Source organism: Rana temporaria, chromosome 1 (assembly GCF_905171775.1).
Source record: "Rana temporaria chromosome 1, aRanTem1.1, whole genome shotgun sequence".
Taxonomy (NCBI): Eukaryota; Metazoa; Chordata; class Amphibia; order Anura; family Ranidae; genus Rana; species Rana temporaria.
In genome coordinates this window covers 596409600-596481688 of record NC_053489.1, presented here as the reverse complement: position 1 = coordinate 596481688, position 72089 = coordinate 596409600, and positions in this window count along the sequence as shown.

Here is a 72089-nt window from a genome sequence, read left to right as displayed (position 1 = left end):
AATATGGTATGACCATGTTTGGTCAATGACATCAGTCACAATGCCCACCCATAAACTTGCTATTAATGAGAAGCAAGCTGATTGATGGGAAATCACTCATTTGGTGGTAATATTGCCACTAAATGAATGACTTCCGACTGCAGCGGCTGAAGGTTTCGAACTTTAGGCAGTTAAACTGGCCATTCTGCCTTTTTAGTTTGCCTGTTCGCACTCACCATTGGCCCATCTCAGAATCTCATCTCTGTAAATTATGCTTTTGCCATTTACAAGATTCTTGAAGAGAATATATGGTGAAATTTGTGTAAATACATTTTTGAGTTAGGATTATAATATTCACATACATGTAATTAAGGTTTTATATGAAACAAAGTCATTTATTTAGTGGTTAGGAATAGTAACATTTAACTGGATTGTCCATGTCCTAAATTATTTTAATTTTTTCTTTTTTTTTTGTTCTGGGAAATCAAATGCATCTTCTCATTTTTGTTTATTTTCTAAATTCACCTAAAGTTCCACTATCTAAAGTTCCACTATCTACCAATCTACCACTCTTCCTTTCTTGTTTCCCTTTCATTTAAAATCACAATAACGCTGCCATTCAGGTAAGATAAAATCCATAAATGTGAGAGGCAGGTTGTGAAATGTATGCTGTGTGTGCAAAAGATACAACAGTTGGTCTACTTTGGAGGCCTTTCATGATTTATAAATGTATTGTAATGAATCTGCATTGTGATAATATGATGAACTATCACTACCCAGACACTCTTTTCGTCATGGAGACTATGTCATGATTGCGCATACGCTATGCACAGCTCTGCACGCTACACACAGCTCTGAAGCCAGCAGCTAATATGCCTGTGTGAGCTGATGGATAGGGGGCTCTGAATAGTCGATCAACACCATACACCGACCAGCAGAATCTCTAGCCAGCTCCTTTGGAGAGGATTTACACATACAACCAACCCCAGCTGTACAAACTCAATTGCAGTCTGTGACTGCCAGCTCTTTATGGATGGGTATGGAGATGTTGAGGAATCGGCTTGAAGATCAAAATTCCCCCTCTGTGTAAACCAGGCTGGGTGAGTGGACCGGTGGTCCTTGTGTATTTGCTATATGACGTTATAATTTTAATATCAGCCCTCTGAGGTTACCCATCCTCAGCAGCTCACACTCTGGGACTGTGCTTTACCTATGCTTTTGCTTCTGCTTTTACTTTACAATGTCTGGTCTCAACTGTGACTGATTGACTGAACTGCTTTGCAACCTATACCTGGCTATATGCTACTACTACTTTTTCACAGGACTCAACATTGGTTAATCATCAGCATTCAGTAAATATCAGTGATACCACAATCCCAAGAGCCTCATATGCAGAGCCACATTCATTAATATCCCTGTTTATTTCCCAGGAGGGGATCTGCTCAGCCCATAAGGTTGTCTGAGCTATTAGCTTACTTGCCCCTTTCACTGGATCTGGAAATCATTTACCAGATGCCAGTTATTTCTCAGAGGATAATATGCATGCATGGCACTTTATGAGACGTAGTTGTTGTTTTTTAGTTTAGACAACATTGTCTTGCTATTTTAATAATTGGGTGTTGTTGATGGGTGTCTAATGTCTGCTAAATGTTAAACGTTTGTGGTGGTAATGTAGGGGCTGGGGGGCCAAGGCATGAGTTTGCTCACAGAGTTTACGAACTAACAAGGTGTGAGCCTTGTTGTCTTACCTGTAGTTGTAATATATCTGATGCCATTTTTGGAGGGCTTTTTTGACCTTGCCTATGTCAATGCTTTTCAGAACAGCCCGAAAGCATATTATTTCTCTCAGGAGACAAAATTGAGGATGAAGAGGTAAGTCGGGACTCCAATTCCTGTAGTCTCTCCACAGTCTGCTGTCACAATTGCTTGGTGTTTTTCTTCCAGGCAGTTGAGATAGCTATACATTGTCCTCAATTTACTGACTTATGTGCCTCCCATGGAGTCCCTCTGGAAATATCTGGAGTGTTATTCTCAAAAAAGTATATTTTTAAAGCTGTCTCCAAATCTGCCCTGGTAATTACATTTTTTAGGAGGGAGCCATTAAGTTGCCAATGACAATGTTTGACTCTGGAGGTTTCCAAATTGAGCTTCAATAGGATCGGGGCATGGTCTGACCAGGACATAGGGAGGATATCTACCGTATTAGTGCCCACAGGAAAGGGGCGTCTTCGAAAAAGTAGTCTAACCGTGCGTGTGTACGGAGTGGGTGAGAGTAGTGGGAATATTGTCGCTCCATCGGATGAGCAACATGCCATGCATCAAACAGAGTGAACCTGTGAGTGGTCTGTCAAAACTGTTGGGATTGTATAGATAAGTGTGGAGGAGTGAGTTTTTTTAGAAAGGGACGTCCTGTCTGAAGTTGGGGAAAACAGGAGGTTGAATTTCCTCCCCACTACCAAGAAGGAAATTTACAGTTCTAAGTAGGTGGTTGTACACTCTAGGGACAAAAGACATCTGATTCACATTCAGGGCATAAATTATACAAAAAGTTATATCCGAGCGTTGCCATTTGCCTCTAATAAATAGAAACTGACCCTGGGGATCAGAATAGGAAGATGTGAGTGTGAATGGGGGATACTTTTTTAATCAGAATAGTGACTCCTGCTTTCTTTTTAGGGTTGGAAGCAAAGAACTCAGAATGAAAAAATCTAGATGTGAATGCTAGTGTGCCTTTTTTATTAAAGTATGTCTCTTGTACAAATATCATCTCCACCCCTGAGCCCCTAAAGCTCCTCAATGCCAACTGCCTCCTAACCTATACCTGTACCATGATGATGTTTTGGAAAGAACAAATTATATTGTGGGGATATGTAATACAATGTACTATACTTATCTTATCCAGAAGCCCAGGGAAGCCAGCCTCAAAACAGCAGGTGGATGACTTCAAAGGTGAGTAGTGCCATGAGCCCAGGAGTAAGGAGCCGAGAGAGAGAAAATAAAGAGATAAACATGAAAAAAAAATCACAGATCACAAAATAGGTAATTTAGATCCAACAATGAACCAAATGTTCCATATTATCATAATTTTCAAGGGTGAGGGGGGTAAAGGGAAATATTTAAGGAACTTTAAATCATTATGTAAACTAAGGGGAATAGTGCCAGAAACTGAGCGTCAACTGCTTCCTAGAATGAGAGACCTGCTAAAAAGCAAAATAAAGACAGGGGGAGATTCTAAATAAAGAGATAACATCAAGAACATATACAGTATCTCACAAAAGTGAGTACACACTTCACATTTTTGTAAATATTTTATTATATCTTTTCATGTGACAACACTGAAGAAATTACACTTTGCTACAATGTAAATTAGTGATTGTACATCTTGTATAACAGTGTAAAATTGCTGTCCTCTCAAAATACACAGCCATATTTGACAACTTGCATGTTAGAAGTCAAAAAAAGGAGAGTGCCCGCACCCGGGCAGAGGGGTCAGGGAGATAATCTCATGGACTGCACGGTCTGGGCCCCAGGAGTCCCAAAAAAAATCAGGCAACCCAAAAAGGTGAAGTATGAACTTTACTTGACCGTTGCAGTGAAGGAACAACATCTGGGGAGAAAAGTTAGTTCAACCTGTGTAAATAAGGATTTCAACTTTAGTTAAACACAATGAAACAAGCAGTTCTCCCATTGAGCTGCCTGTAAGCCATAGAAAGAAGGTGAGTAGGGCCTCATCACACATGAACAACCCTCAGGCTGGCTGCTGCTTAGGGCTCTTGTGGGGAGATTCAGGGGGTCATCGCCACCTCTTCGTGGGAACTCTTTGCCACACTGATGATTGAAGAGGGGGGGTAATATCCAACCCTACATATTTCCTCAAGAACCTATAGGACCGTTGTCTTCCTGTTATGCATAGCGGAAAGGCTGAAGGGGAAGTTGCTATCACATCTTATTTACCCATCAAAACACTTGACCTAGCATACCACCCACAGGTGCATTTAAAGGGACACACACCACTGTGCCCACATCAAAAATATGCAGTGCCATACATACTGTTTTTTTTTAAATTCTTGGCTAAATAAGAGATGAGACAAATCTAAATTATCTTCAGTGATTGACCCTGATTCCCAAACCAAGGTGTTTTATCCTAAACATATTGCTAACACTTCTCAAAATCTCAGAAATCTTTATAATCTCCAATGATATCCTCAAACTTCCCAGCCAACTGAATTTATTATACAGAACTTTCTAGACTCTGTGTTACTTCCAACCTTATTCCAGGACACTTTTACCAAACTGAACTCCCCTATTATAGATTAGACATGTGCATTTAGTTTTCGTCCGAATGCATTTTCGTCCGAATTTCAGGTATTTTCATTATGGTTTTAACAAATGAAAACGAACGCACAGGTTGCACAGGTTGCCGAAAAAACCCGAACGTCGGTGCGGCTCTATACGGCGCCTGCGCACCAACGTTCAGGTTCTGTCGGCAACCTGTGACGCGCAGTATGCGCTGTTCGGAAGCCTGTCAATCACAGGCAGTGCTTGGGAACGCCCATTCCCGCGGGATTGCCGGGGGGTGAAAATCGTGATAACGAGGTATGTGCTGAAAAAAAAAGAATAAAACACTGGCATTCTGTCGGTAGGATGGCTCGACTCCATGTGATATCAGAATTTTTTTTGAGGGTGAACCTCCACTTTAAGCAAATAATGAGTCCCCTGGCCCTGATAGGTTTTATAGTATTCTAGTGAAAACCCATCATGATATCCTAGCGCCTAATTTTAACTAACTTGCGTAATTAGGCTGCATCTTCCATGCAAAATGAAAGTGTTCACTTTGGTAACCCAGTTATTTGCACAGAAATGTAAACAAAAACAACTTTACTTTAAGCTGTAGAGCTGTGTTTTTTTTTATTAATACAGCAGGCTTCACCAATTTTTCCTACACTTATTTAGACTGAGTCAAGCTGACATTTTGTTAGAAAAAACAGTCAGGTTTTATCAAGAACCAAAAATGACACTTATTTCACTAAGAATAGCTAGACACATTGGGCCTGATTTACCAAGCCTTTACTCCATGACTCATGGAGTAAAAGCAGGAGTAGCAGCCGTTTGGCCATTTACTAAAGAAATACGCTGCTAGTGCAGTGTATTTCCCTAGTTACTAATGTGCTCCGTGCGCCCAGGAGAGGGTGCATTGTGCACCAGTACAGACCTGGCGCACGGCACATTAAACTATAAATTGCGGGGGTTTGGGCGGGAGTTTATTAAGGGGGGAGGTGGGGGGATGCAGGGGAAGTGAAGTGACATGTGTTTTGAAGTGTTTGGCGGGCCGAATTGAAAGGGAAAGTGTTTTTTGAAAACAGATCCCCGTACGCTTGCACAGTGCGCCTGAACCTCGGGAGGTTCATTTGCATACTGGGCATGCGCAGAGAGAAAAGTCAGGGATTCCCGTGCGCCTTGTCAGTACGCCGTGAAAATCTTGGTAAATACCAATCGGCGTACCCGTGAATGCGCTGCGTGACGCGGCGCACGGGAATCTCCGAGCTGTTTTCAGCCCTGAAGGGGAACTCGGCGCCAAATTTCAAACTTGAAATCGGCGCGGGTCCCCCTTCAGGGCTACATTAGGCTCTTAGGCTTGGTCCGGAACGTGAGGGGTTAAACCCGCGCCGATTCGGCGTGGGGGTCCCCCCCAGATCCAAACCAAGCCCTCATCCCAAGCATGCAGTCTGGCCCGGACAGGAATGGGGGAGGGGACGAGCGAGCGGCCCCCCCCCTCCTGAGCCGTACCAGACCGCATGCCCTCAACATGGTGGAGTGTGTGCTGTGGGGGAGGGGGGCACTGCCCCCCCACCCCACAGCACTCTTGCCCCCATGTCGATAGGGACAAGAGCCTCTTCCCGACAACCCTTGCCATTGGTTGTCGGGGTATGCGGGCGGGGCTAATCGGAATCTGCGAGCTCCCTTTAATAAGGGGGCCCCCAGATGCCGGCCCCCCACCCTATGTGAATGAGTATGGGGTACATCGTACCTCTACCCATTCACATGGGGGAAATGTAAAGTAAAATAAAACACACCACACAGAATAAAATATTTTATTAATCTGCTCCGGAGCCCCCCCTTTCTTCTTTAGCTCTCTTAGAAGGGGGGGTTTCTTCTCTCCCGATCTTCCGCCGGGACCCTGGGCTTCGGTGATTTCTGCCGGGGGAGGGCGCCATCCCTCGGTCCTCTCCGGAGCCTTCCGCCGGATGCCCCCACCCCATTTAAGCTCTTTTTCATTAGGGAGGGGCATCCGGACTTCGGGGTCTTCTGCCGGGGGATGGCGCCTATCCCCCGGTCTTTCCGGTGCCTTCCGCCAGGGTTCCGGTCTTCCTGGTCTTCTGCCGGGGGTGCGCCAACTCCCCGGTCTTTTCTCTTCTGTCTTCTCTGCTCCCTCTTCTGCCTGGCTCCCCCGCGGAGCCAGGGCTTTCTTCCGTCTTTATTCTCCCTTCCTTCTTCTGCCTGTCTCCTCCGGGAGCCCAGGGCTTGTCTCCGCTGTCTTCTTCCTTCTCTTCCATTGGATGTTGACACGACGAGGTCCGGCGCTGGAATGCCGTCTGAGCAGTGGGCATGGACTTATATAGGGCAATGCCACCATGTGACCTCAACCCATGTGACATCACATTCCCATCATGCCCAGGGAATGTGATGTCACATGGGGTTGAGGTCACATGGTGGCATTACCCTATATAAGTCCATGCCCGCCGCTGACACGGCATGTCAGCGCGGAACCTCGTCGTGTCAACATCGAATGGAAGAGAAGCAAGAAGACAGCGGAGACAAGCCCTGGGCTCCCGGAGGAGACAGGCAGAAGAAGGAAGAGAGAAGAAAGAAGACGGAAGAAAGCCCTGGCTCCGCGGGGGAGCCAGGCAGAAGAGGGAGCAGAGAAGACAGAAGAGAAAAGACCGGGGAGTTGGCGCACCCCCGGCAGAAGACCAGGAAGACCAGGACCCTGGCGGAAGGCACCGGAAAGACCGGGGGATAGGCGCCATCCCCCGGCAGAAGACCCCGAAGTCCGGATGCCCCTCCCTAATGAAAAAGAGCTTAAATGGGGTGGGGGCATCCGGCGGAAGGCTCCGGAGAGGACCGAGGGATGGCGCCCTCCCCCGGCAGAAATCACCGAAGCCCAGGGTCCCGGCGGAAGATCGGGAGAGAAGAAACCCCCCCTTCTAAGAGAGCTAAAGAAGAAAGGGGGGGCTCCGGAGCAGATTAATAAAATATTTTATTCTGTGTGGTGTGTTTTATTTTACTTTACATTTCCCCCATGTGAATGGGTAGAGGTACGATGTACCCCATACTCATTCACATAGGGTGGGGGGCCGGAATCTGGGGACCCCTTTATTAAAGGGGTCTCAGATTCTGATAAGCTCTCCGCCCGCATACCCCGACAACCAACGGCCAGGGTTGTCGGGAAGAGGCTCTTGTCCCTATCGACATGGGGGCAAGAGTGCTTTGGGGTGGGGGGGCAGTGCCCCCCTCCCCCACAGCACACACTCCCCCATGTTGAGGGCATGTGGTCTGGTATGGCTCAGGAGGGAGGGGGGCGCTCGCTCGTCCCCACCCCCATTCCTGTCTGACCAGACTGCGTGCCTGGGATAAGGGCTTGGTTTGGATCTTGGGGGGGGGGGGGCCCACGCTATTTTTTTTGGCCCCGGTTTAACCCCTTATGTTCCAGACCAAGCCTAAGAGCCTGGTATGCACCTGGAGGGAACCCACCTTATTTTTTTTGGGGGGGTCTGGAGTTCCCCTTCATGAACAGCGATCTGTCATTTACACATGTCAGTCCCACCCCCCCCCTACAGTTAGAACACACCCAGGGAACATATTTAACCCCTCCCTCGCACCTAGTGTTAACCCCTTCCCTGCCAGTGGCATTTTTAGAGTAAGCAATGCATTTTTTACAGCACTGATCGCTAGAAAAATGCCAATGGTTCCAAAAAACTGTTCGATGTGTCCGCCATAATGTCGCAGTACCGATAAAAATCGCTGATCGCCCCAATAACTAGTTAAAACAACAAAAAAAAAAAATTGTAGACGCTATAACTTTTGCAAAAACCAAACACTAAACGCTATTTGCGATTTTTTGGAACCAAAAAGATGTAGAATACGTATCGGCCTAAACTGAGGGTTATTTTAGTTTTTTGAATATATATTTTTGGGGATATTTATTTTAGCAAAAAGTTAAAATAATTTTTACATATGTGGGCGGGACTTACGCAAGTCCCGCCCACATATATAAACATCGTTCAAACCACACATGTGAGGTATTGACGCGTGCGTTAGAGCGAGAGCAATACTTTTACCACTAGACTTTCTTTGTAACTATAAACTGGTAACCTGGAAAAAAAAATAAAAGGTCGCCTATGGGGATATTCACGGAATTCATTTTGGCCCCATTGCAGGAGTGTTTCCAATAGTAAAGCGTGACATGTAAGGTATCTATTTACTCAGTGTAACATCATCTTTCACATTATCCCCAAAAATTGGGCTCACTTTTGTGTTTTGTTAATTTTTAACCACTTGAGCCCGGACCATATTTCTGGTCAATGACCGGGCAAGTTTTTGTGATTCGGCGCGGCGTCGCTTTAACTGACAATTGCGCAGTCGTGCGACGTGGCTCCCAAACAAAATTGGCAACCTTTTTTTTCACACAAATAGATTATTAAATGTGCGTGTTTACTTCTGTCTTTAACACCTCCCCTTCAGGCTGGAAAGCATCAGATCAGGGGAAACAAAAAAAAAAAGCTCTCATTCCATTGCAGCTTGGTTCCTACATGTGTGATGAACTGAGCATGCTCAAACACTTAGAAAAAAAATATCCTTTCTTTTTAAAAGGTGAAAAACACTCATTGGATGCTCATAGAGCGTGGTTTGGATTAATTGCAGGTGTGCCCAATTACAAGCTCACCCAAACTAGAGACTGCAATTTGTTCATGTGATTTCAATTGCTTCATTACTAGCACTGTTATAAAAAGCTTGGATCGATCAGTCCTCAGCTGCCCTCAGAAGGGGCAGGCTGGCAGAAATGCTGTTGCTAAACACAAATGTGGTTTGTTTTATTTTGCCAATGGTTTTGGTTTATTTTTAAATGATGTTCACTTTGATGTATTTGTCTATGTGGCCTTATTTTATGAAAAATGTGTAAAGCTATGGTTAATTAGAATTTTGAAATGTATTTTTGTTTGTTTGTCTTTTTTTGCTTTCCTTGTTTTGTTGACCAATAAAAATTACTTTAAAATTGTTAAGTTTGTCTTTTGTTACTTTTTCATGCTACATATGTTGACAGCTGCAGCTGAACTAGGTTTGGGCCTAACAAATTATGTGTGATTTTTGTCTAAGCTTCTTTCCTGGTGTGTAATCATGAAATGTTTGCCATGTTTATTCCCCATGACTTTAAAGACAAAAACTGGTAAGTATTTTATTTATTCTGCAGTGGTCCTCAGCCCTCAAGTACCCCCGACAGGACATGTTTTGGGGATTTCCCTTATCAAGAATTGCTGTCCAGACTGTATTTTAAAGCACATGTGCAAGATGAAGGAAAACCTGCAAACATGGCCTGTTGGGGGGGGGTTTGCTATTGGTGGACAGGCTTGACGTGCTGATTCACAGCACTGTGCTTAAATCTAGCGCAAGGCAATCCTATTCAAATTGTGGGTGTTTGAGGGAAGCCAAGTGAGTGTTAGAACCCCTGCTTTGTGTTTTTTTATTTTTGTGTTGAGCTTTGTGTCCCTTTTCTTAAAATTGGCTTCACTTCCTGTCACAGCTGAACAGGAAGTGAGGTTAAAACCCTACCAGTGTCATTTCTTGGGGACACCGGTCAATCTAACTAGTGTCCCCATTAAGCAAATTGCACTCCAGCACTGCTGTGTACACCCCAAATCATGGGTCTTCAAACTACGGCCCTCCAGTTGTTCAGGAACTACAATTCCCATCATGCCTAGTCATGTCTGTGAATGTCAGTGCATTACAAGGCCTCATGGGATGTGTAGTTCTACAACAGCTGGAGGGCCGTAGTTTGAGGATCCCTGCCCCAAATGATTATTTAGTTTGGGGTTTAGTAAAGGCAAAGCCACTCTGCAGTACAAGCATAGTTGCTGAAAATCAGAGAGGAAGCACTGATGGTTTTAACATCCAATCCTGTAGAAGCAAAGTTGTTTTGTTTTCTTCCTTGCTTTGCACTTGTAGGAGTGGATTTGCCTTTAGTAAATGGACCCCAAAGTCCAAGATCCCTAATAATTTGGGGTGTACACAGCAAAATGCTAGAGTGCAATTTACATAATGGGAAACTATTTAGATTGATCTCTGTGTCCCCAAGAAAAGATATTAGTAAGGTTTTACCCTCACTTCCTGTTTGGCTATGTGACAGGAAGTGAATGAATTAGAAAGGGTGAAGACACCTCACAAATGTTGTCACTATCAGGGGTGCAGACATCCCCAAAAAAATGAGCAGATAATACTTATTTGCAAATTAATAATTTTTTAGTTAACATTGGGTGGGGTGCTCTAACACACACATTCCTACATATTAGCAACGCTGTATCCTGGCCTATTGGCATGGTTATATTTTCTTAGGCCTCTCAATAAAACTCTATGAAATTTGTGCTTAAACTAGAACCAGGGGCGGACTGACAACTCATGGGGCCCCTGGGCAATAGAAGATTATGGGGCCCCTCTGGCTTACAGATGACCACCACGCCAGGAGGTAGTGCAGAGGCGGGCAGCTAAAATCTTGGGATATTCACATTAAAAGCATGTCATTTTTGGACATATCGGGGACAGATCTTAAAAAAACACAGATTTTTACATACTGTCCCTGGTTTTACTGAGCCTGGCAACCCGGATGGGGCCCTCTAGTGGCATGGGGCCCTCGGGCAGTGCCCGAGTGACTCAATGGTCAGTCCGCCCCTGACAAGAACTATAATCAACAAGCGCAGCCCCCCCTCGGATCACCACACTGGACCACCAGGGATGCCCACCCTGGACCACCAGGGTGTGCAAAAACAAAAAAAATATAGAACAAAAAAACAAAAAGCATTAAAAAATAAGAAAAAAGATGCCAATCAGTGCCCACAAATGGGCACTGACTGGGAAAATCAGTGCCACCCCACAGTGCCCATCCATGCACAGTGCCCACCTATCAGTGCCCACCTGTGCCACCCATAAGTATCCATCAGTGCCACCCATAAGTGCCGCCCATAAGTATCCATCAGTGCCACCCATAAGTGCCGCCCATCTGTGCCGCCCATGAGTGCCCATCAGTGCCGCCATATCAGTGCCCGTAATTGAAAGAGAAAAACTTATTTACAAAAAAATTAACCTAAAAAAAGAAAAACGTTTTTTTTGTTTCAAAATTTGCAGTCTTTTTTTAGTTGTTGCGCATAAAAAAAAACGCAGAGGTGATCAAATAACAACAAAAGAAAGCTCTATTTGTGGGGAAAAAAGGACGCCAATTTTGTTTGGGTACAGTGTTGTATGACCGCGCAATTGCCATTCAAAGTGCGACAGTGTTGAAAGCTGAAAATTGGCTTGGGCGGGAAGGTGCGTAAGTGCCTGGTATGGAAGTGGTTAAGGGAATCCAGTGCCCCCCCAGAACTAGTGTGTGGGTCCCCTGAAAATTACTGGGCGGGGTTATACAAAAACAGGGTGTGACCTTGACAGGAAGGGGTGGGTCATTTTTCTATTAGGAGGTGCAGATATGTAGTCAGGCCTAGGGCAGAACCAAACCTAAATATACTACTGCATATTAGGGCTTATTTAGACCGGAACCGATTTACAGCGTGTTTTTATATTGTGGGAGGAAACCCACGCAGGCACAGGGAGAACATGCAAACTCCATGCAGATGCTGTCACGGGCGGGATTCGAACCAACGACTCTTTTGCTGCTAGGTCAAAGTGCTATACACTACACCACTGTGGTGAACGAACATGATTGCAGCTGAAAGCATGAGAACTTTTTTTTTTTTTTTTCAATACCATGCTTTCCAGCCTTATTGACCCCGCCTCTCTCCATAAAGAGGACCTGTCACACACTAGTCCTATTACAAGGGATGTTTACATTCCTTGTAATAGGAAGAAAACTGATCATTTTTTTTTTTTTTTTTTATTTCAGTGTAAAACATTATAAAACTAAATAAAAATAAATAAGAAAACCCCAAAAAAATTTTTTAAAGCGCCCCGTCCCGACGAGCTCGCGCACAGAAGCAAACGCATACGCGAGTAGCGCCCGCATATGAAAACAGTATTAAAACCACACAAGTGAGGTATCGCCGCGATCGTTAGAGTGAGAGCAATAATTCTAGCCCTAGACCTACTCTGCAACTCAAAAAATGCAACCTGTAGAATTTTTTAAACGTCGCCTATCGAGATTTTTAAAGGGTAAAAGTTTGACGCCATGCCACGAGCGGGCGCAATTTTTAAGCGTGACATGTTGGTTATCATTTTACTCGGCGTAACATTATCTTTCACAATATAGAAAAAAATTGGGCAAAATGTATTGTTGTCTTATTTTTTAATTCAAAAAAGTGATTTTTATCCAAAAAAAGTGCGCTTGTAAGACCGCTGCGCAAATACGGTGTGACAAAAAGTATTGCAATGACTGCCATTTTATTCCCTAGGATGTCTGCTAAAAAAAAATATATAATGTTTGGGGGTTCTGATTAATTTTCTAGCCAAAAAATTGTGATTTTCACATGAAGGAGAGAAGTGCCAGAATTAACCCGGTGGGCAAGTGGTTAAAGTACTCATGGCTATAAAGAATAGAGTCATTGCTCATTAAAAAAAAAAAAAAAAAAAAGGGGGTCCCTCCAAATTAAATTACCAGGCCCTTCAGGTCTGGAATGGATATTAAGGGGAACCCCGCCGTAAAAACCAAAAAAAAAAAAGACGTGCGGTTCCCGGCAAATATCCATTCCAGACCCTTCAGGTCTGGTGTGGATTTTAAGGGGAACTCCACCCCAAATAGAAAAAAAAATGGCGTGGAGTCCCCCTAAAAATCCACACCAGACCCTTATCCGAGCACGTTGACCTGGCCGGCCGCAGAAAAGAGGGGGGGACAGAGTGCGGCCCCCCCTCTCTCCTGAACCGCACCAGGCCACATGCCCTCAACATGGGGAGGATGTCCCCATGTTGATGGGGACAAGGGTCTCATCCCCACAACCCTTGCCCGGTGGTTGTGGGGGTATGCGGGCGGGAGGTTTATCAGAATCTGGAAGACCCCTTTAACAAAGGGGACCCCCAGATCCTGACCCCCCCCCCCTGTGTGAAATGGTAATGGGGTACATTGTACCTCTACCATTTCACCCCAAAAAAAATGTCAAAGTGTTAAAAATGACAGTAGCCGGTTTTTGACAAATCTTTTAATAAAATCTTCTTTTCTTCTTTCCTTCGTGTTTCTTCCGCTACTTCTTTCTTCTCGTTCACATCTTGCCCGACGTCTTCTTCTATCTTCTCCGTCCGTCCTTCCGCCTTCTGGTCCCGCATCTTGCCCGTTGTCTTCTCCGTCCGCCTCCTCGTCCGCATCTTGGGTCTTCTGCGGTCTTCTTCTCGGTCCGCCGCCTTCTCGTCCCCGGACACAGCGTTTGAATTTGATTTGGCCGCCGTTTTCCCGCTCCTGGGACCCGCCCCCCTCTGACGCCACAAGTAAACTCCTTAGAAGGTCATGTGCGTCAGAGGGGGGCGGGGTCACATGAGTGTGACACGGCGGGAACTTCTTCTCCGGGCGGCGCGATTGAAATTGAATTCCCCCGCTGTGTGACGCTCTGCGACCCCGCCCCCCTCTGACGCACATGACCTTCTAAGGAGTTTACTTGTGGCGTCAGAGGGGGGCGGGTCCCAGGAGCGGGAAAACGGCGGCCAAATCAAATTCAAACGCTGTGTCCGGGGACGAGAAGGCGGCGGACCGAGAAGAAGACCGCAGAAGACCCAAGATGCGGACGAGGAGGCGGACGGAGAAGACAACGGGCAAGATGCGGGACCAGAAGGCGGAAGGACGGACGGAGAAGATAGAAGAACACGTCGGGCAAGATGTGAACGAGAAGAAAGAAGTAGCGGAAGAAACACGAAGGAAAGAAGAAAAGAAGATTTTATTAAAAGATTTGTCAAAAACCGGCTACTGTCATTTTTAACACTTTGACATTTTTTTTGGGGTGAAATGGTAGAGGTACAATGTACCCCATTACCATTTCACACAGGGGGGGGGTCAGGATCTGGGGGTCCCCTTTGTTAAAGGGGTCTTCCAGATTCTGATAAACCTCCCGCCCGCATACCCCCACAACCACCGGGCAAGGGTTGTGGGGATGAGACCCTTGTCCCCATCAACATGGGGACATCCTCCCCATGTTGAGGGCATGTGGCCTGGTGCGGTTCAGGAGAGGGGGGGGGCCGCACTCTGTCCCCCCCTCTTTTCTGCGGCCGGCCAGGTCAACGTGCTCGGATAAGGGTCTGGTGTGGATTTTTAGGGGGACTCCACGCCATTTTTTTTTCTATTTGGGGTGGAGTTCCCCTTAAAATCCACACCAGACCTGAAGGGTCTGGAATGGATATTTGCCGGGAACCGCACGTCTTTTTTTTTTTTGGTTTTTACGGCGGGGTTCCCCTTAATATCCATTCCAGACCTGAAGGGCCTGGTAATTTAATTTGGGGGAACCCCTACACATTTTTTGGTTTGTTTTATGAATGAATCCCTTTAGAATTGTCAGAGCCGACAATTCATTATAGCCGCGTGTGAAATTTTAAATGACTTTTTTCCTTCTGAATGTCACTTTGTGCAGGGGGAGTTCTAAGTGCGGGAAAAATGCGCTATTTCACATGCTGACATTACACCCCCCCTAGGTACGAAATTTAAAGGAATATTTCACTTTTATTGTTTCACTTTAAGAATTATTAATTTCACTGCTCCCGAAAAAACGGCCGTTTTAAAAAATAAAAAAAGCATTGATACATGTTCCCTGGGGCAGGACTGAGGTCCCCAAACACTTTTTTGGACAAAACTTGCAGATTAGCCTTTAAAATGAACACTTTTGATTTCTCCCATAGACTTCTATAGGGAGTTCGGCGCGGCTTTACATATTAGTTTCAATGCGCCGGCTGCTACGCTGGTTCATGCGCCCAATTAAGCCTCCACCCGGAGTACTAATTAACGCATGAACCAGCGCAGCGCACAGAGCATAGTAAATCAGGCCCATTGTGCAGTTGATGCACAGTACATAAGCAGCTTTAAAGGATGCAGAGGGAGACAAGTGTATTGTTTCAACTTTTACTAGACCACAGTTTCCCAGAGAGGCAACAGGAAGGTTTAAAATCAAGAAATCAAAAAATATGTTTTTTTTTTTGTTTTTTTTAAGAAAAAAAGTGAAAATTATTCTGTTGACTCCATGCATAGTAGCTTTTGCTAGCCATAGTTTCACAGGGAGACAATAGGAAGCTTGTAGTAAAGAAATTAACAGTATAGTGCATTTATATACAGTATTTATGCACTTTTACTATGCTACTTTTGAAAAGGATAAATGCAATGCAGATTTCAATCAAGAAATCAACCTTACAGTGTAATTTTCTAAAAGCTGGCACAATATTGTGCTGACTCCATACATACTACTTAAGTAGTTTTACGTTGCACATTTTGAAATTAAAACATACCATTCAGCTTGTATTCAAGAAATCAACATTAAGGTATAGTTAAAGTGATTGTAAAGTCTTGTTTTTTTTTTTACTATAAAAATAGCAAACATGTTATAAAAATAACAAACATGGATTTGCAAAGAACAGCCTGGATCCTCCTCTTCTCGTGTCCTTCTTCTGTGCTCCTTGTCCCTCCCTCCTTTTGAGTGCCCCCACAGCAAACAGCTTGCTATGGGGGCACCCGAGCCGAGTCACATTCAGACATGGAACTGAGACACGGAGCTGTGGCTCGGCCCCACCCCCTCTCTCCTGTTTGGCTGACTGACTTTTTATTGCCATTTAGGAGAGCCAAGACACTTGTGAACATCACTGGACAGAGATGGGGCTCTGGGGGGCCGAGAGGGGCTGCTGCACACAGAAGGCTTTTTATCTTAATGCATAGAATGCATTAAGATTAAAAAAAATTCTGACTTTACAACTCCTTTAATCCCCAAAAAGCCAGCTAAATATTGTACTGACTCCATATACAGTACCTACGCTGTTTTACTAGGCACATTTTAAAAAGAAGACAAGCCATACAGCTTCTATTCAAGAAATAAACTATACAGTAGCAGTGCAAAAATGAATTAAGTTGTTACTGACACACACTGACTGTAAATACAGGACTTTTAAATGACACTGTATAGGGTGGTAGAAACTATTTTGCCTGCAAATACTATGTAATCTATCCCTATCTACTTCAATGTCCCTAACACACACAGGAATTTTTAGAAGCACTGTCTATGATGGCAGAACCTCTCTATCTGCACAGGCACTGTGATCTAACCCTACCTGCTCCAGGACTGCCTAACACACAGTGATTGTGTCTGGGATTCAGTGTATATATTGTTGCTTTCAGCAATCAGCAGGATCACCTAGCTCTCCCTTTATACACTATGTGATCTTTCCCTGAGGCCTCGTACACACGATCGGTTAACCAGAGGACAATGGTCTGATGGACCATTTTCATTGGTCAAAATTGATTGTGTGTGGGCCCCATAGGTTATTTATTTTTTTGTTTACAAAACTTTATTGAAGGTATATAAAAACAAAGAGTATATTCTTTAAAAAGAAACTTTATTATGAAGTGGCCAATAAGTCGGGCAGGTTCTTAGCGAGAGCACTGAAGGAAACGTCCATTGCTAACCACATCCCCCAGATTAGAACTAGTGAGGGATCGTTGGAAACGGCCACGGATGCTATTGCAGCGCAATTCCAACGCTTCTACACAAAATTGTATAACTTACCGACACCGCATAAACCCCCGAACCTACAAGGGGACAGGGCTACCGAGATCCTAAACTTTTTGCGACAAAGTGGACTTCCCAAGTTAGATGATTCACAATTAACCCCTCTCGAAGACCCTATCACGATTGAGGAGACTCAGTTGACAATTACAGAGCTCAAATCAGGTAAAAGCCCTGGACCAGACGGGTTCACGTCAATTTATTACAAGACATTTAAAGATATTCTTTCAGCCCCTCTGACAAGGGCCTTGAATTCACTGGCTACTCCCAAACCCATTCCGACAGATTTTTTAACTGCCCACATTTCACTTATACCGAAACCGGAAAAGGATCTGGCCGAGTGCGCCAGCTATAGACCCATCTCACTACTGAATCTCGACCTAAAAATGCTGGTGAAAATAATGGCAAACAGGCTGAGACCCTTGCTTTCCTCCCTGATCGGCCCTGAACAGGTGGGATTTATGCCCAACAGGGAAGCTAGAGATAATGTGATCAAAGCCTTGCTCCTAACCCACGGGGCACATAGCTGCGGTTTCGAGGGCCTTCTCCTGTCCACGGACGCGGAGAAGGCCTTCGACAGGGTCGCCTGGGACTACATGTTCGCAACATGCGGGCACGTGGGACTTGGTCCCCGGATGATGTCATGGATAACAGCGCTATATGACAAGCCGACAGCGAGACTCAAAGTTAATGGTTCCTTGTCGGGAGAGGTCAGGATTTCCAATGGTACTAGGCAGGGGTGCCCCCTTTCGCCCCTCCTATTTATCCTATCTTTGGAGCCGTTCATCAGGTTGGTCAATAAGGACCAGTCAATAGCTGGCTTTAAAATATCTGGTAAGGAATATAAGATTGCAGCCTATGCTGACGACCTTTTGTTTTTCCTGACCAAACCCCACATCACCATGCCCAACTTGATGAACCAGTTCCTCTTATTTGGATATATGTCTAACCTTAAAATCAATTTCACTAAATCTGAGGCCATGAATGTCTCGCTGAGGGTGGACACCCTGGAGCGGACTCGTGCCAACTGCCCCTTCAGATGGGTCAATAGTGCACTCAAGTATCTAGGAATATGGCTGACACCCAAGTTGTCATCTATATATGATCAGAATTTCCCGATCCTTATAAGAGTTATTAAAAAAGATTTACAAACCTGGAACTCTAAGTACTTTTCCTGGTTCGGAAGGGCGGCGTTTAAAAAGATGGTTGTTCTGCCGAGGCTTCTGTACCTCCTCAGAAACCTGCCAATCAAAATCCCTCAAGTTTGCTTTCAAACCCTTCAATCTACTCTCCTATGGTTCCTATGGGGGGGCAACAGGTCCAGGATAAAATTCTCCCTTTTGACCAGACCTAAGAAGAAAGGAGGGATGGGACTACCTAACTTCCACAATTACTACCTAGCTTCACATTTAACCAGAATAATTGACTGGCATTGCCATGGCCCCTCAAAAGATTGGGTGGGTCTGGAAGATTCACTGACTGGGACCTCCCTGCGATTCGCTCCCTGGATCTCCTGGCACTGCCTAAACGACACCCACTGACGGGCACTACTCTATCGTTATTTAGCTCCATTGCCACAAAGACAGACCTGACCTCCATTATCAGTCCACTTTCCCCAATCAGCAACAACCCAGATTTCCCTCCTGGGTTGGGTAATCATTTATTCCAAGCATTAGACCCCATTCCTCCACTTGCTATGAAGGATTGTTTCCACAAGGGCGTGTTTAAGACCTTAACGGCACTCAGGTCTGAGTGCGGATTGCCAAAACTTTCTTGGTGGCAGTACTTTCAATTACGTGATTATGCTAACATGGGCGCACGGAAACCCTCCTTCATTAGGAAGCTGACAGAACTAGAGAAGACTTGTGCCGATGGTTCACGCTTTCCGAACCCAACCTCTGTAACCTACTCATGGCTTCAGAATGCTCTTGCCCCTAAGGACGACAGATTCAAACAGGCTTGGTCAAGAGCCCTGCACATAGACATTACTGACAAACAATGGGGGGCAGCATGTATTTTAGCTCATCAGTGTTCAGTAAGTACTAAAATGCAGGAAACTTCATACAAGCTTCTGACACAGTGGTATGCCACTCCGGAAAGGCTTAAGAAATGGTACCCTCTCACCTCAGACCGATGTTGGAGATGCGAAATGGATGTGGGCAGTCTCAAACATATTTGGTGGGACTGCCCGGCAATAAGTGAATTCTGGGATAGAGTGAGAGAATATGTGAAGCTCATAACAGAGACTAGAATTGTCCTAGACGCTGCCTGCTGCTTGCTTCATATCACTGATTTCTCTCTCAAGAGATACAAGAAATCGCTGACCAAACATTTGTTGAATGCTGCCAACTCCCTTATTCCGCTCCCATGGAAAAGCTCCAGGGTGCCGTCTATTAAAGAGTGGTTCAGAAAGGTGAATGACACATGTTATATGGAAGACTCCTTTGCCCAATCTTCAGATAGAGTGGAACAATTTCACGATACCTGGTCCCCGTGGTTTGTTTTCAAAACTTCTCAGGCTTACCTGGGGGCTTTACCTCCTTGAAGTTATTACAATTGAACCTATAATCTAACAGATCTCTGGTCCTGATGTCACAAGATCCCTGGTCACCCCTCCCCCCCCCTCTCCCTCCCCCTTCCCTCTCATCTTCAGTGTCTGTCCACACTCTTTTGCTCCCCTCTTCTCTCTTTGCATGGTTTACATCGACAAAAGTGATGATTGCAGAAAATTTAACACATATTACGTTTTGAACTCCAGATGAACAAGGTCGGTCCTCTACCTTTTTTTATGCTTTTGGTTGTTCTACTAAAATAGTTATGGGACTGATCCTCCCAACGTCACCCTCCATCCAATTATCTTGATTCTAGTATCTATGTATGTTTCGTTGTAGTTTGGTCCAGGCCTAGTCATACGATACTGATGTAATCTTTGTCAACTAATTTGGATTTCACTGTCTTTATACATTTTAAAGCTTTATAACATGCTTCCAATAAACTTGAATGTTTAAAAAACAAAAACAAAGAGTAATTGAATACAGAGAATGACAGTGTAGTCTGTATAAATGTCAACGGAGCATAATAAAAACAGGTCATACATCTTAATGTGGAAAAAAGGACGGTAATTACTTATGAAAGAGAGTTAGCATAACAGATATATATAGCCGGCAATAAAGGATTCATATATAGGACAATGAGAAGGGGTGGGGGGAGGGAGAGGGAGAGAGTAGAAAAGTCATGGATGTTGAGCGATATTCCAGTAAGACCATTTGAGGTCGTATAGCTGGAGAGAGTCATTTAGTGTATGGTATACTCTGCTGCGAACCGAACCATGGGGTGTTCGGCTCATCCCTAATGTTGAAGTTGTGCACTATTAAAATGCAAGAAGGAATTGCCTGCAGTTTGCTTCCTAAATAAATCTATTTGAATGTAACCTTCAGTATCTTTTTCAGTATCAGCAGATCTAAGAATCAGAGGCAGTCTTTATGCAAAGAAAGGATAAATATTAAATTGAAGAGATTTTTTTTGTTTAACAGATCTACGAACCCAATCAGCAGCTCACTCGTACCATTCCAGAAGATCAATATGTTGTTTATATACCTTTGCCATAATGTAATATGGCTTATGTATACTGTCAGGTTATCACAGGCGAATAAATAGGAATACCCAGATCCAGTAGTGGAGGCGGGGCCACCTGTCACGTGACCCCACACCCTATGACGCAAGGGGGAAGACTGGGCTTTCCCAGTGACATAGCAGAGGGTGCGTCAGAGGGTGCAGGGTCACGTGACAGGTGTCCCCGCCTCCCCTATATAAGAAATGTCAAAGATCCAGCCACGTCATTCTGCTGGGCTGTGTCAGGCGGAGAGAGGCAGCCTCCGATACTGTGCTCTGGAGCTCTGGATGCCGGAAGATATTCTCATCGCTGGACCGGAGAGGAGATCACCCGTCGCTGGATACAGACAACGTTGGAGCAGGGAGCCGGGACGAGTGGATTACCACTGCTGGATTTTTTTTCTTTTTTTTTTTTTATTAATAAAGGACTTTTTTTTTTACGGTGTGTGTGTGTGTGTTTTTTTTTCCAACTATTTACACTTAATTTGTGAAATGGTGGAGGTACAATGTACCCCATTACCAATTCAAATAGGGGGCAGGATCTGGGGGTCCCCTTTGTTAAAGGGGTCTTCCAGATTCTGATAAGCCCCCCGCCCGCAGACCCCCACAACCACCGGGCAAGGGTTGTGGGGATGAGGCCCTTGTCCCCATCAACATGTTGAGGGCATGTGGCCTGGTACGGTTCAGGAGAGGGGGGCCGCACTCTGTCCCCCCTCTTTTCTGCGGCCTGCCAGGTTAACGTGCTCGGATAAGGGGTCTGGTTTGAATTTTTGGGGGAACTCCACGCCATTTTTTTTTAAATTTGGGGTGGAGTTCCCCTTAAAATCCATACCCGACCTGAAGGGTCTGGAATGGATATTTGGGGGGAACCCCACATCATTTTTTTTTTAATTGACGGCAGGGTTCCACTTAATATCCATTTCAGACCTGAAGGGTTTTTATTTATTTTTTATGAATGAATTCTCTCTGAATTGCCTGAGCTGACAATTCATTATTGCCGCAAGTCAGTTTTAAATGTCTTTTTATCCTTTCAGAAATGACACTTTGTGCAGGGACAGTTCTATGTATGGGAAACATGCGATATTTCACATGCTAACTTTACACCCCCCTAGGTACGAAATTTAAAGTAATATTTCACTTTTACTGTTTCACTTTTAGCATTATTAAATTCACTGCTCCTGACAAAACTGCCGTTTTTAAAAGTTTTTTTGCATTGATACATGTCCCCTGGGACAGGACCCAGGTCCCCAAACACTTTTTAGGACAATAACTTGCATATTAGCCTTTAAAATTAGCACTTTAGATTTCAAATGTTCTAGTCCCATATACTTTAACCACTTGCCGTCGCTGCACCGCCGAAATACGTCCACAAGGTGGCTCTCCTAGGCGAGACCACGTAAATGGACGTCCTGCCTATTAGCCGCCACTAGGGGCGCACGCGCGCCGCCCACTCGCCCCCGACTCCCGTGCGTGTGCCCGGCGGGCGCGATCGCCGCCGGGCACACGCGATCGCTCGGTACAGAGCAGGGAACGGGAGCTGTGTGTGTAAACACACAGCTCTCGTTCCTGTCAGCAGGGGAAATGCTGATTTTCTGTTCATACAATGTATGAACAGAAAATCAGTGTTTCCCCTAGTGAGGCCACCCCCCCCCCACAGTAAGAACACACCCAGGCATACTTAACCCCTTCCCCGCCCCCTAGTGTTAACCCCTTCACTGCCAGTGGCATTTTTATAGTAATCTAATGCATTTTTATAGCACTGATCGCTATAAAAATGCCAATGGTCCCAAAAATGTGTCAAAAATGTCCGAAGTGTCCGCCATAATGTCGCAATACCGAAAAAAAAAAACGCTGATCGCCGCCATTACTAGTAAAAAAAATATTAATAAAAATGCCATAAAAATACCCCCTATTTTGTAAACGCTATAACTTTTGCGCAAACCAATCAATAAACGCTTATTGCGATTTTTTTTTACGAAAAATATGTAGAAGAATACGTATCGGCCTAAACTGAGGAAAAAAAATGTTTTTCTATATATTTTTGGGGGATATTTATTACAGCAAAAAGTAAAAAATATTCATTTTTTTCAAAATTGTCGTTCTATTTTTGTTTATAGCGCAAAAAATAAAAAACGCAGAGGTGATCAAATACCACCAAAAGAAAGCTCTATTTGTGGGAAAAAAAGGACGCCAATTTTGTTTGGGAGCCACGTCGCACGACCGCGCAATTGTCTGTTAAAGCGACGCAGTCCCGAATCGCAAAAAGTACTCTGGTCTTTGGGCAGCAATATGGTCCGGGGGGTAAGTGGTTATAGGGGTTCTAAAGTTCACATGAACATTTGGTGTGTTTGCAAGTTCTGGTGCAAACTGAAAATGGGGGTGTTCGGCTCATCCCTACTATCCATCAGAGATCAGGATGTGTATATCAACATGATTCCTCCTTCCAGGATTGGGAACCTTATTTTACAAGCTTGATTTGACTTGTGGTGGCGTACGTCCCCATAAGTCCATTCGCTCCGGTAAGCCTTCATTTCCACTGGTGGCGGGTTACTAACATACACGGAGAAAATCAGCATTCCATGTTTTGATCAACTCTCACCTATTCACTTGGTGGAATTCATTTATATGGACTCTATTCACATTTTTTATTTTGTTACACTTAATTTTTGACTTTATATGTAGTAATCTACCATATATTACACATTCAATATTTATTGTCAAGATATATATTGTATAAGCGCTACACTTTTCTTTATACTAAGTATAGGAAGGTTAAAAGAGCAATTACCATATTTATCGGCGTATAACATGCACATGCGTATAACACGCACCCTAACTTTAAAAATTCCACAGCCCCCTGCGTATAACACGCAGGCACCGTTTACCCTCTATTTTCAGGGTAAAACAGTGAGTGTTATACGCCAATAAATACAATAAGTTATTAGGGTTGCATTACTAAAGGAATAGAGATTAGAGAATAATAACTTTGTTTAGTGGATAAACACTTAAGCTCCTGTACCTCTGGACCTTATGAATGGAAGCAATTTTCAGTTATGGGTATGATTTGCAATACTTTGTTCCTGCATATGATATTTGGTTAATAATTATAGATTTTTTTTTTAGTTTAACCAATGTTTTGATTTAAAACAACTAATGTTACTCTGCAAAAAAAACACATTTTATTTAATGTTTTGTCTTGTTTACAATAATGCTAAAGGTTTATTTGTTGTAGAAGGCATAGTGTGGTTATTTGCGAATTAAATAAAGGCACATGAACTAACGAGTTGAAATATGTTGTAACAGTAACAATAATACATGCTGAACTTTTGCTTACTTTAATTATTAAGTCATGGCAAAACCCATTTTTTTCACCTACACACAATCGAGTTTTCAAAGCAAAGATAGAATTACCCAATTTACTACACTAAGTGAACCTTCGCTTTTTTTTAATTCCATTAATTAATCAACCCCATTATGTGGCTGCATCACACAGCTACATAAGCTACTTACAACAGAATCAGAAATAATCAATGCTCAATAATGTAGGAGTAATTGATAAAAATTGGGCATGAAGCATTTGACAAAATATGTTAGTTCTCTGCTTCGGGCTGGTGAACTTTGAATTCATAGTAACTCATTTTTATTTAATCTGTAATTTCATTTTTATGATTTAAAAAAAAATAATAATGTAGTATCGAGCAAATAGTCTACCATTATTTAACAAGGTGAAAAGATGACTTATGACTAATGTGTTTGGACACTTTGTTACCCTCTCGCCATGCAACACCTGAACCAATGATTCAGCATGTTCTTTGTAATCCCAAGTGATCTATGAAACTTGATATTTAAAATTAAATTAATAAGTCAAAATTAAATTGGATGTTCAGTTTAATTGTGCCATTACCCTTTCTACACCGTGTAAGTTGTAATACTTGAGATAACGGGCTTTCACTGGTGGGTAGCCAAATTGAAAATATAAAGCATTCCAATATCATGTAAGATGCCACCTTAGGAATTTCTCAAATGTGAATTTCCCACAACGAGCTAACATACTTAAAATACAAGAACCATTATATTGATAATACTATTTATATAAATATTAGGACATGATCAGAATTAAATATATTTTAGTTGTGTTGATTGAAAGAGTTATTTATTAGATAAAGAAAGATGTTCTGTTTAATAAATTTTACCTCTCAGCAATTTATACTTTTCAAATGTAAAACTCTACAAAAATGTATTTAAAAGCACATTTTATTTTTATTTTTCTTTGGCATCTTGCCTCATTGTTTAAATGTTTTTTCTTTAAATGAATCAAAATGAATTAAAACATCCAGTGATGCAAAGTCCAGGAGCTCCTGGACAACTGCTGATATCTTTTGGTTTGACATCTTGTGGGTTCTGATCTTCAGTCATTATGATTGACAGGGCCGAAATTACGTCACTCTCTTGCATGCATCAGTTATCTCAGCGGATCCCAAAATTGTACATTGAGCTGTGCATGCACAGCTCTGTGTATAGTGTAAACAGGTCAGAATACTTTAATGAAGAAGAGCCATAATGGGTTGATTTACTAAGGGCAAATAGACTGTTCACTTTGTACAGGAATGCTCTCTATAGCTTAGTGACTGAAGTGAAGCTCTGCTTACTTCCATCATCTGATCATGTGCAAGCAAAAAAATGCAGATTTTTTTTTTCCCTTGCACATGATTGAATATTCTTTGCAAAGTAAGCTTCTCCATGTTCCAATGCAAAGTACAACTTCACTTGCAAAGTAAACAGTCTTTTTGCCTTTACTAAATCAAGCCCTGTGTGACAATTCTGTATTAAAAAGTCTGCCTGTTATTTATTTTTTTATTATTACAGCTCCACTTTAAGTATTTTTTTTTGAGTGAATCATTTGCAAAGGTTGGAGATCATGTCAGTTATAGCAATCCCTAATGCAGGCTGACAGTGATTAGCAACTGCCTTACAGTTAGCAGCATTGTTTTCAGTCTGTCTTATAGAGCTGATAAGCAACCCAGACAGGCTGTGAAGCAGTGGCACAAGATAATTGCTAATAAATGTGTGACAAATGCAGACAACATTGATATTTCTTTATGTATTATGTTTATTGAAAAAAAAAAACACAAGTCAGGTAAATATACAATTTTGCATATGAAAATTAAATGTTTATTATTTCTAGCCACGATGTGGAGCTCTAGGTGTCTTTTCACATGTTTGCTAGCCTAACCTTAACTGATTTGCTGGGGGGAAAATAAACACTTTAAAGGGTTTGACAGCTGAATGAGTTAGAAGATTAATTAACCCCCCCCCCTTCTGCTCTGTTCAGACAAAACTCAGTGGGTCATTCTGTGTTTTTGTCTGGGTCCAAAGAAGGGGGATCTAAAAAACGTCCTGCTCAAAACAAAGAGCAAATGTATTTTCCATTTGGGATCGATGGGCACCTCATGGTCTAAATGAGGGGTTCACCTACTTACCTTTTGTGTGCTGTTGTCGCTTTGAGACAACAAGGGAGTGAATAGGTAACTTGGTGATTTAATTTGTTAAAAAGGGGCGAATTTTAGAGATGTTACAGAGGTGAAGTCTACAAGCTTTTGACAACAATTGGATTTGGGGCTGAAAGGACAGGTCAGAGTCTAGGATTACAACTAGTACCCTGGCATGAGGGGAGGGATGGATGGTTGTATTATTGTATTTGATGGAAAAGTCATGTAGGAGGACACAGGGAATATTACCGACTAGGTTTTAGAGAGATTTTGTTTAAGTAAGTGGTGAGACATTGTGCTTATATGTCACTTAGTAATGTGAAAGAAGACTGAATGAGAGATGTGAGGAGTAGACAGATAGTTATCCGAGTACAGATCGTATTGGAAGCCGTGTGTGGTTATCAAGTGACCAAGGGAGGAGGTGTAGATAGAGAAGAGAAGGGGTCCAATAACAGACCCTCGGGGACCCTCACAGAAAGGGTTATTACTTGGGTATCTTTTTATCTTCTGCTCTCCTACAGAATCAATATGCTTCCCATCCTATAAGTATATACATACACTCATTTACTTCTTCCTTCTTTTCATTTTACACTTTATAATCAACAAAGGTTGATTCTCTGCGCACCCCAGTTTCTTGTCTTTTTAGTATAATTACTTACCAGCTTAAGAGAGCTTTGTACATAACAGTAGGCAATTTGTTTAGAATATTTTTTTGTCAGTGACAGAGACACAGTTCCAAAAGGAAAAGCATTTTTTCTTGTTTAGAAAACTGATTGAATGCTATGCAAAATCAATGTCTTGGGTGCACCATGCATTGAATTTGTATTTCTAAATCAAAGATCTTAAATAAAATTTAAATAATGTTTTTAAACATAGAAACTAAATGGAGGATGACGAGTGGAGCGACGCTCTAGACGCATGCAAACTGGTATCCCCAAAACTGTCAGATCGCCTTACGCAAACTTTCATCATAAACAGGGCCTACCTCACACCCCTTAGGATCTCTAAGTATAGGAGAGACTTCTCCGACGCATGCCCAATGTGCAATCGCGAAACGGGCACCTTCTTCCATTTACTATGGCAGTGTGCTAAGATCCAGGCTTTCTGGGAGCAGGTCGTGAGATTTCTCCATGACAAAATGGGATCCCCCATTACGCTACAGCCCAAGATATGCCTTCTGGGCATTTTTCCAGACACTGAAATCAATAAATTTCTCAAGATCTTTCTGCACGAGACACTCTTTGTAGCCCGAAAAGTTATAGCACGGGTCTGGATGAGGTCGGAACCCCCAGAGCTGTCCCACTGGCTTGTAGAGGTAAACAGCACGCTGCCTTATAAGAAACTAGTGTATTCGCACAGGGGTTGCGCGGCCAAATATGAAAAAATTTGGGGAAAATGGCTAAATTCATTTGCAACCTGCTCCCGGTAGGGATGATATGATCAGGGAACCACTGAGCTCGCGGGAAGGCATGGGAGAACGGGAGGGGCGCGGGTTGAAGGACCATTAACCCTACTGTGCTGTGCCCGCATCACGGGAAGGCTAGGAATGAATGTTATTGTACCCTCTGGCACCTATAGTCGCATACCTAAGCTTGTACTCTGTCTGTGAACACTTGTTGTATACTATGACTGCACGCCTTCTACATGCCCTGTAAATTGTTATTTTGCTCAATAAAAACCTTTTTGATGTGAAACATAGAAACTAAAAAAATGACCTAAATCTTTATAGTTTACCTTCAAGGATTTATTGCTCATAAAATCCTCGACCTTGACCGTAATGAACTAGGATAGAATATAATACAATATAATTTGTTTTCTAATATTGTATACTGTAAATAACACAATGGAATTTGTTTACTACTATGTATATGAAAAAATGGGAGTAAAAAATCATAATATAAATAAAACGTACCATCATCTGGTTGTATTGGAAAAACAAAGAGGGGGAGTGGGTAAGAAGGGATAGTTGCTAAGGCTAAGCCTAAAGCATACCCACCCAATTGGGATGTGGACTATCTCGGTACTGATAAAACACAATAAACAGTTACATAATAATTATAAAAAGGGGTATTTTATTAGAATAAAATTTACAAAACTGTACAGTAATGCACATCAGAGATTGATCGGGGTCTCTACTAGTTCTCACGGGAATTACGCTTCCTCAGGAAGGAAGCGGTATTCCCACAAAACTAGTAGAGCCCCCGATCAATCTCTGATGTGCATTACTGTCCAGTTTTGTAAATTTTATTGTAATAAAATACCCCAATTGGGTGGGTATGCTTTAGGTTTAGCCTTAGCAACTATCCCTTCTTACCCACCCCCCCTCTTTGTTTTTACTACTATGTATACTTATATTGAAGTAACTTTTTGTATATAAACAGCATTTAACACACAATATAGACTGATTTGGTATTTGGGACTTTCTCTGAACAAACTTGAGCACAGTTGCAGTGTGAATGTAACAAACTAGTTATTATATTTTAGATGTACCTGACCATGGAAAAAAAAAATTCTTAGTTACTTACATAACACTGACATATTATAATGTTTTTATTGAATACAGTTTGTATCAGTCTCTGTCCCTGATGATGTTTATATTTTACTGCCCCAGCCAAAGTTGTATAAGCACATACAGTACATTTACACTCTAGCCAATATTCATCCATTAGTAGCTTTATTGGCTTATTGAAGAATGTTTGTGTGCAACAGCCACTTTAAAATGGCCATCAAAGCAGCAGTGCAATAAAAATATGAGAGCTTTATAAATTGGAAGGGCTCTCGCGCTATTGGTGCTAAATACTATGGGGGGGGCACTGCTGCAGTTACCTGGAACCGGTCCTGGCCAGAAATGTGTGAATGAAATAGATGATGGTGACTGCGCTGTGTGAAGAAGGGTAAAGAGCAGATGCACAAGGAAGTGAGTCAGTAATGGTGAGCATAAATTAAATATTAATCATACACTATAATTAAATTAAATGATGAACATCACAAACATGAGAAGCATGTAAAACCAAACAGCTTAGTTAATGTGAATAGTGCCAAAAAGTTCAAATATAACACAATCCAGATGAGGTCCCAGAAGTCCCAGAAGAGGGAAGATGTGGGACCGTAATAGGAAAAGAAGTCAAATAACAGCTTAGTTGATGTGAATGGTGCCAAATAGTTCAAATTAAACACAATCCAAATGGAGTCCCAGAAGTCCCAGAAGAGGGAAGATGTGGGACCACAATGAGGTAAAAACGTCAAATAACACAAATAAAGTCTTAAAGTGCACTGTGAACGATAATAGAGGCCCAAGGGGGTGCCAAAAAGTTCAAATAAAACACAATCCAAATGGAGTCCCATAAGTCCCAGAAGAGGGAAGATGTGGGACCGTAATGAGGTAAAAACGTCAAATAACACAAATGAAATCTTAAAGTGCACTGTGAACAATAATAGAGGCCCAAGGGGGTATCCCTTGGTTGAAGAGCAGACTTCGGTGCGCACACCTCTAGTGGTATAAAAGGCTCACCTCCAGGCCATAGCACGGACAGCCTAAAACCAATTAAACACTGTATGCTCAGCAGGGTAGAGGTGACATCAAAATCTCCACATCAAATGGTCATGTTGAAAGTGAAAGACAAGGGCAGATATGGCATAATACTGTGACTGCAGGTATGGAAGATAATATATCACATGCACGTGCACTCACATGGAGGCCTCTAGCAGCGGGCCTATCTCCTACGAACAGCGAGTTTGTGCGATCCGTCTTGATAGGTGTACTTCCTCTATCTTTCGTTACCACCTAGGCATCCACTGGGTATTGGGTGCTCGGAGGGGTATATAAACAAAAGACAAAAGGAAGGCAATGGTGCAGCTCCGCATGAAAAGGTTTAATAAAAGAAAAGTTAAAAACTCACATTTCCAATGGTGAGATGTTTCCAAACAAAACGAGCGCCGTGCTCGTGTTCCTCCTGTTAGGATGTGTGGGGTCTTGTACTTCCTGTCCCTACGCGTGGCGTCATGTCACATGACTTCATCAGGGGATGAGTAATAGGTGTACCAGTGGGTCTTAAATAGGCCATTGAAATGTCTGCTACTAAGGGCATCCGTCGGCCATTTTTTTGGAGCCCAATGTAATGTATGTAACCGCCGCCACATATTCTCTAACATCTACAGATAAGCAGAAGTATGGCTGGCAGACGGGAGATACAGACAGAATGTAGCAGCTTCTTAATCAAAAAAGGCTTAAAAACAGTACTGACGTACATTAAAACAAGGGAGATATAATGGACATGTGGAGATACATAAAAAGGGGCGGGGGAAGAGGGGGGCGTGTGAGTCATAGGCTGGATGGCTAACCAGCCGAGACAACGATAACAAGGTGTATGGAGAGATGTATTACTGATAAGCACACAGTCAGCTGAGTGTGTGCAGCTGTAGAGCAGCGAGTGGAATTAAATTGGCAGATAATCAATGGTAGAGAGAAGCTACCTGTTATGAATCAGAGACACGGGTGAAGGAGTATATAAAAATATACATATAAAAATACATATATATAGGATGTGTCAAAGAAGTACCTACTTGGGGCCATATAATATGAAGCCCCTATTGATATAGAGGTACCAGAACACACACATTCAACCTGGGAGTGACATATCCAGATCAAACAAACATGGTAACTAATAACAGCAACATGTGTCTGTATATAGAGAAACTAACATAGTAAGAAATAGGTGCATGATGGGCCATGTCGGTGTCGTTATCAGGGTGAGGAAGAGGGAGGGGCTAGAAGTCATTCAGGAAGCAGTTCAAATCAAATTCTATATTAAGACCTCTAGGGGCAAAAGTGTCCATGTTGTAAATGTATTTAGATTCTAACTGGCTCAAAGATCTCACTTTGTGTCCACCTCTCCATGGCCTGTTGTAAGGGGCAATCCCCCAAAACTTCAAATGTGATGGATCTCTATTGTGAACTGCATCGAAATGTCTAGATACGCTATGCTTGTCAAAGCCATTCTGGATGTTGACTACATGTTCCTTGATACAGATTTTAAGGGGCCTTTTTGTGCGACCCACATATTGAAGGCCACAGCTGCATTCTAGTGCATATACGGCACCCTCTGTGTTACACCCAATAAAGTCTTTGATTTCGTACTGTGAGCCATTACTGGTTGATTGAAATGTAGATTTCTTTTCGTTTGGTCTTTTAGTACGGAGACATGTGTAGCATTTCTTGCAGGGATAAAATCCTTTCCCTGAAAAGAAAGTGAATTGTTTCTTGGGGAGATCCATCACATTCTTGACCAGTTGGTCCGGGAGTGTGGGGGCGCGTTTATAAATAAATTTAGGTTTTTCTGGCAAAACATCTTTAAGTTTGTTGTCTGCTTTAAGGATGTGCCAGTGGCGCGTGAAGATCTTTTCAATTTTCCTGTAGTGGACGTTATAATCTAAAATCACAGGGACAACATCTGGTCTATTGGTGAATTTTTGTTTTTCTTCTAGAAGCTTGCTCCTGGGTATTCTAGTGGCCTCTTCAATGTTATCCTGGATGAATTTATTTTCATACCCCTTTTGGGAGAACCTTTCACCAATCATTGTGGCTTGCATCCGGAAATCTTCTGTGTTTGTACAGTTTCGCCTGAGTCTTAACAGTTGGCCCTTGGGTATGTTGAACAGCCAATTTCTGTGGTGGCAACTAGTGATTGGGAGATAGCTGTTCCGGTCAACGCTTTTAAAATAAGTTTTCGTGACATATTGATCGTTAATGTGAGAGATCTCTAGATCCAAAAAAGAGATCTGCTTTTCTTCTATCTGCCATGAAAGAACAATGTTCTTAGAATTGTTGTTCAATTTTTCCAAGAACGAGATAAGTTGACACTGCTCTCCCCTCCATACAATAAAGATATCATCTATATACCCTTTGTATACCAACAATTCTGTTGGTTGCTCGGAGAAAACAGATTCTGCCTCCCATTTGGACATAAAAAGCCCTGCCACACTGGGGGCAAATTTAGCCCCCATGGCTACGCCAGTGTTTTGTTGATAGTACTGTTGTTTGTACCAGAAATGGGTGTGTGTCAGGCAAAAATCCAGGCTTTTAACGATAAATTTCCTCTGTATGCACGGTAATCTCGTATATTGGCGCAGTCCCCATTTGGTGGCTTCACACGCTAGATAGTGGGGTATGATCGTGTATAAAGACGACACGTCGGCGGTGGCCATCAATATAGGGCCGGTGTATTGTCTTCCTTCTAACAGCTTAAGCATCTCCTTCGTATCTTTAAGATAGGCTGTTGTTGCCTGAACGGCTGGTTGGAGGAATTTATCGATATATTGGCCCAAACGCGCTGTGATAGATTCTATGCCGTTCACTATGGGTCTGAAGGGCGGATTGGTCTTGTCTTTATGCATCTTAGGGATGGTATCCCTCTCCACAGAGGCCAAGAGAGAGAAGCCCCGTCCATACGTATAACCATTATGCTCCATTAAGAGATTTGCGGGATACCAACAGAGACGATTGGAGAGAGTACGAACATCGCTATGAATAAGGACAGAACCGGTCTTTTTTAGACAGAGGGAGGGAGTACCCCCGAAAAGATCAGAAGAAATAAGGAGAAGAAGTCCTTCAAGAAAAGAGGATGCAGAGCAGGAAAAAGAAAGCAGACGAAGAGACTAAACAGTGAAGGAATTTTTAATCTGACTGATGCACCACTGACAGAAGAAGAGCTGGCAGTGCTTGATAAAGGTCTCAAGTACGCCCCAGTAAAAAATTTAGACAAATTTCAAACATACATTAATATTCAAAGATATGTCAGGAAACTGAATATCAAGAAATACATGCTGGAAAAACCTCTGTACACTAGAACTAGGGAAGTAAACTCAGTGGAGCACAGCAATCTGAGGAATAAGTCCACGTTCAACCCCAAAATTAAAGACAATAAGCACACAGAAGTCTTTAAAAACTTGGTAACAGAAGAATTGAGAAACTTAAAAGTAAGAAAAATGGAAGAGCCTAAAACAAATAAAAATAGGTATAAAGAAACTCACTAAAAGAAAGGACCTTGTTATCAGACCTTCCGACAAAGGTGGAGGGATTGTCTTGCTGACCACCACACAATATGACCAAGGTATGACTAACATGTTGGAAGATGGAAACACATACAGCAAACTATCCGGCAATCCAATCTTTAAATGGAAAAAGGGCGTGGAACAGGTGGTGCATCTGGGACTGAAGAAAGGTATCCTGGACAAGAGGGAAGCTAAATACCTGATCCCAGAGGCTTGTAGAACACCGATCATATATGCACTACCTAAGATGCATAAAGACAAGACCAATCCGCCCTTCAGACCCATAGTGAACGGCATAGAATCTATCACAGCGCGTTTGGGCCAATATATCGATAAATTCCTCCAACCAGCCGTTCAGGCAACAACAGCCTATCTTAAAGATACGAAGGAGATGCTTAAGCTGTTAGAAGGAAGACAATACACCGGCCCTATATTGACGGCCACCGCCGACATGTCGTCTTTATACACGATCATACCCCACTATCTAGCGTGTGAAGCCACCAAATGGGGACTGCGCCAATATACGAGATTACCGTGCATACAGAGGAAATTTATCGTTAAAAGCCTGGATTTTTGCCTGAAACACAGCCATTTCTGGTACAAACAACAGTACTATCAACAAAACACTGGCGTAGCCATGGGGGCTAAAATTGCCCCCAGTGTGGCAGGGCTTTTTATGTCCAAATGGGAGGCAGAATCTGTTTTCTCCGAGCAACCAACAGAATTGTTGGTATACAAAAGGTATATAGATGATATCTTTATTGTATGGAGGGGAGAGCAGTGTCAACTTATCTCGTTCTTGGAAAAATTGAACAACAATTCTAAGAACATTGTTCTTTCATGGCAGATAGAAGAAAAGCAGATCTCTTTTTTGGATCTAGAGATCTCTCACATTAACGATCAATATGTCACGAAAACTTATTTTAAAAGCGTTGACCGGAACAGCTATCTCCCAATCACTAGTTGCCACCCCAGAAATTGGCTGTTCAACATACCCAAGGGCCAACTGTTAAGACTCAGGCGAAACTGTACAAACACAGAAGATTTCCGGATGCAAGCCACAATGATTGGTGAAAGGTTCTCCCAAAAGGGGTATGAAGATAAATTCATCCAGGATAACATTGAAGAGGCCACTAGAATACCCAGGAGCAAGCTTCTAGAAGAAAAACAAAAATTCACCAATAGACCAGATGTTGTCCCTGTGATTTTAGATTATAACATCCACTACAGGAAAATTGAAAAGATCTTCACGCGCCACTGGCACATCCTTAAAGCAGACAACAAACTTAAAGATGTTTTGCCAGAAAAACCTAAATTTATTTATAAACGCGCCCCCACACTCCGGGACCAACTGGTCAAGAATGTGATGGATCCCCCCAAGAAACAATTCACTTTCTTTTCAGGGAAAGGATTTTATCCCTGTAAGAAATGCTACACATGTCTCTGTACTAAAAGACCAAACGAAAAGAAATCTACATTTCAATCAACCAGTAATGGCTCACAGTACGAAATCGAAGACTTTATTGGGTGTAACACAGAGGGTGCCGTATATGCACTAGAATGCAGCTGCGGCCTTCAATATGTGGGTCACACAAAAAGGCCCCTTAAAATCCGTATCAAGGAACATGTAGTCAACATCCAGAATGGCTTTGACAAGCATAGCGTATCTAGACATTTCGATGCAGTTCACAATAGAGATCCATCACATTTGAAGTTTTGGGGGATTGCCCCTTACAACAGGCCATGGAGAGGTGGACACAAAGTGAGATCTTTGAGCCAGTTAGAATCTAAATACATTTACAACATGGACACTTTTGCCCCTAGAGGTCTTAATATAGAATTTGATTTGAACTGCTTCCTGAATGACTTCTAGCCCCTCCCTCTTCCTCACCCTGATAACGACACCGACATGGCCCATCATGCACCTATTTCTTACTATGTTAGTTTCTCTATATACAGACACATGTTGCTGTTATTAGTTACCATGTTTGTTTGATCTGGATATGTCACTCCCAGGTTGAATGTGTGTGTTCTGGTACCTCTATATCAATAGGGGCTTCATATTATATGGCCCCAAGTAGGTACTTCTTTGACACATCCTATATATATGTATTTTTATATGTATATTTTTATATACTCCTTCACCCGTGTCTCATAACAGGTAGCTTCTCTCTACCATTGATTATCTGCCAATTTAATTCCACTCGCTGCTCTACAGCTGCACACACTCAGCTGACTGTGTGCTTATCAGTAATACATCTCTCCATACACCTTGTTATCGTTGTCTCGGCTGGTTAGCCATCCAGCCTATGACTCACACGCCCCCCTCTTCCCCCGCCCCTTTTTATGTATCTCCACATGTCCATTATATCTCCCTTGTTTTAATGTACGTCAGTACTGTTTTTAAGCCTTTTTTGATTAAGAAGCTGCTACATTCTGTCTGTATCTCCCGTCTGCCAGCCATACTTCTGCTTATCTGTAGATGTTAGAGAATATGTGGCGGCGGTTACATACATTACATTGGGCTCCAAAAAAATGGCCGACGGATGCCCTTAGTAGCAGACATTTCAATGGCCTATTTAAGACCCACTGGTACACCTATTACTCATCCCCTGATGAAGTCATGTGACATGACGCCACGCGTAGGGACAGGAAGTACCAGACCCCACACATCCTAACAGGAGGAACACGAGCACGGCGCTCGTTTTGTTTGGAAACATCTCACCATTGGAAATGTTTTTAACTTTTCTTTTATTAAACCTTTTTATGCGGAGCTGCACCATTGCCTTCCTTTTATCTTTTCTTTATATACCCCTCCGAGCACCCAATACCCAGTGGATGCCTAGGTGGTAACGAAAGATAGAGGAAGTACACCTATCAAGACGGATCGCACGAACTCGCTGTTCATAGGAGATAGGCCCGCTGCTAGAGGCCTCCATGTGAGTGCACGTGCATGTGATATATTATCTTCCATACCTGCAGTCACAGTATTATGCCATATCTGCCCTTGTCTTTCACTTTCAACATGACCATTTGATGTGGAGATTTTGATGTCACCTCTACCCTGCTGAGCATACAGTGTTTAATTGGTTTTAGGCTGTCCGTGCTATGGCCTGGAGGTGAGCCTTTTATACCACTAGAGGTGTGCGCACCGAAGTCTGCTCTTCAACCAAGGGATACCCCCTTGGGCCTCTATTATTGTTCACAGTGCACTTTAAGATTTCATTTGTGTTATTTGATGTTTTTACCTCATTACAGTCCCACATCTTCCCTCTTCTGGGACTTCTGGGACTCCATTTGGATTGTGTTTTATTTGAACTTTTTGGCACCCCCTTGGGCCTCTATTATCGTTCACAGTGCACTTTAAGACTTTATTTGTGTTATTTGACGTTTTTACTTCATTGTGGTCCCACATCTTCCCTCTTCTGGGACTTCTGGGACTCCATTTGGATTGTGTTATATTTGAACTATTTGGCACCATTCACATCAACTAAGCTGTTATTTGACTTCTTTACCTATTACGGTCCCACATCTTCCCTCTTCTGGGACTTCTGGGACCTCATCTGGATTGTGTTATATTTGAACTTTTTGGCACTATTCACATTAACTAAGTTGTTTGGTTTTACATGCTTCTCATGTTTGTGATGTTCATCATTTAATTTAATTATAGTGTATGATTAATATTTAATTTATGCTCACCATTACTGACTCACAGACCTCCCACCCTCACTGGCTCTAGCGATTACTCAGTGGTGGGTTTTTGCTACTCACTTCCTTGTGCATCTGCTCTTTACCCTTCTTCACACAGCGCAGTCACCATCATCTATTTCATGAGAGCTTTATACCTGCTACTAATTTAAAGTGTATCTCTTTTTTGTTTGTTTATGGAAAGAGTGGGACAAGGATAGTCCCCCTGTCAAATTTTTATTGCTGCCTGGGCCCCAACTGGGCAGATTCACTTCTCTATTTGTATTGGTGGCCATTGTCACCAAGAAAGAAAGTGAGGGGAAACCCAAAATTTTAAAGCTGCCCTGTCCCCAGAACTAGAGCCAGGTAAGCAGAAATGTGGGAACAATTGTCTGAAAGGGGCAAGATTTCCTCAAACTCCTTGCTTCAGGGACAGCGAGTATAGATACATTTTTCCAATAGTATACAGACAGGAACAAATTAACTGGTAGGGGTTTATTCTCCTCTACTCTGTCCTAAATTAAAAAATACAGTTTTGGATATACATTCACCTTAAAGTACATCATCTGTCATCAGAAAATGCCATTATGTGGGAAAAAAAAACGAATAGGGAAGACAGACATTACATTTTTTTTTTTAACTTCAGAGTTTATTCATTTTTCAAAAGGCACAATAAGTGACATAAAGAGTATATTGATACATTTTCAGGTTATGATATGTATACACTTTGGTAAGTATCTATAACATTTAGGTATGTAGTGCCCTGCTACTTTTATAGCTGGTGCTGCCTTAAATTTAGAGGGTGGTCAGAGATTGAAATGCCTCCTACTGTGTTATATTTTTTATATTTGGGCCTCTGTTCCAGCCATGGCTGTGCTATTGTTGCCTGGGGTGTCTGTACCACCCCAGGCCAAGGGTGGCATCTGTCAGGTCAAGGTGCATTGGGTGTTTTTCCTCAGCAGCCAATCAGTGGGGGTTGGTTGCCTTCGCTGTGCATGCTGGGGGAGAGTACTTAAGGGACAGACGTCATTGGTTCGCTGTTGTTGATTGCTCGTCTGTCATCCCACCACCCCCGTGTGTGGCCCTCATGGACGGGGGTGCGTGTTCAAGTGTTCCTGGCTCTGGGACAACGTTGGTCCGGGGTTCTAATCTACCATGTAAGCCTGGTAGTCAGACTGGGTCTACAGTTGCAGAGTGGTCCTGTGCTGTCCGTCCTGAGAGAGAAGGCCACCCAATAAAGAACCTGTCTAGGGGAGTACCGAGCACGAGGCTGGCATCTCAGGAGAGGCCTTGAACTTCATTGAAGGACGCACCATTACTGAAGGGCTGAATGATGGTCGCCTGTCAGTTTTGAATTTACCAAAGTTTATTCAAGAGAGAACTGGGTGCTTAATGCTGTTTTGAGAAGGATTCTGGACCGAATTCATCTCCATCTTTGGTAAGGTCTGTGGCAGAGACTTTGCTAAAGTTCCGTGTGACACTCTGGCTGCTAGGCTGCTGAGAGAGGCCTATCCAGGTGCACAGTACCCACTCTGGCTAGAGTGGCAACAAAAGTTTATTGCCGGAAGCAGGATTGTTTCCGAATGAAGTTATACACCTGAACCTACTTCTTCCTATCCCTTCTAGCTCTTCAACTACTATTACTTCTACTATTTAACCCCATTGGGTAATAAAGCACAGAAAAAGACATCTAAAGTGTGGACATTGCAGTTCTTCTCAGCTCTCATCGTGTACCTTAGATGGCGGAGGAATAGAAGTAACATGTCACCCAAAACAAACCAGCAACTCCTTCAGGGGTAGTTCTACAGGTAGATATTTCTCAGTGCTAACAGCAGGGCCATAGCATGCAAATGCATTGTCCAGTATAGGTAGTAACGAAAACTTTAAGAGGTTTAGACTTAACATTTAACTTTTACTTTACTACTTATAGAAAGTAGAACCAACAGGCAGTCACAAATGTTGCTCAATCTACTTCGTATGGATACTAGGTGCACAGACATTACATTTTGTTTGTTTGTTTTATAGTTATGATGAATTCATTTATTTTTGCATTTTTAAATGCACCCTCCTTTTCTTTCTATATGTGTGGTGTGTAGTATGCTTCATTTTAAAACACTCTCCTGTTTCAAACAATATATTCCTGGATTTTGTTTCCAGCATATATGAATGACTTGTCTTTTTGTTTAATTGTCTAGATCCATATGTGAGGATCCTGTATTGGGAGGTTCCTGTCCTTGTGCCTTTTCCATCTCTGCAAACCAGACTTTGTAAGTTTATGTTTTCACAGAGACAATTTATGCTGGTGTATTATAAATGTTTACATACTGCTTTCTCATGACAATATTTTTATTGTAGTTGGTCCTTAATTGCCTCTTGTGGTCACCTGCGTTCTTTTGGTTGGCTATCTGGCATCTGTATGAATCCCTGAACCACCATTGATTGTAATCTGATAATGTTACATTATTTCCCGGGGTAAGTAGGACATTTTTGAGGTGAACACGCAGATATGTACTATTAGTGTTGATGTTACAAAATGTTTGACTATGAAACACTCTCTGTGACAACATATATATTTTTTCATATTTCTCTTGTCAGAAGGCTCTGATTTCAAGTGGATGGCATCCCCTGAGGAAGCCCAGTTGTAGGGAGAAACATGTTGGGATCAATGCTAATCTTGCTGTACCCATAAGGACGGCATCACATGAGTCTAATGTATTGTATTGTATTGCTTTTATGATATGATACTCTTTTTAATTATTACTAAAATAACATTTATATATTTTTAATGGAATTTCTTTGGATTCACTTATCAGAATGCACCCTAAAAATCCCATAAACTTCTAACTATACTCTTTAATTAAGGGATTTGGTGCTATAATGATGGTGCTTTGTCCATAGCAAAACAACATTTCAATTACCAGTATGCGTTATCCACTGGCCATGTAGCTACAACTGTCCAAGGTGCATATATGCATGCATATGTGCGTGCATAAGTGGGCAGAGATCCCTTAATTTTTTTATTTATATTGTTAGATATTTTTATTTACTTGACTTTATTTCTATACATATTTTTTGACCACATTAGTGGTCTATTAGACCCCTGATGTCCACTCTGCAAGGCTTCAAAAGGTACTCAATGGAATTACATTCCTGGCCTCCAGGAGTCAGAATCGAACAGACCTGAACACGTCTGGATTTACAAAAAACTCTGAGGATTGCGGAATGCGGAATGAAAGTTAGCTGATCCGCCCTCTACTCTATCAAAAGATGTTGCCTCCCTTGTGGGGGTTAAAAAGGCAGAGTGGTGACGATTGGGCAGAGAAACTTCTTTTCAGCTTTCAGCTTCAGCTTTCCCACTATTAGTAGGTCAGAGGATAAGAATGTATTGAAGACAGAAACAACATCCAGATGAACAGAATTTCCAGAAGGTGGTCAGCATTGGCAGTCCATTTGGCTTCTCATGACATAATCTATTCAAAAACTGATTTTTAAAAACACTTATTATTTAAATGTAATTAAAAAAAATGTCAAAATGGTTTGGAAGCAGAGCTTTAAACTGTTAAACTGGTATCTCTATTTAATTTATGTTACTAATTTAGGAAATAGGAGTCAAAGAATACTTGGGCTACAAGAGTAAAATGGATGTAACCATATATTTAAATCCTTCTTGACCTAGCAAAATACTTTCAGTATATTTGCATATTGTACTTTGCAGCTGACTGCCCTCAAGGACTCTTTTGGAAATTATATCCCACAAACAAATGAGGCAATCCTGCTGTGCAAAAACAAATAGACAAATAAACAAAGCAAATGGAAGTACCTATCTTATTAGTTTTCTAAATGAAGAGAAAATCTTGTAACAACATTCGGTACCTGTGTATATTTAGATTAGAAAATTGTTTTGTGCAGACCATTATAACCTGGCATTAGCATTTGCTCCAACTGTCCCTATTTCTTACTGTAATTGTATTTGGGTTGTGTAGATAAAGCAATATATATGGCTATCTACTTTAAAACTTCTGCCTGTGTCTCTGTAGCATTTGCCCTTTAATGTCCTTTTTAAGCTACGGTATTGCACACAATTTAGAAACAGGTTTATTCAAAGGAAATTTTATATTTCCTACAGTTGTATCCAGGTTCCTATTAAGTCTGTCGATAATTAAAAAGTCCCATAAACTGCTGGATACATTTTTTTCCTTAATTAATTTGCTACGATTGAGCCCTTTCTCACAACTTTGTTACTCAATGCTAGTGGGCAGGCAGCTGAAAAACAGAAGTTCTCCTTGAATACTTTATCAGTACTTAAATAAGTTGTAAAGTCTCATTGTTTTTCACCTTAAAGGGGTTGTAAAGGTTCATTTTTTATTTTCTAAATAGGTTGCTTTAAGCTAGTGCATTGTTGATTCACTTACCCTTTCCTTAGATTTCCCTTCTAATTTTTTTTTCTTTGTCTGAATTTCTTACTTCCTGTTTCTCCTCAGTAAGCTTGCCCCCATCATCTGAGCGGGGGGTTAGTCAACCAGAACAGCTTAATGAGGAGAAACAGGAAGTGAGAAATTCAGACAAAGAACAAAAAAAAAAACATTTAGAAGGGAAATTGAAGGAAAGGGTAAGTGAACCAACAATGCACTAGCTTAAAGGAACCTAGTTAGAAAATAAAAAACAAACCTTCACATCCCCTTTAATGCATTCTATGCATTAAGGTGAAAGACCTTCTGTGCTGCAGCTGCCCCCTAGAGACCCCTTTTTCTTACCTGAACCCGATTGTTCCAGCGAGGAGCATGAGCCCAGCAGCTCCAGCTGCTGTTTCTGGACCTCATTGGCTAGATTGATAGATTTCTGTCAATCAAATCCAGGAAAAAAGGGGCTGGGGCGGGGCCAAATCCTGTGTGTCAATGGATGCAGCAGCAGGAGCGCTCCCACACGGGGGCCCCTAGGGAATGCGGCTTTCCGCGGGTGCACTCGATGAAGAGGGGGAGCCAGGAGTGCTGCTGGGGGACCCCAGAAAAGGTGGACTGGGGCTGCTCTGTGCAAAACCCTGGTAAGTATGACAAGTTTGTTATTTAAAAATAAAAATTAAACCTTTACAATCACTCTAAGGTACATATACTTTACCATTGAGATCAACGGCACAACCATTGATCCCTTCAAACATGCCAGGGTGCTAGGTGCAATCCTAGACTCTGACCTCTCCTTCAGCCCCCACATCTAATCACTGGCTACATCGTGTCACCTTATTGTTTGTAACACTTCCAGAATTCGGCCCTTCCTGACAAACAACACAACTTATTCACTCTATGTTTCTTTCCCACCTTGACTACTGCAACTGTTAGGTATAGAGTGTACCTTAGGACTCAAAATTTTCACTCGTCTGCTCGCATTAGGCGGGTCCATTTTGAGGGCTGGCGAGTGTGGGCTACCTGGGAGCAGGGGGGACGAGCAAGGAGTGAATATAGGGGAAGTGAGAGGAGAGTCGCCGCTGCTGTCGCCACCGCCACCTGGTTGTTCAGAGCGTGGGGAACATCAGGGTTGCCAACTGTCAGTAAATTTACAAACAGTTTATAAAATCTGTAATTTTTGCAGCTGTCCATAAATGTCCATTGCGGACATACAGACTACACGTCAATGATGAACATTCATGGACAGATGCAAAAATTACCAATTTTACAAACTGTTTGGAAATTTACTGAAAGTTGGCAACCCTGGGGAACATAACAGCTTTCAATTTAATAGCTGTGTTCCGCAGCGCAAGCCGTCATATACAGCCCCTCCCCCTTGTCCGGGCACTTTGATAGACAGATTACCCACTTCAGAATTGGACAGGTGATCTGTCTATCAAAGTTTCCCGGTCAAGGGAGAGGGGCTGTATATGATGGCTCGCGGTGGGGAACACAGCTATTGAATTGAAAGCTGTTATGTTACCCGCGCTTTGAACAACCAGGCTTAGGCGGCTCTCAGCTTACCCAGCACAGGTAGGCTGCTCTGGGGACATATGGCTCCACTGGGGACACAGGTTGCAATGGGGACACAGGCTCCACTGGGGACACAGGTTGCAATGGGGACACAGGCTGCAATGGGGACACATGGCTGCAATGGGGACATTTGGCTGCATTGGGGACACATGGCTGCATTGGGGACACATGGCTGCACTAGGGACACATAGCTGCACTGGGGACACGTGACTGCACTGGGGATACATGGCTGCACTGGGGACACAGGCTGCAATGGGGAAACATGGCTGCACTGGGGATACATGGCTGCACTGGGGACACATGGCTGCATTGGGGACACATGGCTGCATTGGGGACACATGGCTTCATTGGGGACACATGGCTGCACTGGGGACACATGGCTGCATTGGGGACACATGGCTCCATTGGGGACACATGGCTGCACTAGGCACGGATAAAGTTGTTGTTAATATTTATTTTTATAACTTAATTCTGCATAAAACAGAATAATTTATGAGGGCGTGTCTAGGGGCGGGATTAGGAGGGGGGCATGGTATGGGTTAGGCAGGGCAACTGGTGGCAAGTTACCCTTGAGGCCTGGCTAGTAGCTAAGGACTTGACATTTTGAGCCCTGGCGTACCTGGTAGTAGAGCCTGACTTGCAGGAGCAGACCTCTCTGGACATTCATCGACGGATGCAAAAATTACCGATTTTACAAACTGTTTGTAAATTTACTGAAAGTTGGCAACCCTGGGGAACATAACAGCTTTCAATTCAATACCGTGTCCGGGCACTTTGATAGACAGATCACCCATCCCAGGATTGGATGGGTGATCTGTCTATCAAAGTTTCCAGGACAAGGGGGAGGGACTGTATATAACGGCTCGTGGTGGGGAACACAGCTATTGAATTGAAAGCTGTTATGTTCCCCGCGCTTTGAACAACCAGGCGGCGGCTCTCCTCTTTCTTACCCAGCACAGGTAGGCTGCTCTGGGGACACATGGCTCCACTGGGGACACAGGTTGCAATGGGGACACAGGCTGCAATGGGGACACATGGCTGCAATAGGGGCGTTTGGCTGCATTGGGGACACACGGCTGCACTGGGGACACATGGCTGTACTGGGGACACGTGGCTGCACTGGGGATACATGGCTGCACTGGGGAAACAGGCTGCAATGGGGACACATGGCTGCACTGGGGATACATGGCTGCACTGGGGACACATGGCTGCACTGGGGACACATGGCTGCATTGGGGACACATGGCTCCATTGGGGACACATGGCTGCACTGGGGACACAGGCTGCATTGGGGACACATGGCTGCACTGGGGACACATGACTGCACTGGGGACACATGGCTGCAATGGGGACACATGGCTGCAATGGGGGACACATGGCTTCACTGGGGACACATAGCTGCATAGGGAAAAAAATCTGCACTGGGGACAAAAATCTTCACTGGGGCACACGTGGCTGCACTGGGAACACATGGCTGCATTGGGGACACAAACCTGCACTGGGGACACAAATCTGCACTGGGGACACGTGGCTTCACTGGGGACACATGGCTGCATTGGGGACACAAACCTGCACTGGGGACACAAATCTGCACTGGGGACACGTGGCTTCACTGGGGACACGTGGCTGCACTAGGGACATGTGGCTGTATTGGGAACACAAATCTGCACTGGGGACACGTGGCTGCACTGGGGACACATGCTGCATTGGTAGACATGGGCAGGCTGCATTTTTGGGCACGGATAAAGTTGTTGTTAATATTTATTTTTATAACTTAATTCTACATAAAACATTTAAGTGTCATTTCATGAGATAATTTATGAGGGTGTGTCTAGGGGTGGGACATGGTAGGGGTTGGGCGGGGCAACTGGTGGCAATTAACCATTGAGGCCTGGCTAGTAGCTCAGGACTTGAAATGTTGAGCCCTGGCGTACCTGGTAGTAGAGCCTGACTTGCAGGAGGAGACCTCTCTTACAGCCCTGGCTCAGGAGTCACTGGAGTGGGGACAGTAGGTTCGAGAGCGTAGCGAGGTAGGAGTGTCTGGGGGATGGCTGGAACTGTAGGCAGCAGTAGAGATGGTTGTAGGTCAGCGACCCAGGAGCTGGCAGGTACAGGAACAGCAGGAAGCTGGAACAGTGTTATACCTGAAGGGTTCAACATGTACTGGCACTTTAAGGCTGGCTCCACCCAGCAGTGATGACAAGGGTCAAGGGGCATAGTAGCCATCTTAGAGAGAGAACATGTAAGGAGTTGATAAGATGTACTGTCCTGAGATGCATGTTGCAGTGTACATATGACCTCAAAATAAACATCCATTGTTCCAGACCAGAGTCTTGTGTCTCTCACAATACAGAGGTTAACAAACAGGGTGAGACAAGCTGGGTTAGGTGTAACACAGAGAGACAGGCCGGGTCGGAGCAGGTAATCAGATGGTTGGATACAGGAGACTAAGCGTGGTCAGAGGTACAGGCAATGCCTGGCAGCAGGTAGGCAAATAGAAGACTGAGCAGGGTGAAAGCAATCCAAGGTTGGTTTTGGAGATATCGGATGGTTAAGCAAAGCCGGGTTGGTACAGGTAATGGATAAACAGGTATGCAGATTACTGGTACAGAGCTGCAGATCAAACAGCAATGCATCATTGCAGTTGCTGGCTTTTTAAAGGCATAATGGTGCCAAGTAGCACTAACATGCATTTGACGTGCGCCGGCGCACAGGAACGGATAGATGCTGCTGCCTATTCTGCACAGCAGCGCGTGTGCACATACACGCACGCAAGAGCCTTCTTCCCATACCAGCAGGTCCCTGACAGCAACTCCCACCTCACTGGCCTATATTTACACAGGCTACCCCCCCTTTGGTCTATTAAGAATGCTGCTGCTAGACATACACACCTTAGGTCGCGTGCACACGGTCGGTCAAAACCGATGGAAACAGACTGAAGGACCTTTTCATCGGACCAAACCGACCGTGTGTGGGCCCCATCGGTCAGTTATCCTTCGGTCCAAAAATGTAGAACTTGCTTTAAAATGTAACCGATGGACGCCTAACCGATAGGTCAAAACCGACCGTTAGTACGCACGACCATCGGTTAAAAGTCCACGCATTCTCAGACTAAATGAGGGGACGGGAGCGCTCGTTCTTGTAAAACTTGCGTTCGTTTTGGAGATGGCACATTCTACATTTTTAAAATTAGTGTCTCGTTTATTGCTGCACATTTTTTTCTTCGTTCTATTGCTAGAATAAACACGTTGTTTTGCTGATGCTATTTAGACAGAGTTTTCCCATACTGACTTATTTTCTTTTTTGCTTGTGATCTCATTTTTATTTATGTTTTTTTTTTGAAAGCCAGATCTACAAAAGAATTTTTGGACTCCACATATTTTTTTTTTGTTCTTTTTATTTTTTTTTCTCAAGTTATCACACCAATGTTTTTTTATTTTTTTTGAGAAATGTCATTTTTTTGTTTTTCTCAAGTTATCACACCAATGTTTTTTTTTCACCCCGCCTCAAGGAGGTTGTGTCCTTTGTAGAGTTGAGCGGACACCTGGATGTTCAGGTTCGGCTGAACTTCGGAAAAAAAGTCTGGGTTCGGGACCCGAACTTGACCCCGAACCCGAACCCCATTGAACTCAATGGGGACCCGAACTTTTCAGTACAAAAATGTCTCTAAAACACTAAGGGCTGCAAATGGCAGCAAAATGTCGGTAAGAGCATGGCAAGTACTCTGAAAATAAATATGGATAGGGTAAAAACGTAAAATAACATAAAAAAAAAATAATCTTGACCTAGGAGGACGAGGTCCATATGGAGTAGGAGGATGAGTTGGCGGTGGATGTGGCGGTGTAGGTGAAAGCGGCGGTGGAGGAGGACAAGGTAGCCAACACAGCAGGTTTTGGTTTTTAATTGATTTATTTTTTAAATTAGGGTACACCCCAAAAGAGTGAGAAAGATTTAGGGTTGCCACCTCATCCCTTTAAACCCGAACACATAATAATTACTCAGGTTCTGGGGCTAATTTAATGTTGATAAGGCACCAAGTGAGTTTAATTAGCAGCACCTTAATCAGCCAGAGAACCCGTGTAATTAATATGTTTTCGCTTTTAAAGGGATGAGGTGGCAACCCTAGAAAGATCAGAAAAACAAGAATGGCTGGGTAAAGCCGGCCCGGTGTCTATTCTGCACAAGGTACGGAAAAGTCCTGTGGGATCCATGCCTGGTTAATTTTAATGAACGTGAGCTTGTCCACATTGTCTCTGGACAGGTGGCTGCGCTTGTCTGTGATAACGCCCCCTGCCGTGCTAAATACACGTTAAGATAATACACTGGCTGCAGTATCTAAAGTGTTTATCTCACACGTACAGATATGGAGGAAACACTGCAAACACTGGAGGAAACACTGCAAAATATGTTTTTTTGCACCAAACTGGGTGTTTTTTTGAATAGAACAACAGAAGAACAGTAGCTAAAGTGTTTATCTCACACTTACAGATATGGAGGAAACACGGCAAACACTGGAGGATACACAGCAAAATATATTTGTTTGCCCTAAATGGATGTTTTTTAAATAGTACAATAGAAGAAAAGTATCTTGCAGAGTATCATACAGTAACATATGCAGTGCTGGTGTAATTAGATTTTAGAAACAGGACAAACTCCTATATATTTCTATTCCCTACAAGCACAAAACAGGAACTGAGTTTAGGCCCTGAAAATAAAAACAGGTAGCACTCTGCCTAAACTGAATGAGAAATAAAACATTGGGACACATTTTAAGGGGGGGCAGAACTACAATGGAGCAAACAAAAATCCGTATTTTTTTTGTGACATCTTGAGCATGTGAAAAGCTAAGTAGCAATCTAATCTGAAAAGACAATGAGGTGGAAAATGGCTTTAGTAAGAATATGCTCTGGAAATGTGCATGTACCACAGCTGTAAAACAGGTAAAATCAATAAATTAAAGGCAACTATGAACAGCCAAAACCTAGAGATTTCTATGGAGATATATAACAATATGTACTAGAGAAGTCAAACTAAAAATCCTGTATCTAACAACAGGTGAACTGTCTACTAGTGTGTGAGGATACATGGTTAGAGAATGCATATGGAACTGAAAGTAGTCACAGAAGGACTGAGTCCTTTTAAGCCATTCAAAGCTAGCCTGGGCTGGGAAAAATTTCCAAGCCTGGGAGGCAGGGTTTAGGTGCTCTAGCAATCTCGATTCTGCACATTGAGTGCTGGTATGCCCCATTGCTGTGAAAGTTTTTTTTTTTAATCTGCTGGTGATTGTAGTATGTGCTTGTGCCTTTGGTGGGTAACCTCTAGTGTAGCTGGAAATATCCAGCTGTAGACAATTTTTTGGTCTCTTAAGGCCACCATGATTGGGACAAACTGATTGTGCCTTGATAATGTAGCGGCTGATAGGTCAGCAATAATAGAAATATGAGAGAAGGGGTCAGATCATTTTCCTGCCTTGCATGAAACTGCCATAGCTCTATTTTTATTCTATGACAAAGTCACTCATATTTTACAGTGACAAAGGTTTTTTTTTGTAATTGAAATAGATAAGGGAGAAATTCAGGAGGGATTTTTTAGGGATATCTCTTCAGCCACTGGATGTCTTCACCGTGCTCTTGGTAGCTATCCACTAAATCATTATGGGCAGCAATGCAATTGTCCAACTTTTTTTCAACTCTGTCAACCCTGTCCTCCAGATGGTCAACATGGACTTGTAAATCAGAAACTGTTTTGCAAAGTTCAGCCTGCAAGTCCCTTTTCAGAGACATGAGCATTTACTTTAGTGTGTGCTCAGATGCTGGCTAATCTGAGGAGGGACATGAGGATAGTGTATCCTGTGTTAGTTGTATGGCCTCACTTTCCCCCATTGAAGTGTAATATTTTTTATTTACAGGTCCCTTGGACATAGGAGAGGTAGATGATATTTTACACAAGAGCTTGTCATCCTGTCTGTGATCCTGCAGGAGTTGCTCTGAGGGGTTGAGAAGTGGGTCAGCTGCCACTGGAGAGGGAGAAACAAAGAGATCCATGTGTCCCCCTTTGCCATCTTGCCCTTCCTCTCTGCTAGTGCATAGAAATAAATCTGTGGGCTTCCAGAGTTGTGAAGCACTAGGACTGTGGTGGACAGATGCTCCTTTTGACATACTGGCTCTTGGTGGTGGCAGGCTGCTGCTTTTGCTTTTCCCCCCATCGGGCATAAATGTGAGTGGCCAAACCACACCCTCCAGTAGCAAGACATTTTAATGGTCAGTGTAACACTAGCCTAAGGGTAAACATGGCACTAGCAAATATTGGTGGGAAAGGAAAGCTCCAGTTTTCAAATACTCTCCCAAATTCTTCAAAATTCTTTGGCCTGTTTTTTTTTTTTATGTATTTACTCTACTTCTATTACTACACCTATTCTTACAGTACAGGCATACCCCACTTTTAAGTACACAATGGTGTTTATTTACTAAAGCTGGAAAGTGCAAAATCAGGCTCACTTCTGTATAAAAACCAATGAGCTTCCAGTTTTTTTAACCAAAGCTTAATAGAACAAGCTGGGGTTAGAAGCTCATTGGTTTATATGCAGAAGTGGGCCTGATTTTGCACTTTCCAGATTTAGTAAATAAACCCCATTGTGGGGTGTGCCTGTATATATTGCAATACAATGATCTGTGATGTCTATTTGATTCTTCAAATCTAGTAATAAATATTTCAACTAATATCAAATACTACCAAACAAACTGTGCACTTCTGGAGTAGGATACAATATTAAAGATGAGTGTGGTCACAGCAGACTTCAGAAATTACAATAAAAAAGAGTTGGTGAATAAAGTGTCTTGAATGAGTTTGAATACTGAAAGAGATTTTCACATATAGAAAAGGATGCTGGGAAAACAACCGTATACCTATTAAAAATTAACTTAGTGATAACATGTTTAATCTATCCTACATTTGTGCCTAAAAGCACTCTTGCAAAACCTAGTTTGCGCAAAAAAATAGTTTGTTGAGCTGACTGGTATACCTTTCTTTCTTTTAACTATCTAAGAAAGTGTAAATCATTTTTTTCACTAATTATACAGAATGCCCAGAATCTTTTATACACAGGGCATGGACTCGTGTTGAGCTGTAATCTCACTGCTGTTGCCTTGTATCTAGTAGGGAAGTTTAAAGCAGAGTAGAGAGGAGGTGTGATTATTTATTGGAAAGGTGCCTTGATGCTTAAAGTGTAAGGGTAAGAAGGTTAAGCAAGCTCAACATTAACAACCCTTAAGCAATATTCTAACAAGACGACATACTTATAAAGGCATCATTTACATCCCCCCTAGACAAACAAGATATGTGCCTCACTAAAAACGTTAGACGATGGAAAAAATGGCTGATTATTCCAGCATCTCTCTAGTGTAAGCTTAGTAATTCATGTCTGCTACTGTATCAATTTTGCTTCATGTGTTTATCAAACAATAAAACAAAAGTGATATTTCTGTTATGTAGGTCATTTATACCTAGCTCTTTCTTTTTCTCTTGTAACTTCTTTCTTTATTTTACCTGAAAATATTTATCTTTATAACCATTAAAAAGCCGGGGGAGTCGAAAATTACAGCCGAAGGGAGACCGGGGATGCAGAAGATTTAATTTCCTGCCTCTGTGCCATGCCGATTTCTGAAGATGAGGTCAGGTAGGTGGAGAAGCATGGCTTTCTATGTGGAGGAAGGAGGGGGTGAGAATTCCTGCCTGGGGGAGATTCTTTTGGTGGGGAGGTTAAGGAAAGGGGGTCTGTTTGGTTTTGGAGAAGGACCCCCCTCCCCCCCTGTAAGTTTCCTGTAGAGAAGTTTACAGGGGGTGGTTATTGGCAGGGATTTGGTTCTGGGTGGGAAGTTTGTTGAATGAAGGGAGATATTATTTAGCATTATAAATGAGGGAGATATGTTTGCCTTGAGGTGTGAGCAGAGACATGGGGGTTAATATTGTGGGGATATATGAGGGAGGGTGGTGTTTTGCAGTGGGTGGGGGGTTCTTAAGCAGTAGAGGGGGGGGGGGGTTTCCTTTAGTTCACACTGATGTGGCTCTGCAAGGTGTATTTTGTGTGGGCATTGAGGATGAGCTCCGGCGTGTTTGCATAGAACACGTGCAGAGCCAGCCAGGAAGTCGGCACCCGCGCTGCGCTAATCACAGCCAGGCAGACATTGTCCGATGCTCGGCTGCAGAGATCGGGAAATGTCTGCCTGGCTGTGATTAGCGCCGCGCGGGTGCCGACTTCCTGGCTGGCTCTGCACGTGTTCTATGCGAACACGCCGGAGCTCATCCTTAGTGGGCATGGCAGCCCATTTATACTGTGTGGGCTGCTGTGCCTCCTTAAATACAAAGAAAAGGTCTATAGGACCCTCCACCATTTCTGGAGTCACAGCCCGCACAGGAATCGCAAATGCAGAGCAGTTTCCAGTGTGGGTGTGATTTCTGGTGTGTGCAGCATGCCATTAGGATTAAAGGCCTGTTCATACTGCTGCAATGCGGGAACCCTGCAAATCCACTGGGGGCTCCCACATCGCATGTCTCCTGTCGGCAGTTCACACTGCCCCATATGAACTGCTGGGAGTGCCAATTAAAACTTAATGGCACCCCCAAATCAGTTTGCATATCGCAGTGCGATCTGCAAATTCGGACAGGGATTGAATCACATGGGTGTGAACACCCAGGGCTCAAGTCCTGCGGGAACGCATGGGAACAATGTTCCTTTACTTTTTCCACAGCAGGAACGCAGTTCTCATTGTCAAGGTGCACCGACCTCCCCTACCTCGGTCCTCCTATTCCTCCTCCTCCAGCGGCCGCTGTTACAAAGTCCCAGCTCTAGTAATGGGTGATCACTGATCCATTGGCAAATTGAATCAGTGTGATGTAAATGATAGGAGCCGGGACTTTGTTACGGCGGCCACTGGAGGAGGAGGAGGTGGACTGAGGGAGGGGAGGACGGGATCGCGCTGGGATATTCAAATCCCAGATTCAGACACATGCCAGGCTTCATTGCTAGACACAGATCAGGTTGCATTGCTGCACACTGATCGGGCTGCATTTGATGGACACTGGCAAGGCTGCATTTGATAGGCACTGGTAAGACTGCATTGATGGGCACTGGTAAGACTGCATTGATGGGCACTGGTAAGGCCATATTTGGTGGGCACTGGCAAGGCTGCATTTGATGGGCACTGGCTAGGCTGCATTTGATGGACACTGGCAAGGCTGCATTTCATGGGCGCTGATCAGGTTGCATTTGATGGGCACTGATCAAGCTGCATTTCATGGGCACTGATCGGGCTGCATTTGATGGGCACTAATCAAGCTGCATTTGATGGACACTGGTAAGGTTGCATTTGATGGGCACTGATCAGGTTGCATTTGATGGGCACTGGCAAGGCTGTATCGATGAGCACTGGCAAGGCTGCATTGATGGGCACTGATCAAGCTGCATTTGATGGGCACTGATCAAGCTGCATTTGATGGGCACTGATCAAGCTGCATTTGATGGGCACTGGTAAGGCGGTAAGGCTGCATTTGATGGGCACTGATCACGCTGAAATGTATGGGCACTGGTAAGGCTGCAATAATGGGGCACTGATCATGCTGCATTTGATGGGCACTGGCAAGGCTGCATTGATGGGCACTAATCAGGCTGCATTTCATGGGCACTGAGGAGTGAGCGGCCCAGGGCCTGGGCCCCACTTTGCACAATCAATACAGGCAGCCTGAGGAGAGGGGCCACAAGCTGGCATACTCACTCAGCAATCCCAAACTTACTCTTCTGCACAGATTAACACATGTGTGCAGACGCATTGGGGTAGCAGGGGTCCCACACATTGGAGCCTGCATAGAAATATAGTGCAGAAGGAGTCCCAGTTGTTGCAACTTGTTTTAGAAATTCCCTGCAAGGGAACCATTATCACACAGTGTGGTGTGTTTTATTGTTAGTATAGCATACAGATTAAATTATTTTGTTGTTACATCTGTGCTATATTTATTTGTTTAATGCATGTGAATGTTAGATGTGTCCTCAACTCATAAACTGGCGCTTCACAATAAATATTGCAGTTTATTCATTAAAAAAGTAGTACATAAAACATACATATACTGTGTGTGTGTGTATATATATATATATATATATATATATATATATATATATATATATAGTAATCTCATGTTGTGCAGGGACATTTCTAAACACGTGGCACTACTATAGACACCCAGCAGGTACGATATTTAAAGGAATTTTTTTTTAATTTTTTCACTTTAAGCTTTATTAAAATTGCTGCTCAAGAAAAAAACTACAGTTTTTAAAACTATTTTTTCCATTGATACATGTTCCCTGGGACAAGACCCGGGTTCTCAAAGACGTTTTCCATCAATAACTTGCATATTGGACTTTAAAATGAGCACTTTTGAATTCGAACGTTTGAGTCCCATAAACTTCAATGGGGTTCTAAATGTTCGTGCGAACGTTCTGTCTGTTCGAACGTTCTGGTGCGAACCGAACGCGGGTATGTTCGGCTCATCCCTAGACACAGGTCACGCTGTATGGGGCACAGGTCACGCTGCATTGGGCACAGGTCACGCTGTATGGGGCACAGGTCACGCTGTATAGGGCACAGGTCACGCTGCATTGACACTAGGGCGGCTCTGGGGGGCCCCATACAACATTTTGCTATGGGGCCCTGTGATTTCTAGTTACGCCCCTGGCTTTGAGTAAGTAAAAAGGGCATTTTCTGATCCAGTTAGAGGTGGGTGAAAGGGGGTGAACATTAACCTGCAAAAAGGTTGCAGTATTTAAAATTTTTACATGCATCCTTGGAGATTTTCCTCCTTGTTCTAATGTGGGCCAAGCTGTCCAACAAAAGTGGCATATAATAAAAATCCATTAATAAAAAATAAAAATAAATAAACAACTGCATCTGTATACAGTATGTTAAAACGTGCTTGAGTTAGGCTTTAATTAGCTTGTTCCTTACAAACAGTTTTTGCTTTAAAGTCTATATAAAGCCAACACTCTTTCTTAGTTTTGCTTTGGAAATAAGGTAATAGTAAAGGATAGGAGGGAAATTGTGTAAGAGATAAAGGGGGGGTTCCTGCATCACCCAGTCACATGCCCAAATAGGCCATGGGTTGGGCAGGGCCCTCAGTAGGAGTTACTTTGGGCCCAATACACGAGATAGGTATTCTTAGCTACATAGGAATTTGGATTAGTAGTGCCAGGTTTTACTACATTTCCATTGCAGGTAGAGGGCAAAGTCTTAAATTTCTTAAATTTCATCAATATAGCATTGAAATACAAGCATTAACCATTTAAGCCCCGGACCATTTTGTAGATAAAGGACCAGGTCACTTTTTGCGAATCGGCACTGCTTCGCTTTAACTGACAATTGCGCAGTCGTGCGACGTGGCTCCCAAACAAAATTGGCGTCCTTTTTTTCCCACAAATAGAGCTTTCTTTTGGTGGTATTTGATCACCTCTGGGGTTTTTATTTTTTGCCTTATAAACAATAATAGAGCGACAATAATAGAGCGACAATTTTGAAAAATATATATAAATAAAAACATGTTTTTCCTCAGTTTAGGCCGAAACTTATTCTTTGACATATTTTTACAAAAAAAAAAACGCAATAAGCGTTTATTGATCGGTTTGTGCAAAAGTTATAGCGTCTACAAAATAGGGGATAGTTTTTTGGCATTTTTAATAATATTTTTTTTTTTACTAGTAATGGCGGCGATCTGTGATTTTTATCATGACTGCAACATTATAGCAGACACATCGGACACTTTTGACACATTTTTGGGACCATTGTAATTTTTACAGCGATCAGTGCTATAAAAATGCACTGATTACTGTGAAAATGACACTGGCAGTGAAGGGGTTAACCACTAGGTGGCGCTGTAGGGGTTAAGTGTGCCCTAGTGTGTGATTCTTACTGTAGGGGGGCGTGGCCTGGTGTGATATGTCACTGATTGCCGTTCTTTATGACAGGGAACAGACGATCACTGACACTGCCACTAGGAAGAACGAGGAAAGGTTTGTTTACACTTACCTCTCCCCATTCTTCAGCGCTGCGACACGATCGCGGGACACTGGCAGCGATCGGGTGCAGTCACGGGCTCATGACCCATGGCGGCGCGTGCGCGACCCACGGCTAGGCTCTTAAAGGCAACGTACCTGTACGTGCTTATGCCCAGCCGTGCCACTCTGCCGACGTATATCTTTGTGCAACGGTCCTTAAGCGCTTAATCAAGTGTTTAAAGATGAACTGCAGTCTTCTCACATAATTTGTAATAAAAACATCTTTGCCATTCTGAAGCTTCCCTCCAACCACTTTGCATATTATTTTATATATACTAAGATTCTGTACTTGCAAAATATGCTGCAGAAATCTTCCTCTACTAAGTCTGGCTGCATCCATTTTAACTGTGGGCAGCTGAAGCTGCTGCCTGTTCACTTCCTAGATTCACACAGACACACAGAGGTACACCTCCAACTTTGCAGCCCTGCAGCTCTCATTGGCCCTCTTTTGACTCATCCCCCTCCCTTCCTGGCAAACTCTCATGAGAGTTAGAGAGAGCTGTGCATGATGTCATACGCCTAGGCTTTTTAACAGACAAGAAACAGGAAGTGAGCTCTCTCTAAGGTATTTACTGTCAGAAAAAAAAATGTTTTACTATCCACTCATGATTGGCTGGCAACCATTCAAGGGTATTCTTCTTTTTGCTGGGATAGAGAGGGTAAAAAAGGAGGAGGGGTAAGCCTATATTTCTGGGTGTTTGGCTTCCGATTGCGGTATATGTGCTCTGTGTCACGGGGGGGGGGTTGTGGTGCCACATGTTTGCAATCAATGGCCCCCACAGTACGTTGGAATCCTGCAATTCTGACAAAATCTGCCATTGCCTTATTCCGCAGGTGCTCCTGGGTGGGTCTGATGATGTGGTGGGACATGCATCTGAGGATTGCGGGGACAACCTGGTGCACACATCTGCTCATGCTGGTTTGTGACATCCCAGCCACAACTCCACTTGTACGCTGAAAAGATCCACTGGCGAGGAAATGCAGTGTTGCCAGGACCTTGACTAGTGGCTGCACTGCATGTGAGCGGTGTGTCTGGCTGGTGATGTCATCATGCAGGGCTGTGGCTATTTCCTGGATGGCATCAGTGTTGAATCTGAAGATGCGATACACCTCCGAATCACCCATGCCAAAGATGTTTATGCGCGGTTGGTATATCCTCTCCCGTGCCCTCCTCCTCCTACGTGCCTGGGCGCACACTAGTAGTGCTATGACCATGGATGCCCCTGGCATGTTGGCATACAGATGTCTTGTCCTTCAAGTGTGGTTGCTCAGCTCGTCCGTAACGGTGCTGCTGAAGCTGCTCTCCAGCTGACCTGCACACGTCTGGTGCAAAGTTGCCCCTGCTTTATAAGGGGCAAGTTTAGGCCAGACGTACAGCTTACGTGCACTGCGCGTAGCCTGCGTCGGGCAGATGTACGTTTGGGAATCGGCGCATCTCCCTCATTTGCATATTTGAATAGGAAATCAATGGGAGCGCAAGATGCTCCCAGCGTAAATATGCGTCTATGCTACGCCGGCGTAGAAAAGTTACGCCGGTCGGAAGAAGCCTATTTTCAGGCGTATCTGGTTCTATGGGTACAGCGCATAGATACGATGGCGCATATTTACACTTACGCCGCGCATCTCGAGATACGCCGGCGTAACTTCTTTGAGAATCTGGGCCACAGTGTGTAGAGGATATATATGCATCCCAGGTGTTGTATATATATTTATACACTGTATTGAGTTTAGCTAGATCCGCTCTTCCTAATATACTCACAGGCAGGCAGGTGATTGTGCTAGCTGCAGTATTCTCACTTGGTGTACTGTGTCCTATGCACAGTGTGCACCTAAAGCTACGTGAATACAATTGATGTTGTTCTCATGTTAATACCACAGGCAGTGGCTGATCAGCAAGTATTTTCACTTGGTGTACTGTGTCCTCTGCACAGTGTGCACCTAAAGCCACATGAATACATTTGCTGTTGTTGTCATATTAATACCACAGGCAGTGGCTGATCAGCAAGTATTTTCACTGCACCCATTCCTGCGCCCACCAAGAGTAACTGTGAGGGCTTACAGTGTTGTGGCACCAGCACCCCCACCACCACCACCTAAAAAGGCCCAATTTTTCTGACCCTGTTCAACAGGGGCATGCAATTACAATTCTTGATCTAATATTTAACAGCAGGGCCCATTCCTGCGCCCACCAAGAGTAATGGGGAGGACTTACAGTGTTGCGGCACGAGCGCCAGCACCAAAGGCCCAATTTTTCTACCACTGTTCAACAATGGCATGTAATTACAATTCTTGATATAATAGTTCACAGCAGGGCGTTCCAGCGCCCACCAAGACTAACTGTGAGGGCTTACAGTGTTGTGGCAACACCAACACCTAGGGCCCAAATTTATGCAGAGTATATACGGCAGGCCCCTACTTTCAAACATCCAACTTACAAACGACTCTTACTTGCAAACGGAAGGAGACAACAGGAAGTGAGAGGAAATCTACCCCTAGGAAGGGCAATTCTCTTCTGTAAGAGGTGTCTCCTGTCCACTGATGCTTTATCACCAATCCTTGTTTCACAAAAAAAAAAAACATTTTAAAAAAAAATCATGTGATGACGCCGGTTCCTCCCTCTCCTCTCTGTACCGAACGGTACAGTGTGAGAGAGGAGAGGGGAGAGAGCGGAAGCAGCAGCAGCTGCTGCTGCTGCTGCGGGCTGGATCTGTGACACATTCAGTCACAGATCCAGCCATCCATCCCTCCCTGTGCAATACTCTGCAATGCCCCCATACTCTGCAATGCCCCCATACTCTGCAATGCCCCCATACTCTGCAATACCCCCATACTCTGCAATGCCCCCATACTCTGCAATGCCCCCATACACTGCAATGCCCTCATACTCTGCAATGCCCCCATTCTCTGCAATGCCCCATACTCTGCAATGCCCCCATACTCTGCAATGCCCCAAAATACTCTGCAATGCCCTGCAATACTCTGCAATGCCCCGCAATACTCCGCAATGCCCCGCAATACTCCGCAATGCCCCGCAAAACTCTGCAATGCCTCCCAAAACACCACAATACTCCGCAATACTCCGCAATACCCCGCAATACTCCGCAATACCCCACAATACCCCGCAATACCCCGCAATACCCCGCAATACTCCGCAATACCCCGCAATACCCCACAATACCCCGCAATACCCTGCAATACCCCACAATACTCCGCAATACCCCACAATACTCCGCAATACCCCACAATACTCCGCAATACCCCACAATACCCTGCAACGTCGTCTATGGGGATTTTTAAGTAGCGAAGTTTGGCGCCATTCCACGAGCGTGTGCAATTTTGAAGGGTGACATGTTGGGTATCTATTTACTCGGCGTAACTTCATCTTTCACATTTATGCAAAAGAATGAAGAAAAAATACTAAATTTGCCAAATTTTATAACAGAAACAAAGAAAAATTATTTTTTTTACCGAAATTTCAGTCTTTTTTCTCTTATAGCGCAAAAAATAAAAAACCCAACGGTGATTAAATGCCACCAAAAGAAAGCTCTATTTGTGTGAAAAAAGGACGAAAATTTCATTTGGGTACAGTGTTATATGACTGAGTAATTGTCATTCAAATTGTGAGAGCACCGAAAGCTGAAAATTGGTCTGGTTATTAAGGGGGTTTACGTGCCCAGTGGTTAAGTGGTTAAAGCTGTAAGCAGTTTTAAATGACTTTTTCCTTATAGTAATGTCATTTTGTGCAGGGACAGTTCTAAACATGTGCCACTTCACAGGCATACTATAGACACTCATATTCGATATTTAAAGGAATTTTTCAAAAAAAAATTCACTTTAAGCATCATTAAAATCACTGCTCCTGAAAAAAACGTCAATTTTTAAAACTTTTTTTCCATTGATACATGTTCCCTGGGGCAAGACCCGGGTCCCCAACCCCATTTTACGACAATAACTTGCATATTAGCCTTTAAAATTAGAACTTTTGATTTTGAACGTTCGAGTCCCATAGACTTCAATGGGGTTCTAAAGTTCATGCAAACGATCGGTCCGTTCGAAGGTTCTGGTGCGAACCGAACGGGGGGTGTTCGGCTCATACCTAGGGGTGAACCTCTAGGGGAATCTAGGATGGGAAAAAAAACCTGGGGGTCCTAGTAGATGATAGGCTCAGATATGGCATGCAATGCCAAGCTGTTGCTAACAAATCAAACATAATATTGGCATGCATTAAAAAGGGGATTAAAGCAGTGTTCTGAGGGAAAAAATTATTAAAATCCAGCAGCTACACATACTGCAGCTGTTGGCTTTTAATAAATGGACACTTACCTGTTTCCATCAGCTGTCAGGTGCTGCCTTTCGGCTTAACTACTGCGCATGTGCAAGGGCCACTCCTTCTCCTAATGGCCGGAGGCTGGGGGAGGAGGAAGGAGGATGAGGGAAGCCCCGCTCTGACGTCATGGGCCCGGACTGCCGGAAGTGGGAAAGGATTCCTGTCTTTGACAGGTATCCTGTTCCCCCTTCCCCCGAAAGGTGCCAATTGTGGCAGCGGAGGGGGGAGGAATCCGATAAGCAGAAGTTCCACTTTTGGGTGGAACTCCACTTTAACTCCAGGGATAAAGTGATAATTCTCCCACTCTACAAGACTCTGGTCCGGCTGCACCTGGAGTATGCTGTCCAGTTCTGGGCACCAGTCCTCAGGAAGGATGTACTGGAAATTGAGTGAATACAAAGAAGGGCAACAAAGCTAATAAATGGTCTGGGGGATGATATTAGTTATAAAGAAACATTGCGAGTACTGAACTTATTCTCTCTGGAGAAGAGACGCTTGAGAGGGGATATGATTTCAATTTACAAATACCATACTGGTGACCCCACAATAGGGATAAAACTTTTCGATGCAAGGAAGTTTAATAAGACACATGGCCACTCACTAAAATTTGAAGAAAAGAGGTTTAACCTTAAACTGCATAGAGGGTTCTTTACTGAAAGAGCGGCAAGGATGTGGAATTTCCTTCCACGGGCCGTGTTTTCAGCAGGGGGCATTGATAGTTTAAAAAAACGATTACTGTATTTATCGGCGTATACCGCACACTTTTTTGCCCTTAAAATCAGGGCAAAATCGTGGGTGCGCGATATACGCCGATACCCGCTTCCCACGTTGTGTTTGAACCACTCCGCTCCGACATATACCAAGCGCAGAACACTCGGGTATAGTCGGGCAGGCTCGGCTCCGCTCGCGGTCACGTCCTGTGCGTCCTGTACGTCCTTTACACGAGAGAAGCCGAGCCTGCCCGAGTATACCCGAGTGTACTGCGCTCGGTATATGTCGGCGGAGTGGTTCAAACACAGCGCGGGAAGCGGGGATTGGTTGAAAAACACAGCGGGGATGATTAACTTAGTACAAACCCATTACATCTATGAAACTATCTTAGCTTGGGGGAAATCCAATTATTCTAAGCTGCTCGCCCTCTGGAATCCTTGGACCCTTTGGTACACGAACACATACACCAAGTGATACACCTCTGTTCCATGCTGAGATCCTTAATGGTGCTCTCCCCCCCCCCCTCCCCACCCTTTTTTGCCCTGTACTCTCCCACTCCTTGTCTCCCCTGCCCCCCCCTCTTTGTTATGCTCTTGACACAACACACACTATGTTAACACCGAGACCTTCTTCTGGTTTGGTTCATGTTCTTTTCTATGCTACTATTGTTGTACCGAATCAGACCGGGCGCACCTTGGGTGGTGCGCGCTCATTACCCATCTACTGCTCATTGTAGGTACGTTGCCATTTCTATAACATATTTTATACTTTGTTATTGTACTTGTACCACTGTACTTTGAAATTTCAATAAAAATTATTTGAAATAAATAAATAAAAAATTCAAAAAATTCAAAAAAAAAAAAAAAAAAACACAGCGGGGAGTACACCACGATGGCCGCAGAAGGACGCCGGACCAGACAAGGCCGCCGATGGACGCGATGGAAGCCGGGCAAGACACCCAAACTGTAAGTATTTTTTTTTTCCAGGAATTTTCCTTCTAGGTTGGGGGTGCGCGCTATACGCCGGGGCGAGTTATAGGAAGATAAATACGGTAGATAAACACCTAAACGACCGCAACATATACATATACAATGTAATACTGACCTATAATCACACAAATAGATTGAACTTGATGGACTTGTGTCCTTTTTCAACCTCATCTACTGTGCAACTATGTAACTATGTAATATGGTTACATGACTTAATTGTCATGTAATGTAATTAAGAGTATTTGTCATATAAAGTGTGAGAGAGCACTGATGCTGCGTACACACGACCATTTTTAATGGTCTAGAAAAAACAATGTTTTTTTTCAATAATCATGAAAAAAAATGCTCTAGCACAGTGCGGTGACGTACAACATGTACGACGGCACTTTAAAGAGGAAGTTCCATTCGGATGGCGCCACCCTTGGGGCTGCTTTTGCTGATTTTGTGTTAGTAAAAGTTTGGTGAGAGACGATTTGCGCTTTTCAGTCTTCGTGCTTTTCAGTCTGTTACAGCGTGACGAATGTGCTATCTCCATTACGAACGCTAGTTTTACCAGAACGAGCGCTCCCATCTCATAACTTGCTTCTGAGCATGCACATTTTTTTCACGTCATTAAAGCCTACACACGACCGTTTTTCACGACGTGAAAAACGACAACGTGAAAAACGACGCGAAAAAATAGAGCATCTTCAAAATTTTTAATGTCCATTTTTCACGTGATGAAAAATGCTCTGGAGCCTACACACGACCGTTTTTAACCACTTAAGGACTGCCTCCTGCACATTTACGTCGGCAGAATGGCACGGCTGGGCACAGGCACGTACCTGTACGTCCCCTTTAAGTGCCCAGCCGTGGGTCGCTCGCGCACCGCGGGCGTGTGCCCGCGACCCGGTCCGAAGCTCCGTGTCCCGCGATCGGTCACAGAAGCTGAAGAACGTTCTTCACAGTGGCAATGTCACTGATAGTCTGTTTCCTGATATAGGGAAAGGCGATCAGTGATGTCACACGTCCAGCGCCGCCCCCTACAGTTAGAAACACATATGAGGTCACACATAACCCCTACAGCGCTCCCCTAGTGGTTAACTCCTAAACTGCAATTGTCATTTTCACAGTAACAATGCATTTTTATAGCCTTTTTTGCTGTGAAAATGACAATGGTCCCAAAAATGAGTCAAAATTGTCTGATGTGTCTGCCATAATGTCGCAGTCATGAAAAAAAACGCTGAACGCCACCATTAGTAGTAAAAAAAAAATATTAATAAAAATGCCATAAAACTATCCCCTATTTTGTAAACGCTATAAATTTTGCGCAAACCAATCGTTAAACGCTTACTGCGATTTTTTTTACCAAAAATATGTAGAAGAATACGTATTGGCCTAAACTGAGAAAAAAATATATTATCTTGGGGGTATTTACTATAGCAAAAAGTAAAAAATATAGATTTTTTTTTTAAATTGTCGCTCTATTTTTGTTTATAGCACAAAAAATTAAAAACGCAGAGGTGATCAAATACCACTAAAAGAAAGCTCTATTTGTTGGAAAAAAAGGACGCCAATTTTGTTTGGGAATCACATCGTATGACCGCGCAATTGTCAGTTAAAGCGACGCAGTGCCGAATCGCAAAAACTGGCCAGGTCCTTTACGTGCATAATGGTCTGGGTCTTAAGTGGTTAATGACATAAAAAAAAGTAATTTTTCACGTCATGAAAAACGGTCGTGTGTACGCGGCATGACAGTTGAAAATTGGCCTGGGTGAAAGTGTCCAGTATTGAGGTGGCTAAAGGCAACAGTAAAATCTCTGCTCCTAGATTGTTACTGTTCTAAAGGAAGATACTCTTTAGCACGTATGGCTATTGCCCATTTTAGAAAACCCACATTCAGCCAACGCTGCAGTGAATGCATGTAGACAAAAAACAGCTGCAGAGAGATGCAACAAAGGATGAAAGGAGAGGAATATATATATATGGTACAGACCAAAAGTTTGGACACACCTTCTCATTCAAAGAGTTTTCTTTATTTTCATGACTATGAAAATTGTAGATTCACACCGAAGGCATCAAAACTATAAATTAACACATGTGGAATTATACATAACAAAAAAGTGTAAAACAACTGAAAATATATTTCATATTCTAGGTTCTTCCACCTTTTGCAGCAGACACATCTCTAGAACTGTTAAGAGGAGACTGTGTGAATCAGGCCTTCATGGTAGAATATCTGCTAGGAAACCGCTGCTAAAGAAAGGCAACAAGCAGAAGAGACTTGTTTGGGCTAAAGAACACAAGGAATGGACATTAGACCAGTGGAAATCTGTGCTTTGGTCTGATGAGTCCAAACTTGAGATCTTTGGTTCCAACCCACGTGTCTTTGTGCGACGCAGAAAAGGTGAACGGATGGACTCTACATGCCTGGTTCCCACCGTGAAGCATGGAGGAGGAGGTGTGATGGTGTGGGGGTGCTTTGTTGGTGACACTGTTGGGGATTTATTCAAAATTGAAGGCATACCGAACCAGCATGGCTACCACAGCATCTTGCAGCGGCATGCTATTCCATCCGGTTTGCGTTTAGTTGGACCATCATTTATTTTTCAACAGGACAATGACCCCAAACACACCTCCAGGCTGTGTAAGGGCTATTTGACCAAGAAGGAGAGTGATGGGGTGCTGATCTCTTGAAGCTCATCAAGAGAGTGGGCAAAGCAGTAATCGAAGAAAAGGTGGCTACTTTGAAGAACCTAGAATATGAAATATATTTTCAGTTGTTTCACACTTTTTTGTTATGTATAATTTCCACATGTGTTAATTCATAGTTTTGATGCCTTCAGTGTGAATCTACAATTTTCATAGTCATAATAATAAAGAAAACTCTTTGAATGAGAAGGTGTGTCCAAACTTTTGGTCTGTACTGTATATATATATATTTTTTTTCTTCTAAAGGCATAATATGCTAGTATGCATCGCCCCCACTGAAGGCTGCATCTATCTTCCCCCGTCTTCCTAACAGGGCCATGGACTCTAGCTGTGTGACTGGCTGGAGCATGCATGCAGGAGATGCTGGTGATGGCAGAGCGTATGCGCAAGTGACATCATCAGTGCAGTATAAGTAAATATCTCCTAAACGGCACACGTTTAGGAGATATTTACAGTACCTAGAGGTAAGCCTTATTCTAGGCTTACCTATAGGTACAACTTACACAGGGAGGTTTATAACCTCTTTAAATTTATGTTAAAGTGAAGCTGTGCTTTGTAAATGCAGGGACCTTTTAATTTGAAGCTGTATTCTCTGCCTGATCTTGTGGTTTCACATGACCTCAAGAATCCCTTTGAAAACGAAAGGAGTTTTTTTACTGAAACTGTTACCTTAAAGCTGAACTGCAGGAAACTTTAAAATCTTAGCTTGCAATGGGGCTGTGTCTGATTTGAATGTATTAACTGCTCCTTTCTGTCTAGGGGATATGGAAAAGCAAATTTACTTATCTGATCCTCCAATCCTGAAGGCTACTTCATGCTGTTAGCCTAGTCACTGAAGCCTCTTCTTCCCCTTGCTACAGCAGATTAAGGTCCTTTGATATCATCAGGACTGATGCCAGGACTAGACCTGCATTGGACGTGCAGATGCAGAGCAACAGTCCACCACTGGAACATGCATAAGAGCCATCTACTGGGCAAATGGAAGTAAAAATAACTTTCCCCTAGAATAAACAAGCATTTAATCCTTGCAGTGTTGGGTGCAGTCCGACTGCAAGGGAGAATTTTTTCCTCTCTTTTCAAGAAACTTGATATGGGTTTCACTCATTCTCTACTCTACCCAAAATGAAAGAAAAATATTTTGTATATAAATATATTTTAAATGATGTTATTATTCCGATGATGAAATCTTCCTCATGTCCCACATACACATGTATTTTTACTATGTGTCTTTTGATCCAAACAGGCTGTAAAATCAGAAATATAATTATTCCTTCATTCAAATGGGAAACATGTAGAATCTCTCAAATACTCCCACGCTGGCTATCAACTTTTAGTCTAATATGGCACCACAGTATAATTGGCTATAGTCCCTTTTGCCACATGCTTTGTTCAGTTATGAAATTCACAAGAAAAGTTAGTAACAAATGTAAAAGTAATTCATAGGCAAGTTAGTAGCTAATAATCATGTTGCATATGTTAAAAGTCCTAAGTTCACTGAAAAAAAAAACATAAACAAATTTTTCTATGTGACACACATTCCCAGAGGCATCTACCTTAAGGATTGTGTGTATATCTGACAAGCAGACATATGTCTGTCAGATAAAAGGGAAAATTTATATCAAATACTTACCGTAATTTTCCTTTCCTGATGGACTCCATGGTAGCCTACGTGTGGGTTAATCCCGCCTCTCATACCTCATAGGACCCTACTCCCATAAATCTTTGCTTCTAGCCAGAGACCGTGTTCCGTAATATAGCCTACTCCAGCAAGGGAGGGAACTCCTGCTGCCATGGAGTCCATCAGGAAAGGAACATTACGGTAAATATTTGATATAAATTTTCCCTTTTCCTGACAGACTCCATGGCAGCCTACGTGTGGGAAATGACTAGCCATACACACCCGGGTGGGCAAATGCTGGTTAACGAAAAAAAAGATTTATTTGACATTGTCCATAGATAAAACATGCAAACCAAAATTAACCGACGACAAGGAGGCCGGTTCCACGCAATAATGCGTCATAAATGTATTCAAAGACGACCATGCGGCTGCTTTACAAATTACTTCCGGGGAGATGTGACGGGCAGCCGCCCACGATGTGGAGATGCTCCGAGTGGAGTGTGCAGTCACCACGTCTGGAGGAGCCAACCCTTTTGCTCTGTAGGCCATTTGGATGGCTTGGACGATCCACCTAGCAATAGTCCTGGAGGAAGCGCGCATTCCTTTATTTTTACCTTGAAAGGTGACAAGTAGATGATCTGATTGTCGGAACGAAGTAGTAGCCTCAAGGTATTGTTTCAGAACTTCTCCAACATCCAAAGGATGTACACTAGAATCTTCAGATGAACGAAAGGTTGGAAGGACAATCTCCTGATTCTCGTGAAAGACAGATGTTACTTTTGGGTTAGAACCCAACATAGGAATTAACACGACCCGATCCGGGAAGAAGGTGAGAAATGGTTCTTTGGAACCTAGAGAACCAATTTCAGATACTCTCTTGGCTGACGTAATGGCAACAAGGAAGGCAACTTTGAGAGAGAGATCCTTGATGGACAAATGATTCTCATGATGATCTTCTGAGAAATAATCCAGAACCGTAGGAAGATCCCACTTGGAAAACCTTGGTTTTCTCTGAGGTCTAATGCCGCGTACACACCATCGCTTTCTGCGATGGAAAAAAACGTCATTTTCAAAAACGTCAATTTAATTGACTGTGTGTGGGCAAAAACGTTGTTTTATGTCTTCTAAAAAACGACAGAAAAAAATTGAAGCATGCTTCAATTTTATGTGTCGTTTTTGGCCGACGTCGTTTTCTGTGTTCTAAACATTGACCGTGTGTACGTAAAAACGTCGATTTAAGCCCGCGCATGCTCAGAAGCAAGTTAGGAGACGGCAGCGCTCATTCATGTAAAACGACTGTTCTGAATGGAATCAGCACATTCGTTAAGGTGTTTTTCAGCTTATAGACAAGAAAAGAAAGCGCTTCTTTAACCCCTGCTTTTAACTGCTACCCAGAAATGGACGTTTGTTGCGGCTGATCTTGTTACATAGTTATGACAAGCTTTTAATTAGTTTTTTTCTTGTTTGATAATGTTTATGTTTGTGTTCTGTTATTTAGTTGTATCTTCCATCTTAAACATTTTAAATATATATATTGGTCCACCTTTGTTATTTTTTTTTATATTTTTGTCACCAATTTTATTTGTAATCTCTATTTTGTGTTTATTTAGGAGTGTGTGAAGTGTCTGCAACAACCTAATTTTTTTGTTAACTCACCCACAAGCATGTTTTTTTACCTTGTTAATGTTTGCAATATTTATTTTGTAATGGGTCTGCCCACTCAATAATGATCTCTCAAATCTACAATAAAGAAACATGGTGAAATTTGGCTGAAAAATTAACATTTATTTTAGTCTTCATAAAAATTTCCAAAAAAAAAGGTGGCAACCCAAAAACACAACATAATAAAAACAAAGATGCCAAGGAAGGCAGCACTTTAGAGCATGCTTGATTTTTTCTGAAAACAAGGGTCCCCGAAGCCACAAATACAGCCTGTGAGTCCACATTAAAATTCCATCAGGGGCACCGTATTATTTCTTGGGCTTTTTCTTCCCAGCAGCCTTCCCTGCAGTCTTCCCTATAGCCCGAGTCCTTGGGGGCTGGGTTCCTGGAGGAGATGAGGTGGCAGGAGCCAGAGCAGCCTCATGAAGTGGAGGAGCAGGAGCAGGTGCAGGAGCAGGAGCAGGAGCAGGAGCAGGAGCAGGAGGAGCAGCAAGGACAGGAGGAGCAATCCGCACAATGTGGGTGTCGTCATCGAGCTGCCCCAGGGATGCCATGGTTATGGCTTGGAAGATGAGGAGTTCGCAGCGCACACGCTGGCTCTGCTCCAGATTGTAGAGCTTTGCTGCAATGAGCGCTGCGAACCCCTCAACTTCACTGGGTGGCTCTCGGATGGCTGCAGTAGCTTGGCGAAGCAGGCCCTGGGTCTCCTCCTCCATTTGTCGCATACTCCTGAGCCGTTTATTGGGATTGCGGAATGGAGGGATCCGGGAGATGGTATCCCGCCGGCGTGCCTCCTGGGTCCCACTGGGGCCTGCCACCTCCTGGCTCCCAGTGGGCTCTGCCACCTCCTGCCTTGCAGTTGGCCCTGGCTCCTCCTGGCTCCCTGTGGGCCCTGTCTCTTCCTGGCTCCCTGTGGGCCCTGGCTCTTCCTGGCTCCCTGTGGGCCCTGGCTCTTCCTGGCTTGGGTCTGCCTGTGTATCAAAAAAAGGAACATATGTTATTTGTGTTTGTCATTAATCACACACATTTTTACAATCATGAGTGATGCAAATTGAATGTCAATATATATTACACACAGGGTCGCCATCCCTAATTATGTGGCCCCTTAAACACCTTCAGACATGGTCCCCCTGGAATTATGTGGGTTGTTGCATGCCTAATTTAGCAAATAAGTGGCCTTTTCCCCCAAAAATGTTATATTAAATTTAGTGTCAACTAGATAGTACTCAAAAAGGGTGTCTTCCATCTGGGACCCCTTGCAGGTGTATTGCGTTACTCCCCCCTACTGGCCTATCTGAAAATGCCACCCACTCCTTCATAAACATTATTAATTTGCCAATTTTGACCCCATCAGGTTTTGCCACTACTGACTATTGATCCTATCCCTAAACTTAGGAGATTCACAGAGAATTTAGAACAATAGTAACATACATTTAACATTATTACTATACTTGTCATATACTAACTAAATTCATACAAAAAACACATACCATTCTCCATGGCTCACAATTGGGGTCCTCCAGGAACTCTTCCTCTTCCTCCGAGCTTGCCTGCTCTTGTCTGCAGGGAACACTGGAGGATTGGCTGCTGGGAAGCTGGGAGCTACCTCTTGGGGGAAGGGTAGACATGGATGCCCTGGTCTCAATGTGGTCGTCCAGGAACTGCAGCTGACTGTAGTACCACAGGGTTGGTTTGTATATGGAGTCAGCTGCAGCCCCAGACCTCATTGAGGCCAGGACTTGGACCCGTTGGGCCCTGTAGGTGCCCCTGATGGAATTTAGTTTGCTTTTCACTGTGTCTGTTGTGGCGTTGGGGACCCTTGTTTTCAGAAAAACAAGCATGCTCTGTCTAGCTTTTTCCCTGGCATCTTTGTTTTTATTTATTGTGCTTTTGGTTTGCCACAGAACAGGATGTTCCTTCCATTTTTGTATGAATTCTGTGAGGAAATCAGCATCCTTGAAGGGATCCATTCTTTCTGCACATGAAACAGAAGCCAAAACATAATGTAATTAAAGCCACTAGCTTACTTCCCCTAACTAGCCCACAAACTCATTCCCTATTCACTATAATAAAGTCGGAATAAAAAACTTACGTATCGTCGTTATGAAAGATCGTGATTTATGCCTTCTTCCACAGACTATGCACGCCGTTTACAAACACGTCCCATCCCTTTTACACTACGCACGCGTGACGCTCCGCACGACACCCCGCCCCTGACGTTCGGTATCGTCCTTTCCACGCCCCTTCTCTGTCGTTTGGTGAGTGAGAAAAGATGGACAACATGGAGGTGTATTCTAGCTCAAGCCAGGAGGCAGGCCAGGCCCAACCACGCCGCAGATTCCGCTGCAGAGCCTCCAACATGAGTTTTAATGAAATGGTGGAGATGGTCACCATCATGAGGAGGGAGGACTATGATGCCAAGCATGGCCCCTACATGCATCCCAATAAAGTAAAAGCACAAATTATGGAGAAGGTCATCCGTAGGCTCCAGCGGAAGTTTGGGAAAACCAGGAGCAGAGAGCACCTGCGCAAAAGGTGGTCGGATTTAAAAAAAAGGGAACCCCACCAACTTTCCAAAATTAATAGGGTGATTCGAAGAAGAAGTAAGTTTTTTCCATGTGTATTAATTATTTTGGTGTGTTCTTTGTGCCATGTTTTTGATTTTTGCAGGTTGACCATAATGAATATTATGAATGTGGACGCATGATGCAGTCGTCGTAGTCGTCGTTCATTCGCTGACTTTCAATAATCCAATACCATATTAATGAGAAATGGCATCATGCCTAGTTTGCATGTGCAAAGGGGAGTTGAAGCACTGTATCTGAACTAAAATCGTAAATTTAGGAATTGTGGGCGAATGAACGACGACTCCTATGACCAATTAGTCGACACAAATATGAAAGTTGTGATATTTTTGGGGCTTAAAAAAAAGGTGTATTCAATTCTGGTATTGATGTAAATGTGTTTCAGCTTATTTTAGAAGAAACGTAAATACCTTGAGATTCCCAAAAAGGAGCATTTGCTACTCCTTTTTTTATTGAACATGTGTACTCAGTAGCACAATTGTTTGTCACAATCACAACCTATGTTGGGTCACACACAGGGGTGAGCAGATCCAGGGGAGACTTGGTTAGCTTACATATATAATAAAAAAAATTTGGTCAACAGATTTGACATTACTTTGTGAATGGATTAAATACTGGTCTATTTTCTTGATAATTGTTTAAAAATCAACAATATTGCCCTTTTGTTTATAATTTAGGAATATTTTTGGGTCATTTCAGGCCGCTCGTAATGTTTTAACCTCATGTTTTCCCTTTCTTCAATCTTGTAGGGCACAATGAAGCAGAAAGGCAGGAGGCACAAGCCAATCAAGCCACACCCCCGAGGGATGTAGATGAAGAGGAACCTGCCTCAACATCCGGTAAAGTAACATATACCACATTTTCAGCGAATATAGATATAGGCATACAATCTTTTAACACATGTTTTGGTTCCACATTTCAGGAGGAAATCGGGCTGGTCAGGGACTGGACACGTATAGTGCCCAGCTCCTCATCGGCGAGGTTCTCACCTGCAGGGCCCAAGTCGAGGACATACGTCTGGCCTGCCGTGAAATACGCCACAAAGCGAAGACGCTGGAACGGCAGCTTAAAAATTGTATTAATGTTTTGGGGAGGGTTTAATTGTTTGTGTCATTTTTATTTCCCTTGAATTTTAAAAACAACAAAAAAAATAATAATTTGTACTAATCAAAAAAAAGACAAAAAAAATAAAAAATTATTCTATTTTGTACTAATCAAAAAAAAGACAAAAAAAAATAAAAAAAGAATATTTTGTACTAATCAAAAAAAAGACAAAAAAAATAAAAAAAGAATATTTTGTACTAATCAAAAAAAAGACAAAAAAAAGAAAAAAAGATTATTTTGTACTAATCAAAAAAAAGACAAAAAAAATAAAAAAATTATATTTTGTACTAATCAAAAAAAGACAAAAAAAGAAAAAAAGAATATTTTGTACTAATAAAAAAAAAGACAAAAAAAAGAAAAAAAGATTCTATTTTGTAATAATCAAAAATAAAAAAATAAAAAATAAAGAAATTTTTGGACTCCAAACAATTTGTGTGTAGTTATTGGTATCAATGCAGACTCATTCAATTACTCAGGCATATTTGTAGAGTTATTAAGATTTAACACTCATGTGAATTTATGACATCCCAAACACATGGCTGGATGAGAACCTATGAAAAAGAAACATTACCCCCCCAAAACTTACAAATAAAGAAAATCCAAAAAATAAACACTGTTTAATCAAACAAAAAGTAAATTTTATTCTTTAGTCAAGATCGGGCATTTCAATGGCCCCCCTCCCCATAAAATAGTCCACATATGATTGACGCACTGCACGTGCGGTTTGGGGGGCCAAGCCTCTATGGCTAGCCTGATGTCCCGGCTCCGGAGCCACAACATCAGCCTCATCAGGCAATACCGTCAGATAAGTTTGTGAATTTCTCTTTAAAAAATTGTGTAAAATGCAACAACATAGGATGATGTAATTCCATTTGTATTCCGCAAGGTTTATTGCTGTTAAAAACAATCGGAATCGGCTGGCCATGATTCCAAAGGCATTCTCTACCACACGTCTTGCTCTGGCCAGCCGATAATTAAAAACCCTCCTCTCATGGGTGAGGGTGCGTACGGGAAATGGCCTCATGAGGTGGGGACCCAAACCAAAAGCCTCATCTGCAACAAACACGAAGGGCAGACCCTCTTCGTTCTCCTCCGCAGGTGGCAATCCTAGGTCCTCCAACCGAAGCCGTTGGGCGAACTCCGTCTCCGCAAAGACACCGCCGTCCGACATCCGGCCATTTTTCCCAACATCCACGTACAAGAACTCGTAATTGGCAGAGACCACCGCCATCAAAACAACGCTGTGGAACCCCTTGTAATTGAAGAAATGGGATCCACTATGGGGTGGGGGCACAATGCGGATGTGCTTGCCATCAATGGCTCCTCCGCAGTTCGGAAAGTTCCAACGCTGGGAGAAGTCCGCTGCCACAGTCTGCCATTCCTGTGGCGTGGTGGGGAACTGGATAGAAAGAAAATAAAAAATACATTCAAACAAACATTTTAAACAGAATATAGCTAAAATTACAAGGGATCCCACCAACAATTCCACAAAAAAGGTTAGTATTAAAAAATAACATGTGAACACTAAGCATATTAATCACCCCCTCTGATGTTCAAAAAATATATTTAGGGGGAGTGG